Source organism: Crinia signifera, chromosome 2, assembly GCF_055691185.1.
Source record: "Crinia signifera chromosome 2, ASM5569118v1, whole genome shotgun sequence".
In the NCBI taxonomy this organism is placed as follows: domain Eukaryota; kingdom Metazoa; phylum Chordata; class Amphibia; order Anura; family Myobatrachidae; genus Crinia; species Crinia signifera.
In genome coordinates, this window is record NC_139218.1 from 165,197,937 (window position 1) to 165,270,025 (window position 72,089).

The window sequence follows — 72,089 nt, forward strand, 5'->3', positions numbered from 1 at the left end:
TTTGCTCTCCATAACTTATTTAGGTCCTTCCTCACCATAGTCTAATTGAAAACCAGCCAAAGATGGTTGATAACAAGAATGTTCTTGACCAATTGGTTTGTTGGTTGAAGACTGTTGTATGATGGTCCCATCAAAAGTAGTAAAATAGAAAACTGTTGACTTGCCATTGATGTTGTTACATATCGGTGGTCATCCATTGTATTTGATGGACTGGCCTGTGGGCCAATCAGAATATGGGGGCGGGGCTTCACTGGTGTCGTGGGTGGAGCTATGCTCAGTGTCCCAGGAAATAGCAAAACAAAACTAGTAGTTTGAGCTTGACATTGATGGTGTGAAACCATCTGGTTCTCCCCCATCGATGTCAAAACTATTGAACATCGACCATAACCTATAGATGTTTTATAAACATCGATGGCCGATGGACATCCCTAATGAGTATTGCATCAACCAATCAGATGGTCTAATTTCTAAACTAATTTGCATAAGGGCTTTCTTTGCTCTCCATAACTTACTTAGGTCTTTCCTCACCCTAGTCTTATTGAAAACCTACAAAACTAGCCAAAGATGGTGGGTGACAAGAACATTCATGACTGATTGTCTTGCTGGTTGAAGACTATCACATGATGGTCCCAGCTAAAGTAGTAAAATAGAAAACTGTTGACTGACAGTGCATAAACCAATCGGAATGCATTGTTTTGAATGAGTGTTAGTAATGGCCATTGTTGCCTTTGCCATCGATGTTGTTACCTATAGGTGGTCATCCATTGTATTTGACTGACTGGACCATGGGCCAATCAGAACACGGGGGCGGGGCTTCACATGTTTCAGGGGGTGGAGCTATATTCCATGTCCCAGGAGATAGCACAACAAATCTTTTCGTTTTAGCTTGACATTGATGGTGGGAAACCATCTGGTTCTCCCCCATCGATGTAAAAACTATGAACATCGACCATAATATATCGATGTTTTATAAACATTGATGGTCATCCCTAATGAGAATTGCATCAACCAATCACATGGTCTAATTTCCAAACTAATTTGCATAAGGAATTTATTTGCTCTCCATAACTTATTTAGGTCCTTCCTCACCATAGTCTAATTGAAAACCTACAAAACCAGCCAAAGATGGTTGATAACAAGAATGTTCTTGACCAATTGGTTTGTTGGTTGAAGACTGTTGTATGATGGTCCCATCAAAAGTAGTAAAGTAGAAAACTGTTGACTTGCCATTGATGTTGTTGCATATCGGTGGTCATCCATTGTATTTGATGGACTGGCCTGTGGGCCAATCAGAATATGGGGGCGGGGCTTCACTGGTGTCGTGGGTGGAGCTATGCTCAGTGTCCCAGGAAATAGCAAAACAAAACTAGTAGTTTGAGCTTGACATTGATGGTGTGAAACCATCTGGTTCTCCCCCATCGATGTCAAAACTATTGAACATCGACCATAACCTATAGATGTTTTATAAACATCGATGGCCATCCCTAATGAGTATTGCATCAACCAATCAGATGGTCTAATTTCTAAACTAATTTGCATAAGGGCTTTCTTTGCTCTCCATAACTTACTTAGGTCTTTCCTCACCCTAGTCTTATTGAAAACCTACAAAACTAGCCAAAGATAGTGGGTGACAAGAACATTCACGACTGATTGTCTTGCTGGTTGAAGACTATCACATGATGGTCCCAGCTAAAGCAGTAAAATAGAAAACTGTTGACTGACAGTGCATAAACCAATCGGAATGGATTGTTTTGAATGAGTGTTAGTGATGGCCATTGTTGCCTTTGCCATCGATGTTGTTACCTATAGGCGGTCATCCATTGTATTTGACTGACTGGACCGTGGGCCAATCAGAACACGGGGGCGGGGCTTCACATGTTTCAGGGGGCGGGGCTATATTCCATGTCCCAGGAGATAGCACAACAAATCTTTTCGTTTTAGCTTGACATTGATGGTGGGAAACCATCTGGTTCTCCCCCATCGATGTAAAAACTATGAACATCGACTATAATATATCGATGTTTTATAAACATCGATGGTCATCCCTAATGAGAATTGCATCAACCAATCACATGGTCTAATTTCCAAACTAATTTGCATAAGGAATTTATTTGCTCTCCATAACTTATTTAGGTCCTTCCTCACCATAGTCTAATTGAAAACCAGCCAAAGATGGTTGATAACAAGAATGTTCTTGACCAATTGGTTTGTTGGTTGAAGACTGTTGTATGATGGTCCCATCAAAAGTTGTAAAATAGAAAACTGTTGACTTGCCATTGATGTTGTTACATATCGGTGGTCATCCATTGTATTTGATGGACTGGCCTGTGGGCCAATCAGAATATGGGGGCGGGGCTTCACTGGTGCCGTGGGTGGAGCTATGCTCAGTGTCCCAGGAAATAGCAAAACAAAACTAGTAGTTTGAGCTTGACATTGATGGTGTGAAACCATCTGGTTCTCCCCCATCGATGTCAAAACTATTGAACATCGACCATAACCTATAGATGTTTTATAAACATCGATGGCCGATGGCCATCCCTAATGAGTATTGCATCAACCAATCAGATGGTCTAATTTCTAAACTAATTTGCATAAGGGCTTTCTTTGCTCTCCATAACTTACTTAGGTCTTTCCTCACCCTAGTCTTATTGAAAACCTACAAAACTAGCCAAAGATGGTGGGTGACAAGAACATTCATGACTGATTGTCTTGCTGGTTGAAGACTATCACATGATGGTCCCAGCTAAAGTAGTAAAATAGAAAACTGTTGACTGACAGTGCATAAACCAATCGGAATGCATTGTTTTGAATGAGTGTTAGTGATGGCCATTGTTGCCTTTGCCATCGATGTTGTTACCTATAGGTGGTCATCCATTGTATTTGACTGACTGGACCATGGGCCAATCAGAACACGGGGGCGGGGCTTCACATGTTTCAGGGGGTGGAGCTATATTCCATGTCCCAGGAGATAGCACAACAAATCTTTTCGTTTTAGCTTGACATTGATGGTGGGAAACCATCTGGTTCTCCCCCATCGATGTAAAAACTATGAACATCGACCATAATATATCGATGTTTTATAAACATTGATGGTCATCCCTAATGAGAATTGCATCAACCAATCACATGGTCTAATTTCCAAACTAATTTGCATAAGGAATTTATTTGCTCTCCATAACTTATTTAGGTCCTTCCTCACCATAGTCTAATTGAAAACCTACAAAACCAGCCAAAGATGGTTGATAACAAGAATGTTCTTGACCAATTGGTTTGTTGGTTGAAGACTGTTGTATGATGGTCCCATCAAAAGTAGTAAAATAGAAAACTGTTGACTTGCCATTGATGTTGTTACATATCGGTGGTCATCCATTGTATTTGATGGACTGGCCCGTGGGCCAATCAGGATATGGGGGTGGGGCGTCGTGGGTGGAGCTATGCTCAGTGTCCCAGGAAATAGCAAAACAAAACTAGTAGTTTGAGCTTGACATTGATGGTGTGAAACCATCTGGTTCTCCCCCATCAATGTCAAAACTATTGAACATCGACCATAACCTATAGATGTTTTATAAACATCGATGGCCGATGGCCATCCCTAATGAGTATTGCATCAACCAATCAGATGGTCTAATTTCTAAACTAATTTGCATAAGGGCTTTATTTGCTCTCAATAACTTACTTAGGTCTTTCCTCACCCTAGTCTTATTGAAAACCTACAAAACTAGCCAAAGATGGTGGGTGACAAGAACATTCACGACTGATTGTCTTGCTGGTTGAAGACTATCACATGATGGTCCCAGCTAAAGTAGTAAAATAGAAAACTGTTGACTGACAGTGCATAAACCAATCGGAATGCATTGTTTTGAATGAGTGTTAGTGATGGCCTTGTTGCCTTTGCCATCGATGTTGTTACCTATAGGTGGTCATCCATTGTATTTGACTGACTGGACCATGGGCCAATCAGAACACGGGGGCGGGGCTTCACATGTTTCAGGGGGTGGAGCTATATTCCATGTCCCAGGAGATAGCACAACAAATCTTTTCGTTTTAGCTTGACATTGATGGTGGGAAACCATCTGGTTCTCCCCCATCGATGTAAAAACTATGAACATCGACCATAATATATCGATGTTTTATAAACATTGATGGTCATCCCTAATGAGAATTGCATCAACCAATCACATGGTCTAATTTCCAAACTAATTTGCATAAGAAATTTATTTGCTCTCCATAACTTATTTAGGTCCTTCCTCACCATAGTCTAATTGAAAACCTACAAAACCAGCCAAAGATGGTTGATAACAAGAATGTTCTTGACCAATTGGTTTGTTGGTTGAAGACTGTTGTATGATGGTCCCATCAAAAGTAGTAAAATAGAAAACTGTTGACTTGCCATTGATGTTGTTACATATCGGTGGTCATCCATTGTATTTGATGGACTGGCCTGTGGGCCAATCAGGATATGGGGGTGGGGCGTCGTGGGTGGAGCTATGCTCAGTGTCCCAGGAAATAGCAAAACAAAACTAGTAGTTTGAGCTTGACATTGATGGTGTGAAACCATCTGGTTCTCCCCCATCAATGTCAAAACTATTGAACATCGACCATAACCTATAGATGTTTTATAAACATCGATGGCCGATGGCCATCCCTAATGAGTATTGCATCAACCAATCAGATGGTCTAATTTCTAAACTAATTTGCATAAGGGCTTTATTTGCTCTCCATAACTTACTTAGGTCTTTCCTCACCCTAGTCTTATTGAAAACCTACAAAACTAGCCAAAGATGGTGGGTGACAAGAACATTCACGACTGATTGTCTTGCTGGTTGAAGACTATCACATGATGGTCCCAGCTAAAGTAGTAAAATAGAAAACTGTTGACTGACAGTGCATAAACCAATCGGAATGGATTGTTTTGAATGAGTGTTAGTGATGGCCATTGTTGCCTTTGCCATCGATGTTGTTACCTATAGGCGGTCATCCATTGTATTTGACTGACTGGACCGTGGGCCAATCAGAACACGGGGGCGGGGCTTCACATGTTTCAGGGGGTGGAGCTATATTCCATGTCCCAGGAGATAGCACAACAAATCTTTTCGTTTTAGCTTGACATTGATGGTGGGAAACCATCTGGTTCTCCCCCATCGATGTAAAAACTATGAACATCGACCATAATATATCGATGTTTTATAAACATCGATGGTCATCCCTAATGAGAATTGCATCAACCAATCACATGGTCTAATTTCCAAACTAATTTGCATAAGGAATTTATTTGCTCTCCATAACTTATTTAGGTCCTTCCTCACCATAGTCTAATTGAAAACCTACAAAACCAGCCAAAGATGGTTGATAACAAGAATGTTCTTGACCAATTGGTTTGTTGGTTGAAGACTGTTGTATGATGGTCCCATCAAAAGTAGTAAAATAGAAAACTGTTGACTTGCCATTGATGTTGTTACATATCGGTGGTCATCCATTGTATTTGATGGACTGGCCTGTGGGCCAATCAGAATATGGGGGCGGGGCTTCACTGGTGTCGTGGGTGGAGCTATGCTCAGTGTCCCAGGAAATAGCAAAACAAAACTAGTAGTTTGAGCTTGACATTGATGGTGTGAAACCATCTGGTTCTCCCCCATCGATGTCAAAACTATTGAACATCGACCATAACCTATAGATGTTTTATAAACATCGATGGCCGATGGCCATCCCTAATGAGTATTGCATCAACCAATCAGATGATCTAATTTCTAAACTAATTTGCATAAGGGCTTTCTTTGCTCTCCATAACTTACTTAGGTCTTTCCTCACCCTAGTCTTATTGAAAACCTACAAAACTAGCCAAAGATGGTGGGTGACAGGAACATTCACGACTGATTGTCTTGCTGGTTGAAGACTATCACATGATGGTCCCAGCTAAAGTAGTAAAATAGAAAACTGTTGACTGACAGTGCATAAACCAATCGGAATGGATTGTTTTGAATGAGTGTTAGTGATGGCCATTGTTGCCTTTGCCATCGATGTTGTTACCTATAGGTGGTCATCCATTGTATTTGACTGACTGGACCGTGGGCCAATCAGAACACGGGGGCGGGGCTTCACATGTTTCAGGGGGTGGAGCTATATTCCATGTCCCAGGAGATAGCACAACAAATCTTTTCGTTTTAGCTTGACATTGATGGTGGGAAACCATCTGGTTCTCCCCCATCGATGTAAAAACTATGAACATCGACCATAATCTATCGATGTTTTATAAACATTGATGGTCATCCCTAATGAGAATTGAATCAACCAATCACACGGTCTAATTTCCAAACTAATTTGCATAAGGAATTTATTTGCTCTCCATAACTTATTTAGGTCCTTCCTCACCATAGTCTAATTGAAAACCTACAAAACCAGCCAAAGATGGTTGATAACAAGAATGTTCTTGACCAATTGGTTTGTTGGTCGAAGACTGTTGTATGATGGTCCCATCAAAAGTAGTAAAATAGAAAACTGTTGACTTGCCATTGATGTTGTTACATATCGGTGGTCATCCATTGTATTTGATGGACTGGCCTGTGGGCCAATCAGAATATGGGGGCGGGGCTTCACTGGTGTCGTGGGTGGAGCTATGCTCAGTGTCCCAGGAAATAGCAAAACAAAACTAGTAGTTTGAGCTTGACATTGATGGTGTGAAACCATCTGGTTCTCCCCCATCGATGTCAAAACTATTGAACATCGACCATAACCTATAGATGTTTTATAAACATCGATGGCCATCCCTAATGAGTATTGCATCAACCAATCAGATGGTCTAATTTCTAAACTAATTTGCATAAGCGCTTTATTTGCTCTCCATAACTTACTGAGGTCCTTCCTAACCCTAGTTTAATTGAACACCTGCAGAACCAGCCACAGATAGTTGATAACAAGAGCATACTTGACCAATTGTCTTGCTGGTTGAAGACTATTGCATGATGGTCCCACAAAAGTTGTAAAATAGAAAACTGTTGACTGACATTACATAAACCAATCAGAATGGCTTATTTTGAATGACGATTGCATCAACCAATCAGATGGTCTCAATTCTAAACTAATTTGCATAAGGGCTTTATTTACTCTCCATAACTTACTGAGGTCCTTCCTAACCCTAGTTTAATTGAACACCTTCAGAACCAGCCACAGATAGTGGATAACAAGAGCATTCTTGACCAATTGTCTTGCTGGTTGAAGACTATTGCATGATGGTCCCAGCAAAAGTTGTAAAATAGAAAACTGTTGACTGACAGTACATAAACCAATCAGAATGGCTTATTTTGAATGACAATTGCATCAACCAATCAGATGGCCTCAATTCTAAACTAATTTGCATAAGGGCTTTTTTTTTGCTCTCCATAACTTACTGAGGTCCTTCCTAACCCTAGTTTAATTGAACACCTGCAGAACCAGCCACAGATAGTTGATAACAAGAGCATTCTTGACCAATTGTCTTGCTGGTTGAAGACTATTGCATGATGGTCCCAGCAAAAGTTGTAAAATAGAAAACTGTTGACTGACAGTACATAAACCAATCAGAATGGCTTATTTTGAATGACAATTGCATCAACCAATCAGATGATCTCAATTCTAAACTAATTTGCATAAGCGCTTTATTTGCTCTCCATAACTTACTGAGGTCCTTCCTAACCCTAGTTTAATTGAACACCTGCAGAACCAGCCACAGATAGTTGATAACAAGAGCATTCTTGACCAATTGTCTTGCTGGTTGAAGACTATTGCATGATGGTCCCAGCAAAAGTTGTAAAATAGAAAACTGTTCACTGACATTACATAAATTAATCAGAATGGCTTATTTTGAATGACAATTGTATCAACCAATCAGATGGCCTCAATTCTAAACTAATTTGCATAATGGCTTTATTTGCTCTCCATAACTTACTGAGGTCCTTCCTAACCCTAGTTTAATTGAACACCTTCAGAACCAGCCACAGATAGTGGATAACAAGAGCATTCTTGACCAATTGTCTTGCTGGTTGAAGACTATTGCATGATGGTCCCAGCAAAAGTTGTAAAATAGAAAACTGTTGACTGACAGTACATAAACCAATCAGAGTGGCTTATTTTGAATGACAATTGCATCAACCAATCAGATGATCTCAATTCTAAACTAATTTGCATAAGCGCTTTATTTGCTCTCCATAACTTACTGAGGTCCTTCCTAACCCTAGTTTAATTGAACACCTGCAGAACCAGCCACAGATAGTTGATAACAAGAGCATTCTTGACCAATTGTCTTGCTGGTTGAAGACTATTGCATGATGGTCCCAGCAAAAGTTGTAAAATAGAAAACTGTTCACTGACATTACATAAATTAATCAGAATGGCTTATTTTGAATGACAATTGTATCAACCAATCAGATGGCCTCAATTCTAAACTAATTTGCATAAGGGCTTTTTTTACTCTCCATAACTTACTTAGGTCCTTCCTGCCCCTAGTTTAATTGAACACCTGCAGAACAAGCCACAGATTGTTGATAACAAGAGCATTCTTGACCAATTGTCTTGCTGGTTGAAGACTATTGCATGATGGTCCCAGCAACAGTTGTAAAATAGAAAACTGTTCACTGACATTACATAAATTAATCAGAATGGCTTATTTTGAATGACAATTGCATCAACCAATCAGATGATCTCAATTATAAACTAATTTGCATAAGCGCTTTATTTGCTCTCCATAACTTACTGAGGTCCTTCCTAACCCTAGTTTAATTGAACACCTTCAGAACCAGCCACAGATAGTTGATAACAAGAGCATTCTTGACCAATTGTCTTGCTGGTTGAAGACTATTGCATGATGGTCCCAGCAAAAGTTGTAAAATAGAAAACTGTTGACTGACAGTACATAAACCAATCAGAGTGGCTTATTTTGAATGACAATTGCATCAACCAATCAGATGATCTCAATTCTAAACTAATTTGCATAAGCGCTTTATTTGCTCTCCATAACTTACTGAGGTCCTTCCTAACCCTAGTTTAATTGAACACCTGCAGAACCAGCCACAGATAGTTGATAACAAGAGCATTCTTGACCAATTGTCTTGCTGGTTGAAGACTATTGCATGATGGTCCCAGCAAAAGTTGTAAAATAGAAAACTGTTCACTGACATTACATAAATTAATCAGAATGGCTTATTTTGAATGACAATTGTATCAACCAATCAGATGGCCTCAATTCTAAACTAATTTGCATAAGGGCTTTTTTTACTCTCCATAACTTACTTAGGTCCTTCCTGCCCCTAGTTTAATTGAACACCTGCAGAACAAGCCACAGATTGTTGATAACAAGAGCATTCTTGACCAATTGTCTTGCTGGTTGAAGACTATTGCATGATGGTCCCAGCAACAGTTGTAAAACAGAATACTGTTGACTGACAGTACATAAACCAATCAGAGTGGCTTATTTTGAATGACAATTGCATCAACCAATCAGATGATCTCAATTATAAACTAATTTGCATAAGCGCTTTATTTGCTCTCCATAACTTACTGAGGTCCTTCCTAACCCTAGTTTAATTGAACACCTGCAGAACCAGCCACAGATAGTTGATAACAAGAGCATTCTTGACCAATTGTCTTGCTGGTTGAAGACTATTGCATGATGGTCCCAGCAAAAGTTGTAAAATAGAAAACTGTTGACTGACAGTACATAAACCAATCAGAGTGGCTTATTTTGAATGACAATTGCATCAACCAATCAGATGGTCTCAATTATAAACTAATTTGCATAAGCGCTTTATTTGCTCTCCATAACTTACTGAGGTCCTTCCTCCCCCTAGTTTAATTGAACACCTGCAGAACAAGCCACAGATAGTTGATAACAAGAGCATCCTTGACCAATTGTCTTGCTGGTTGAAGACTATTGCATGATGGTCCCAGCAACAGTTGTAAAACAGAAAACTGTTGACTGACAGTACATAAACCAATCAGAGTGGCTTATTTTGAATGACAATTGCATCAACCAATCAGATGATCTCAATTATAAACTAATTTGCATAAGTGCTTTATTTGCTCTCCATAACTTACTGAGGTCCTTCCTAACCCTAGTTTAATTGAACACCTGCAGAACCAGCCACAGATAGTTGATAACAAGAGCATTCTTGACCAATTGTCTTGCTGGTTGAAGACTATTGCATGATGGTCCCAGCAAAAGTTGTAAAATAGAAAACTGTTGACTGACAGTACATAAACCAATCAGAATGGCTTATTTTGAATGACAATTGCATCAACCAATCAGATGGCCTCAATTCTAAACTAATTTGCATAAGGGCTTTTTTTACTCTCCATAACTTACTGAGGTCCTTCCTGCCCCTAGTTTAATTGAACACCTGCAGAACAAGCCACAGATAGTTGATAACAAGAGCATTCTTGACAAATTGTCTTGCTGGTTGAAGACTATTGCATGATGGTCCCAGCAAAAGTTGTAAAATAGAAAACTGTTGACTAACAGTACATAAACCAATCAGAGTGGCTTATTTTGAATGACGATTGCATCAACCAATCAGATGATCTCAATTCTAAACTAATTTGCATAAGCGCTTTATTTGCTCTCCATAACTTACTAAGGTGCTTCCTAACCCTAGTTTAATTAAACACCTGCAGAACCAGCCACAGATAGTTGATAACAAGAGCATTCTTGACCAATTGTCTTGCTGGTTGAAGACTATTGCATGATGGTCCCAGCAAAAGTTGTAAAATAGAAAACTGTTGACTGACAGTACATAAACCAATCAGAATGGCTTATTTTGAATGACAATTGCATCTACCAATCAGATGGTCTCAATTCTAAACTAATTTGCATATGGGCTTTATTTACTCTCCATAACTTACTGAGGTCCTTCCTAACCCTAGTTTAATTGAACACCTTCAGAACCAGCCACAGATAGCGGATAACAAGAGCATTCTTGACCAATTGTCTTGCTGGTTGAAGACTATTGCATGATGGTCCCAGCAAAAGTTGTAAAATAGAAAACTGTTGACTGACAGTACATAAACCAATCAGAATGGCTTATTTTGAATGACAATTGCATCAACCAATCAGATGGTCTCAATTCTAAACTAATTTGCATAAGGGCTTTATTTACTCTCCATAACTTACTGAGGTCCTTCCTAACCCTAGTTTAATTGAACACCTGCAGAACCAGCCACAGATAGTTGATAAAAAAAACATTCTTGACCAATTGTCTTGCTGGTTGAAGACTATTGCATGATGGTCCCAGCAAAAGTTGTAAAATAGAAAACTGTTGACTGACAGTACATAAACCAATCAGAATGGCTTATTTTGAATGACAATTGCATCAACCAATCAGATGGTCTCAATTCTAAACTAATTTGCATAAGGGCTTTATTTACTCTCCATAACTTACTGAGGTCCTTCCTAACCCTAGTTTAATTGAACACCTGCAGAACCAGCCACAGATAGTTGATAAAAAAAACATTCTTGACCAATTGTCTTGCTGGTTGAAGACTATTGCATGAAGGTCCCAGCAAAAGTTGTAAAATAGAAAACTGTTGACTGACAGTACATAAACCAATCAGAATGGCTAATTTTGAATGACAGTTGCATCACCCAATCAGATGGTCTCAATTCTGAACTAATTTGCATAAGTACTTAATTTGCTCTTCATAACTTACTGAGGTCCTTCCTCATCCAAGTCTAATTGAACACCTGCAGAACCAGCCACAGATAGTTGAGAACAAGAGCATTCTTGACCAATTGTCTTGCTGGTTGAAGACTATTGCATGATGGTCCCAGCAAAAATTGTAAAATAGAAAACTGTTGACTGACAGTACATAAACCAATCAGAATGGCTTATTCTGAATGACAGTTGCATCACCCAATCAGATGGTCTCAATTCTGAACTAATTTGCATAAGTACTTAATTTGCTCTTCATAACTTACTGAGGTCCTTCCTCATCCAAGTCTAATTGAACACCTGCAGAACCAGCCACAGATAGTTGATAACAAGAGCATTCTTGACCAATTGTCTTGTTGGTTGAAGACTATTGCATGATTGTCCCAGCAAAAGTTGTAAAATAGAAAACTGTTGACTGACAGTACATAAACCAATCAGAATGGCTTATTTTGAATGACAATTGCATCAACCAATCAGATGGTCTCAATTCTAAACTAATTTGCATAAGGGCTTTATTTACTCTCCATAACTTACTGAGGTCCTTCCTAACCCTAGTTTAATTGAACACCTGCAGAACCAGCCACAGATAGTTGATAACAAGAGCATTCTTGACCAATTATCTTGCTGGTTGAAGACTATTGCATGATGGTCCCAGCAAAAGTTGTAAAATAGAAAACTGTTCACTGACATTACATAAATTGATCAGAATGGCTTATTTTGAATGACAATTGCATCAACCAATCAGATGATCTCAATTCTAAACTAATTTGCATAAGCGCTTTATTTGCTCTCCATAACTTACTGAGGTCCTTCCTAACCCTAGTTTAATTGAACACCTGCAGAACCAGCCACAGATAGTTGATAACAAGAGCATTCTTGACCAATTGTCTTGCTGGTTGAAGACTATTGCATGATGGTCCCAGCAAAAGTTGTAAAATAGAAAACTGTTGACTGACAGTACATAAACCAATCAGAGTGGCTTATTTTGAATGACAATTGCATCAACCAATCAGATTATCTCAATTCTAAACTAATTTGCATAAGCGCTTTATTTGCTCTCCATAACTTACTGAGGTCCTTCCTAACCCTAGTTTAATTGAACACCTGCAGAACCAGCCACAGATAGTTGATAACAAGAGCATTCTTGACCAATTGTCTTGCTGGTTGAAGACTATTGCATGATGGTCCCAGCAAAAGTTGTAAAATAGAAAACTGTTGACTGACAGTACATAAACCAATCAGAATGGCTTATTTTGAATGACAATTGCATCAACCAATCAGATGGTCTCAATTCTAAACTAATTTGCATATGGGCTTTATTTACTCTCCATAACTTACTGAGGTCCTTCCTAACCCTAGTTTAATTGAACACCTTCAGAACCAGCCACAGATAGTTGATAACAAGAGCATTCTTGACCAATTGTCTTGCTGGTTGAAGACTATTGCATGATGGTCCCAGCAAAAGTTGTAAAATAGAAAACTGTTGACTGACATTACATAAACCAATCAGAGTGGCTTATTTTGAATAACAATTGCATCAACCAATCAGATGATCTCAATTCTAAACTAATTTGCATAAGCGCTTTATTTGCTCTCCATAACTTACTTAGGTCCTTCCTAACCCTAGTTTAATTGAACACCTGCAGAACCAGCCACAGATAGTTGATAACAAGAGCATTCTTGACCAATTGTCTTGCTGGTTGAAGACTATTGCATGATGGTCCCAGCAAAAGTTGTAAAATAGAAAACTGTTGACTGACATTACATAAACCAATCAGAGTGGCTTATTTTGAATAACAATTGCATCAACCAATCAGATGATCTCAATTCTAAACTAATTTGCATAAGCGCTTTATTTGCTCTCCATAACTTACTTAGGTCCTTCCTAACCCTAGTTTAATTGAACACCTGCAGAACCAGCCACAGATAGTTGATAACAAGAGCATTCTTGACCAATTGTCTTGCTGGTTGAAGACTATTGCATGATGGTCCCAGCAAAAGTTGTAAAATAGAAAACTGTTGACTGACAGTACATAAACCAATCAGAATGGCTTATTTTGAATGACAGTTGCATCACCCAATCATATGGTCTCAATTCTGAACTAATTTGCATAAGTACTTAATTTGCTCTTCATAACTTACTGAGGTCCTTCCTAACCCTAGTTTAATTGAACACCTGCAGAACCAGCCACAGATAGTTGATAACAAGAGCATTCTTGACCAATTGTCTTGCTGGTTTAAGACTATTGCATGATGGTCCCAGCAAAAGTTGTAAAATAGAAAACTGTTGACTGACATTACATAAACCAATCAGAGTGGCTTATTTTGAATGACAATTGTATCAACCAATCAGATGGTCTCAATTCTAAACTAATTTGCATAAGGGCTTTATTTACTCTCCATAACTTACTGAGGTCCATCCTAACCCTAGTTTAATTGAACACCTGCAGAACAAGCCACAGATAGTTGATAAAAAGAGCATTCTTGACCAATTGTTTTGCTGGTTGAAGACTATTGCATGATGGTCCCAGCAAAAGTTGTATAATAGAAAACTGTTGACTGACAGTACATAAACCAATCAGAATGGCTGATTTTGAATGACAGTTGCATCACCCAATCAGATGGTCTCAATTCTGAACTAATTTGCATAAGTGCTTAATTTGCTCTTCATAACTTACTGAGGTCCTTCCTCATCCAAGTCTAATTGAACACCTGCAGAACCAGCCACAGATAGTTGAGAACAAGAGCATTCTTGACCAATTGTCTTGCTGGTTGAAGACTATTGCATGATGGTCCCAGCAAAAGTTGTAAAATAGAAAACTGTTGACTGACAGTACATAAACCAATCAGAATGGCTTATTTTGAATGACAATTGCATCAACCAATCAGATGGTCTCAATTCTAAACTAATTTGCATAAGGGCTTTATTTACTCTCCATAACTTACTGAGGTCCTTCCTAACCCTAGTTTAATTGAACACCTGCAGAACCAGCCACAGATAGTTGATAAAAAAAACATTCTTGACCAATTGTCTTGCTGGTTGAAGACTATTGCATGATGGTCCCAGCAAAAGTTGTAAAATAGAAAACTGTTGACTGACAGTACATAAACCAATCAGAATGGCTTATTTTGAATGACAATTGCATCAACCAATCAGATGGTCTCAATTCTAAACTAATTTGCATAAGGGCTTTATTTACTCTCCATAACTTACTGAGGTCCTTCCTAACCCTAGTTTAATTGAACACCTGCAGAACCAGCCACAGATAGTTGATAAAAAAAACATTCTTGACCAATTGTCTTGCTGGTTGAAGACTATTGCATGAAGGTCCCAGCAAAAGTTGTAAAATAGAAAACTGTTGACTGACAGTACATAAACCAATCAGAATGGCTAATTTTGAATGACAGTTGCATCACCCAATCAGATGGTCTCAATTCTGAACTAATTTGCATAAGTACTTAATTTGCTCTTCATAACTTACTGAGGTCCTTCCTCATCCAAGTCTAATTGAACACCTGCAGAACCAGCCACAGATAGTTGAGAACAAGAGCATTCTTGACCAATTGTCTTGCTGGTTGAAGACTATTGCATGATGGTCCCAGCAAAAATTGTAAAATAGAAAACTGTTGACTGACAGTACATAAACCAATCAGAATGGCTTATTCTGAATGACAGTTGCATCACCCAATCAGATGGTCTCAATTCTGAACTAATTTGCATAAGTACTTAATTTGCTCTTCATAACTTACTGAGGTCCTTCCTCATCCAAGTCTAATTGAACACCTGCAGAACCAGCCACAGATAGTTGATAACAAGAGCATTCTTGACCAATTGTCTTGTTGGTTGAAGACTATTGCATGATTGTCCCAGCAAAAGTTGTAAAATAGAAAACTGTTGACTGACAGTACATAAACCAATCAGAATGGCTTATTTTGAATGACAATTGCATCAACCAATCAGATGGTCTCAATTCTAAACTAATTTGCATAAGGGCTTTATTTACTCTCCATAACTTACTGAGGTCCTTCCTAACCCTAGTTTAATTGAACACCTGCAGAACCAGCCACAGATAGTTGATAACAAGAGCATTCTTGACCAATTATCTTGCTGGTTGAAGACTATTGCATGATGGTCCCAGCAAAAGTTGTAAAATAGAAAACTGTTCACTGACATTACATAAATTGATCAGAATGGCTTATTTTGAATGACAATTGCATCAACCAATCAGATGATCTCAATTCTAAACTAATTTGCATAAGCGCTTTATTTGCTCTCCATAACTTACTGAGGTCCTTCCTAACCCTAGTTTAATTGAACACCTGCAGAACCAGCCACAGATAGTTGATAACAAGAGCATTCTTGACCAATTGTCTTGCTGGTTGAAGACTATTGCATGATGGTCCCAGCAAAAGTTGTAAAATAGAAAACTGTTGACTGACAGTACATAAACCAATCAGAGTGGCTTATTTTGAATGACAATTGCATCAACCAATCAGATTATCTCAATTCTAAACTAATTTGCATAAGCGCTTTATTTGCTCTCCATAACTTACTGAGGTCCTTCCTAACCCTAGTTTAATTGAACACCTGCAGAACCAGCCACAGATAGTTGATAACAAGAGCATTCTTGACCAATTGTCTTGCTGGTTGAAGACTATTGCATGATGGTCCCAGCAAAAGTTGTAAAATAGAAAACTGTTGACTGACAGTACATAAACCAATCAGAATGGCTTATTTTGAATGACAATTGCATCAACCAATCAGATGGTCTCAATTCTAAACTAATTTGCATATGGGCTTTATTTACTCTCCATAACTTACTGAGGTCCTTCCTAACCCTAGTTTAATTGAACACCTTCAGAACCAGCCACAGATAGTTGATAACAAGAGCATTCTTGACCAATTGTCTTGCTGGTTGAAGACTATTGCATGATGGTCCCAGCAAAAGTTGTAAAATAGAAAACTGTTGACTGACATTACATAAACCAATCAGAGTGGCTTATTTTGAATAACAATTGCATCAACCAATCAGATGATCTCAATTCTAAACTAATTTGCATAAGCGCTTTATTTGCTCTCCATAACTTACTTAGGTCCTTCCTAACCCTAGTTTAATTGAACACCTGCAGAACCAGCCACAGATAGTTGATAACAAGAGCATTCTTGACCAATTGTCTTGCTGGTTGAAGACTATTGCATGATGGTCCCAGCAAAAGTTGTAAAATAGAAAACTGTTGACTGACATTACATAAACCAATCAGAGTGGCTTATTTTGAATAACAATTGCATCAACCAATCAGATGATCTCAATTCTAAACTAATTTGCATAAGCGCTTTATTTGCTCTCCATAACTTACTTAGGTCCTTCCTAACCCTAGTTTAATTGAACACCTGCAGAACCAGCCACAGATAGTTGATAACAAGAGCATTCTTGACCAATTGTCTTGCTGGTTGAAGACTATTGCATGATGGTCCCAGCAAAAGTTGTAAAATAGAAAACTGTTGACTGACAGTACATAAACCAATCAGAATGGCTTATTTTGAATGACAGTTGCATCACCCAATCATATGGTCTCAATTCTGAACTAATTTGCATAAGTACTTAATTTGCTCTTCATAACTTACTGAGGTCCTTCCTAACCCTAGTTTAATTGAACACCTGCAGAACCAGCCACAGATAGTTGATAACAAGAGCATTCTTGACCAATTGTCTTGCTGGTTTAAGACTATTGCATGATGGTCCCAGCAAAAGTTGTAAAATAGAAAACTGTTGACTGACATTACATAAACCAATCAGAGTGGCTTATTTTGAATGACAATTGTATCAACCAATCAGATGGTCTCAATTCTAAACTAATTTGCATAAGGGCTTTATTTACTCTCCATAACTTACTGAGGTCCATCCTAACCCTAGTTTAATTGAACACCTGCAGAACAAGCCACAGATAGTTGATAAAAAGAGCATTCTTGACCAATTGTTTTGCTGGTTGAAGACTATTGCATGATGGTCCCAGCAAAAGTTGTATAATAGAAAACTGTTGACTGACAGTACATAAACCAATCAGAATGGCTGATTTTGAATGACAGTTGCATCACCCAATCAGATGGTCTCAATTCTGAACTAATTTGCATAAGTGCTTAATTTGCTCTTCATAACTTACTGAGGTCCTTCCTCATCCAAGTCTAATTGAACACCTGCAGAACCAGCCACAGATAGTTGAGAACAAGAGCATTCTTGACCAATTGTCTTGCTGGTTGAAGACTATTGCATGATGGTCCCAGCAAAAATTGTAAAATAGAAAACTGTTGACTGACAGTACATAAACCAATCAGAATGGCTTATTCTGAATGACAGTTGCATCACCCAATCAGATGGTCTCAATTCTGAACTAATTTGCATAAGTACTTAATTTGCTCTTCATAACTTACTGAGGTCCTTCCTAACCCTAGTTTAATTGAACACCTGCAGAACCAGCCACAGATAGTTGATAACAAGAGCATTCTTGACCAATTGTCTTGCTGGTTGAAGACTATTGCATGATGGTCCCAGCAAAAGTTGTAAAATAGAAAACTGTTGACTGACATTACATAAACCAATCAGAGTGGCTTATTTTGAATGACAATTGTATCAACCAATCAGATGGTCTCAATTCTAAACTAATTTGCATAAGGGCTTTATTTACTCTCCATAACTTACTAAGGTCCATCCTAACCCTAGTTTAATTGAACACCTGCAGAACAAGCCACAGATAGTTGATAAAAAGAGCATTCTTGACCAATTGTTTTGCTGGTTGAAGACTATTGCATGATGGTCCCAGCAAAAGTTGTATAATAGAAAACTGTTGACTGACAGTACATAAACCAATCAGAATGGCTAATTTTGAATGACAGTTGCATCACCCAATCAGATGGTCTCAATTCTGAAATAATTTGCATAAGTACTTAATTTGCTCTTCATAACTTACTGAGGTCCTTCCTCATCCAAGTCTAATTGAACACCTGCAGAACCAGCCACAGATAGTTGAGAACAAGAGCATTCTTGACCAATTGTTTTGCTGGTTGAAGACTATTGCATGATGGTCCCAGCAAAAATTGTAAAATAGAAAACTGTTGACTGACAGTACATAAACCAATCAGAATGGCTTATTCTGAATGACAGTTGCATCACCCAATCAGATGGTCTCAATTCTGAACTAATTTGCATAAGTACTTAATTTGCTCTTCATAACTTACTGAGGTCCTTCCTCATCCAAGTCTAATTGAACACCTGCAGAACCAGCCACAGATAGTTGATAACAAGAGCATTCTTGACCAATTGTCTTGTTGGTTGAAGACTATTGCATGATTATCCCAGCAAAAGTTGTAAAATAGAAAACTGTTGACTGACAGTACATAAACCAATCAGAATGGCTTATTTTGAATAACAATTGCATCAACCAATCAGATGGTCTCAATTCTAAACTAATTTGCATAAGGGCTTTATTTACTCTCCATAACTTACTGAGGTCCTTCCTAACCTTAGTTTAATTGAACACCTGCAGAACCAGCCACAGAAAGTTGATAACAAGAGCATTCTTGACCAATTGTCTTGCTGGTTGAAGACTATTGCATGATGGTTTCAGCAAAAGTAGTAAAATAGAAAACTGTTGACTGACATTACATAAACCAATCAGAATGGCTTATTTTGAATGACAATTGTATCAACCAATCAGATGGTCTCAATTCTAAACTAATTTGCATAAGGGCTTTATTTACTCTCCATAACTTACTAAGGTCCTTCCTAACCCTAGTTTAATTGAACACCTGCAGAACCAGCCACAGATAGTTGATAACAAAAGCATTCTTGACCAATTATCTTGCTGGTTGAAGACTATTGCATGATGGTCCCAGCAAAAGTTGTAAAATAGAAAACTGTTGACTGACAGTACATAAACCAATCAGAATGGCTTATTTTGAATGACAATTGCATCAACTAATCAGATGGTCTCAATTCTAAACTAATTTGCATAAGGGCTTTATTTACTCTCCATAACTTACTGAGGTCCTTCCTAACCCTAGTTTAATTGAACACCTGCAGAACCAGCCACAGATAGTTGATAAAAAAAAAAATTCTTGACCAATTGTCTTGCTGGTTGAAGACTATTGCATGATGGTCCAAGCAAAAGTTGTAAAATAGAAAACTGTTGACTGACATTACATAAACCAATCATAGTGGCTTATTTTGAATAACAATTGCATCAACCAATCAGATGATCTCAATTCTAAACTAATTTGCATAAGCGCTTTATTTGCTCTCCATAACTTACTTAGGTCCTTCCTAACCCTAGTTTAATTGAACACCTGCAGAACCAGCCACAGATAGTTGATAACAACAGCATTCTTGACCAATTGTCTTGCTGGTTGAAGACTATTGCATGATGGTCCCAGCAAAAGTTGTAAAATAGAAAACTGTTGACTGACATTACATAAACCAATCAGAGTGGCTTATTTTGAATAACAATTGCTTAAACCAATCAGATGATCTCAATTCTAAACTAATTTGCATAAGCGCTTTATTTTCTCTCCATAACTTACTTAGGTCCTTCCTAACCCTAGTTTAATTGAACACCTGCAGAACCAGCCACAGATAGTTGATAACAAGAGCATTCTTGACCAATTATCTTGCTGGTTGAAGACTATTGCATGATGGTCCCAGCAAAAGTTGTAAAATAGAAAACTGTTCACTGACATTACATAAATTGATCAGAATGGCTTATTTTGAATGACAATTGTATCAACCAATCAGATGGCCTCAATTCTAAACTAATTTGCATAAGGGCTTTTTTTACTCTCCATAACTTACTGAGGTCCTTCCTGCCCCTAGTTTAATTGAACACCTGCAGAACAAGCCACAGATAGTTGATAACAAGAGCATTCTTGACCAATTGTCTTGCTGGTTGAAGACTATTGCATGATGGTCCCAGCAAAAGTTGTAAAATAGAAAACTGTTGACTGACATTACATAAACCAATCAGAATGGCTTATTTTGAATGACAATTGCATCAACCAATCAGATGATCTCAATTCTAAACTAATTTGCATAAGCGCTTTATTTGCTCTCCATAACTTACTGAGGTCCTTCCTAACCCTAGTTAAATTGAACACCTGCAGAACCAGCCACGGATAGTTGATAACAAGAGCATTCTTGACCAATTGACTTGCTGGTTGAAGACTATTGCATGATGGTCCCAGCAAAAGTTGTAAAATAGAAAACTGTTGACTGACAATACATAAACCAATCAGAATGGCTTATTTTGAATGACAATTGCATCAACTAATCAGATGGTCTCAATTCTAAACTAATTTGCATAAGGGCTTTATTTACTCTCCATAACTTACTGATGTCCTTCCTAACCCTAGTTTAATTGAACACCTGCAGAACCAGCCACAGATAGTTGATAAAAAAAAATTCTTGACCAATTGTCTTGCTGGTTGAAGACTATTGCATGATGGTCCAAGCAAAAGTTGTAAAATAGAAAACTGTTGACTGACATTACATAAACCAATCAGAATGGCTTATTTTGAATGACAATTGTATCAACCAATCAGATGGTCTCAATTCTAAACTAATTTGCATAAGGGCTTTATTTACTCTCCATAATTTACTGAGGTCCTTCCTAACCCTAGTTTAATTGAACACCTGCAGAGCCAGCCACAGATAGTTGATAACAAGAGCAATCTTGACCAATTGTCTTGCTGGTTGAAGACTATTGCATGATGGTCCCAGCAAAAGCTGTAAAATAGAAAACTGTTGACTGACATTACATAAACCAATCAGAATGGCTTATTTTGAATGACAATTGTATCAACCAATCAGATGGTCTCAATTCTAAACTAATTTGCATAAGGGCTTTATTTACTCTCCATAACTTACTGAGGTCCTTCCTAACCCTAGTTTAATTGAACACCTGCAGAACCAGCCACAGATAGTTAATAAAAAAAACATTCTTGACCAATTGTCTTGCTGGTTGAAGACTATTGCATGATGGTCCCAGCAAAAGTTGTAAAATAGAAAACTGTTGACTGACATTACATAAACCAATCATAGTGGCTTATTTTGAATAACAATTGCATCAACCAATCAGATGATCTCAATTCTAAACTAATTTGCATAAGCGCTTTATTTGCTCTCCATAACTTACTTAGGTCCTTCCTAACCCTAGTTTAATTGAACACCTGCAGAACCAGCCACAGATAGTTGATAACAACAGCATTCTTGACCAATTGTCTTGCTGGTTGAAGACTATTGCATGATGGTCCCAGCAAAAGTTGTAAAATAGAAAACTGTTGACTGACATTACATAAACCAATCAGAGTGGCTTATTTTGAATAACAATTGCTTCAACCAATCAGATGATCTCAATTCTAAACTAATTTGCATAAGCGCTTTATTTTCTCTCCATAACTTACTTAGGTCCTTCCTAACCCTAGTTTAATTGAACACCTGCAGAACCAGCCACAGATAGTTGATAACAAGAGCATTCTTGACCAATTATCTTGCTGGTTGAAGACTATTGCATGATGGTCCCAGCAAAAGTTGTAAAATAGAAAACTGTTCACTGACATTACATAAATTGATCAGAATGGCTTATTTTGAATGACAATTGTATCAACCAATCAGATGGCCTCAATTCTAAACTAATTTGCATAAGGGCTTTTTTTACTCTCCATAACTTACTGAGGTCCTTCCTGCCCCTAGTTTAATTGAACACCTGCAGAACAAGCCACAGATAGTTGATAACAAGAGCATTCTTGACCAATTGTCTTGCTGGTTGAAGACTATTGCATGATGGTCCCAGCAAAAGTTGTAAAATAGAAAACTGTTGACTGACAGTACATAAACCAATCAGAGTGGCTTATTTTGAATGACAATTGCATCAACCAATCAGATGATCTCAATTCTAAACTAATTTGCATAAGCGCTTTATTTGCTCTCCATAACTTACTGAGGTCCTTCCTAACCCTAGTTTAATTGAACACCTGCAGAACCAGCCACAGATAGTTGATAACAAGAGCATTCTTGACCAATTGACTTGCTGGTTGAAGACTATTGCATGATGGTCCCAGCAAAAGTTGTAAAATAGAAAACTGTTGACTGACAGTACATAAACCAATCAGAGTGGCTTATTTTGAATGACAATTGCATCAACCAATCAGATGATCTCAATTCTAAACTAATTTGCATAAGCGCTTTATTTGCTCTCCATAACTTACTGAGGTCCTTCCTAACCCTAGTTTAATTGAACACCTGCAGACCCAGCCACAGATAGTTGATAACAAGAGCATTCTTGACCAATTGACTTGCTGGTTGAAGACTATTGCATGATGGTCCCAGCAAAAGTTGTAAAATAGAAAACTGTTGACTGACAGTACATAAACCAATCAGAATGGCTTATTTTGAATGACAATTGCATCAACCAATCAGATGGTCTCAATTCTAAACTAATTTGCATAAGGGCTTTATTTACTCTCCATAACTTACTGAGGTCCTTCCTAACCCTAGTTTAATTGAACACCTGCAGTCACAGATAGTTGATAAAAAAAAATTCTTGACCAATTGTCTTGCTGGTTGAAGACTATTGCATGATGGTCCAAGCAAAAGTTGTAAAATAGAAAACTGTTGACTGACATTACATAAACCAATCAGAATGGCTTATTTTGAATGACAATTGTATCAACCAATCAGATGGTCTCAATTCTAAACTAATTTGCATAAGGGCTTTATTTACTCTCCATAACTTACTGAGGTCCTTCCTAACCCTAGTTTAATTGAACACCTGCAGAGCCAGCCACAGATAGTTGATAACAAGAGCAATCTTGACCAATTGTCTTGCTGGTTGAAGACTATTGCATGATGGTCCCAGCAAAAGCTGTAAAATAGAAAACTGTTGACTGACATTACATAAACCAATCAGAATGGCTTATTTTGAATGACAATTATATCAACCAATCAGATGGTCTCAATTCTAAACTAATTTGCATAAGGGCTTTATTTACTCTCCATAACTTACTGAGGTCCTTCCTAACCCTAGTTTAATTGAACACCTGCAGAACCAGCCACAGATATTTAATAAAAAAAAACATTCTTGACCAATTGTCTTGCTGGTTGAAGACTATTGCATGATGGTCCCAGCAAAAGTTGTAAAATAGAAAACTGTTGACTGACATTACATAAACCAATCAGAGTGGCTTATTTTGAATAACAATTGCATCAACCAATCAGATGATCTCAATTCTAAACTAATTTGCATAAGCGCTTTATTTGCTCTCCATAACTTACTTAGGTCCTTCCTAACCCTAGTTTAATTGAACACCTGCAGAACCAGCCACAGATAGTTGATAACAACAGCATTCTTGACCAATTGTCTTGCTGGTTGAAGACTATTGCATGATGGTCCCAGCAAAAGTTGTAAAATAGAAAACTGTTGACTGACATTACATAAACCAATCAGAGTGGCTTATTTTGAATAACAATTGCATCAACCAATCAGATGATCTCAATTCTAAACTAATTTGCATAAGCGCTTTATTTGCTCTCCATAACTTACTTAGGTCCTTCCTAACCCTAGTTTAATTGAACACCTGCAGAACCAGCCACAGATAGTTGATAACAAGAGCATTCTTGACCAATTGTCTTGCTGGTTAAAGACTATTGCATGATGGTCCCAGCAAAAGTTGTAAAATAGAAAACTGTTGACTGACATTACATAAACCAATCAGAGTGGCTTATTTTGAATAACAATTGCATCAACCAATCAGATGATCTCAATTCTAAACTAATTTGCATAAGCGATTTATTTGCTCTCCATAACTTACTTAGGTCCTTCCTAACCCTAGTTTAATTGAACACCTGCAAAACCAGCCACAGATAGTTGATAACAAGAGCATTCTTGACCAATTGTCTTGCTGGTTGAAGACTATTGCATGATGGTCCCAGCAAAAGTTGTAAAATAGAAAACTGTTGACTGACAGTACATAAACCAATCAGAATGGCTTATTTTGAATGACAGTTGCATCACCCAATCAGATGGTCTCAATTCTGAACTAATTTGCATAAGTACTTAATTTGCTCTTCATAACTTACTGAGGTCCTTCCTAACCCTAGTTTAATTGAACACCTGCAGAACCAGCCACAGATAGTTGATAACAAGAGCATTCTTGACCAATTGTCTTGCTGGTTGAAGACTATTGCATGATGGTCCCAGCAAAAATTGTAAAATAGAAAACTGTTGACTGACAGTACATAAACCAATCAGAATGGCTTATTCTGAATGACAGTTGCATCACCCAATCAGATGGTCTCAATTCTGAACTAATTTGCATAAGTACTTAATTTGCTCTTCATAACTTACTGAGGTCCTTCCTCATCCAAGTCTAATTGAACACCTGCAGAACCAGCCACAGATAGTTGATAACAAGAGCATTCTTGACCAATTGACTTGCTGGTTGAAGACTATTGCATGATGGTCCCAGCAAAAGTTGTAAAATAGAAAACTGTTGACTGACAATACATAAACCAATCAGAATGGCTTATTTTGAATGACAATTGCATCAACTAATCAGATGGTCTCAATTCTAAACTAATTTGCATAAGGGCTTTATTTACTCTCCATAACTTACTGAGGTCCTTCCTAACCCTAGTTTAATTGAACACCTGCAGAACCAGCCACAGATAGTTGATAAAAAAAAAATTCTTGACCAATTGTCTTGCTGGTTGAAGACTATTGCATGATGGTCCAAGCAAAAGTTGTAAAATAGAAAACTGTTGACTGACATTACATAAACCAATCAGAATGGCTTATTTTGAATGACAATTGCATCAACCAATCAGATGGTCTCAATTCTAAACTAATTTGCATAAGGGCTTTATTTACTCTCCATAACTTACTGAGGTCCTTCCTAACCCTAGTTTAATTGAACACCTGCAGCCACAGATAGTTGATAAAAAAAAATTCTTGACCAATTGTCTTGCTGGTTGAAGACTATTGCATGATGGTCCAAGCAAAAGTTGTAAAATAGAAAACTGTTGACTGACATTACATAAACCAATCAGAATGGCTTATTTTGAATGACAATTGTATCAACCAATCAGATGGTCTCAATTCTAAACTAATTTGCATAAGGGCTTTATTTACTCTCCATAACTTACTGAGGTCCTTCCTAACCCTAGTTTAATTGAACCCCTGCAGAACCAGCCACAGATAGTTAATAAAAAAAACATTCTTGACCAATTGTCTTGCTGGTTGAAGACTATTGCATGATGGTCCCAGCAAAAGTTGTAAAATAGAAAACTGTTGACTGACATTACATAAACCAATCATAGTGGCTTATTTTGAATAACAATTGCATCAACCAATCAGATGATCTCAATTCTAAACTAATTTGCATAAGCGCTTTATTTGCTCTCCATAACTTACTTAGGTCCTTCCTAACCCTAGTTTAATTGAACACCTGCAGAACCAGCCACAGATACTTGATAACAACAGCATTCTTGACCAATTGTCTTGCTGGTTGAAGACTATTGCATGATGGTCCCAGCAAAAGTTGTAAAATAGAAAACTGTTGACTGACATTACATAAACCAATCAGAGTGGCTTATTTTGAATAACAATTGCTTCAACCAATCAGATGATCTCAATTCTAAACTAATTTGCATAAGCGCTTTATTTTCTCTCCATAACTTACTTAGGTCCTTCCTAACCCTAGTTTAATTGAACACCTGCAGAACCAGCCACAGATAGTTGATAACAAGAGCATTCTTGACCAATTATCTTGCTGGTTGAAGACTATTGCATGATGGTCCCAGCAAAAGTTGTAAAATAGAAAACTGTTCACTGACATTACATAAATTGATCAGAATGGCTTATTTTGAATGACAATTGTATCAACCAATCAGATGGCCTCAATTCTAAACTAATTTGCATAAGGGCTTTTTTTACTCTCCATAACTTACTGAGGTCCTTCCTGCCCCTAGTTTAATTGAACACCTGCAGAACAAGCCACAGATAGTTGATAACAAGAGCATTCTTGACCAATTGTCTTGCTGGTTGAAGACTATTGCATGATGGTCCCAGCAAAAGTTGTAAAATAGAAAACTGTTGACTGACATTACATAAACCAATCAGAGTGGCTTATTTTGAATAACAATTGCATCAACCAATCAGATGATCTCAATTCTAAACTAATTTGCATAAGCGCTTTATTTGCTCTCCATAACTTACTGAGGTCCTTCCTAACCCTAGTTTAATTGAACACCTGCAGAACCAGCCACAGATAGTTGATAACAAGAGCATTCTTGACCAATTGTCTTGCTGGTTAAAGACTATTGCATGATGGTCCCAGCAAAAGTTGTAAAATAGAAAACTGTTGACTGACATTACATAAACCAATCAGAGTGGCTTATTTTGAATAACAATTGCATCAACCAATCAGATGATCTCAATTCTAAACTAATTTGCATAAGCGATTTATTTGCTCTCCATAACTTACTTAGGTCCTTCCTAACCCTAGTTTAATTGAACACCTGCAAAACCAGCCACAGATAGTTGATAACAAGAGCATTCTTGACCAATTGTCTTGCTGGTTGAAGACTATTGCATGATGGTCCCAGCAAAAGTTGTAAAATAGAAAACTGTTGACTGACAGTACATAAACCAATCAGAATGGCTTATTTTGAATGACAGTTGCATCACCCAATCAGATGGTCTCAATTCTGAACTAATTTGCATAAGTACTTAATTTGCTCTTCATAACTTACTGAGGTCCTTCCTAACCCTAGTTTAATTGAACACCTGCAGAACCAGCCACAGATAGTTGATAACAAGAGCATTCTTGACCAATTGTCTTGCTGGTTGAAGACTATTGCATGATGGTCCCAGCAAAAATTGTAAAATAGAAAACTGTTGACTGACAGTACATAAACCAATCAGAATGGCTTATTCTGAATGACAGTTGCATCACCCAATCAGATGGTCTCAATTCTGAACTAATTTGCATAAGTACTTAATTTGCTCTTCATAACTTACTGAGGTCCTTCCTCATCCAAGTCTAATTGAACACCTGCAGAACCAGCCACAGATAGTTGATAACAAGAGCATTCTTGACCAATTGACTTGCTGGTTGAAGACTATTGCATGATGGTCCCAGCAAAAGTTGTAAAATAGAAAACTGTTGACTGACAATACATAAACCAATCAGAATGGCTTATTTTGAATGACAATTGCATCAACTAATCAGATGGTCTCAATTCTAAACTAATTTGCATAAGGGCTTTATTTACTCTCCATAACTTACTGAGGTCCTTCCTAACCCTAGTTTAATTGAACACCTGCAGAACCAGCCACAGATAGTTGATAAAAAAAAAATTCTTGACCAATTGTCTTGCTGGTTGAAGACTATTGCATGATGGTCCAAGCAAAAGTTGTAAAATAGAAAACTGTTGACTGACATTACATAAACCAATCAGAATGGCTTATTTTGAATGACAATTGCATCAACCAATCAGATGGTCTCAATTCTAAACTAATTTGCATAAGGGCTTTATTTACTCTCCATAACTTACTGAGGTCCTTCCTAACCCTAGTTTAATTGAACACCTGCAGCCACAGATAGTTGATAAAAAAAAATTCTTGACCAATTGTCTTGCTGGTTGAAGACTATTGCATGATGGTCCAAGCAAAAGTTGTAAAATAGAAAACTGTTGACTGACATTACATAAACCAATCAGAATGGCTTATTTTGAATGACAATTGTATCAACCAATCAGATGGTCTTAATTCTAAACTAATTTGCATAAGGGCTTTATTTACTCTCCATAACTTACTGAGGTCCTTCCTAACCCTAGTTTAATTGAACACCTGCAGAACCAGCCACAGATAGTTAATAAAAAAAACATTCTTGACCAATTGTCTTGCTGGTTGAAGACTATTGCATGATGGTCCCAGCAAAAGTTGTAAAATAGAAAACTGTTGACTGACATTACATAAACCAATCATAGTGGCTTATTTTGAATAACAATTGCATCAACCAATCAGATGATCTCAATTCTAAACTAATTTGCATAAGCGCTTTATTTGCTCTCCATAACTTACTTAGGTCCTTCCTAACCCTAGTTTAATTGAACACCTGCAGAACCAGCCACAGATACTTGATAACAACAGCATTCTTGACCAATTGTCTTGCTGGTTGAAGACTATTGCATGATGGTCCCAGCAAAAGTTGTAAAATAGAAAACTGTTGACTGACATTACATAAACCAATCAGAGTGGCTTATTTTGAATAACAATTGCTTCAACCAATCAGATGATCTCAATTCTAAACTAATTTGCATAAGCGCTTTATTTTCTCTCCATAACTTACTTAGGTCCTTCCTAACCCTAGTTTAATTGAACACCTGCAGAACCAGCCACAGATAGTTGATAACAAGAGCATTCTTGACCAATTATCTTGCTGGTTGAAGACTATTGCATGATGGTCCCAGCAAAAGTTGTAAAATAGAAAACTGTTCACTGACATTACATAAATTGATCAGAATGGCTTATTTTGAATGACAATTGTATCAACCAATCAGATGGCCTCAATTCTAAACTAATTTGCATAAGGGCTTTTTTTACTCTCCATAACTTACTGAGGTCCTTCCTGCCCCTAGTTTAATTGAACACCTGCAGAACAAGCCACAGATAGTTGATAACAAGAGCATTCTTGACCAATTGTCTTGCTGGTTGAAGACTATTGCATGATGGTCCCAGCAAAAGTTGTAAAATAGAAAACTGTTGACTGACAGTACATAAACCAATCAGAGTGGCTTATTTTGAATGACAATTGCATCAACCAATCAGATGATCTCAATTCTAAACTAATTTGCATAAGCGCTTTATTTGCTCTCCATAACTTACTGAGGTCCTTCCTAACCCTAGTTTAATTGAACACCTGCAGAACCAGCCACAGATAGTTGATAACAAGAGCATTCTTGACCAATTGACTTGCTGGTTGAAGACTATTGCATGATGGTCCCAGCAAAAGTTGTAAAATAGAAAACTGTTGACTGACAGTACATAAACCAATCAGAATGGCTTATTTTGAATGACAATTGCATCAACCAATCAGATGGTCTCAATTCTAAACTAATTTGCATAAGGGCTTTATTTACTCTCCATAACTTACTGAGGTCCTTCCTAACCCTAGTTTAATTGAACACCTGCAGCCACAGATAGTTGATAAAAAAAAATTCTTGACCAATTGTCTTGCTGGTTGAAGACTATTGCATGATGGTCCAAGCAAAAGTTGTAAAATAGAAAACTGTTGACTGACATTACATAAACCAATCAGAATGGCTTATTTTGAATGACAATTGTATCAACCAATCAGATGGTCTCAATTCTAAACTAATTTGCATAAGGGCTTTATTTACTCTCCATAACTTACTGAGGTCCTTCCTAACCCTAGTTTAATTGAACACCTGCAGAGCCAGCCACAGATAGTTGATAACAAGAGCAATCTTGACCAATTGTCTTGCTGGTTGAAGACTATTGCATGATGGTCCCAGCAAAAGTTGTAAAATAGAAAACTGTTGACTGACATTACATAAACCAATCATAGTGGCTTATTTTGAATAACAATTGCATCAACCAATCAGATGATCTCAATTCTAAACTAATTTGCATAAGCGCTTTATTTGCTCTCCATAACTTACTTAGGTCCTTCCTAACCCTAGTTTAATTGAACACCTGCAGAACCAGCCACAGATACTTGATAACAACAGCATTCTTGACCAATTGTCTTGCTGGTTGAAGACTATTGCATGATGGTCCCAGCAAAAGTTGTAAAATAGAAAACTGTTGACTGACATTACATAAACCAATCAGAGTGGCTTATTTTGAATAACAATTGCTTCAACCAATCAGATGATCTCAATTCTAAACTAATTTGCATAAGCGCTTTATTTTCTCTCCATAACTTACTTAGGTCCTTCCTAACCCTAGTTTAATTGAACACCTGCAGAACCAGCCACAGATAGTTGATAACAAGAGCATTCTTGACCAATTATCTTGCTGGTTGAAGACTATTGCATGATGGTCCCAGCAAAAGTTGTAAAATAGAAAACTGTTGACTGACAGTACATAAACCAATCAGAGTGGCTTATTTTGAATGACAATTGCATCAACCAATCAGATGATCTCAATTCTAAACTAATTTGCATAAGCGCTTTATTTGCTCTCCATAACTTACTGAGGTCCTTCCTAACCCTAGTTTAATTGAACACCTGCAGAACCAGCCACAGATAGTTGATAACAAGAGCATTCTTGACCAATTGACTTGCTGGTTGAAGACTATTGCATGATGGTCCCAGCAAAAGTTGTAAAATAGATAACTGTTGACTGACAGTACATAAACCAATCAGAATGGCTTATTTTGAATGACAATTGCATCAACCAATCAGATGGTCTCAATTCTAAACTAATTTGCATAAGGGCTTTATTTACTCTCCATAACTTACTGAGGTCCTTCCTAACCCTAGTTTAATTGAACACCTGCAGCCACAGATAGTTGATAAAAAAAAATTCTTGACCAATTGTCTTGCTGGTTGAAGACTATTGCATGATGGTCCAAGCAAAAGTTGTAAAATAGAAAACTGTTGACTGACATTACATAAACCAATCAGAATGGCTTATTTTGAATGACAATTGTATCAACCAATCAGATGGTCTTAATTCTAAACTAATTTGCATAAGGGCTTTATTTACTCTCCATAACTTACTGAGGTCCTTCCTAACCCTAGTTTAATTGAACACCTGCAGAGCCAGCCACAGATAGTTGATAACAAGAGCAATCTTGACCAATTGTCTTGCTGGTCGAAGACTATTGCATGATGGTCCCAGCAAAAGCTGTAAAATAGAAAACTGTTGACTGACATTACATAAACCAATCAGAATGGCTTATTTTGAATGACAATTATATCAACCAATCAGATGGTCTCAATTCTAAACTAATTTGCATAAGGGCTTTATTTACTCTCCATAACTTACTGAGGTCCTTCCTAACCCTAGTTTAATTGAACACCTGCAGAACCAGCCACAGATATTTAATAAAAAAAAACATTCTTGACCAATTGTCTTGCTGGTTGAAGACTATTGCATGATGGTCCCAGCAAAAGTTGTAAAATAGAAAACTGTTGACTGACATTACATAAACCAATCAGAGTGGCTTATTTTGAATAACAATTGCATCAACCAATCAGATGATCTCAATTCTAAACTAATTTGCATAAGCGCTTTATTTGCTCTCCATAACTTACTTAGGTCCTTCCTAACCCTAGTTTAATTGAACACCTGCAGAACCAGCCACAGATAGTTGATAACAACAGCATTCTTGACCAATTGTCTTGCTGGTTGAAGACTATTGCATGATGGTACCAGCAAAAGTTGTAAAATAGAAAACTGTTGACTGACATTACATAAACCAATCAGAGTGGCTTATTTTGAATAACAATTGCATCAACCAATCAGATGATCTCAATTCTAAACTAATTTGCATAAGCGCTTTATTTGCTCTCCATAACTTACTTAGGTCCTTCCTAACCCTAGTTTAATTGAACACCTGCAGAACCAGCCACAGATAGTTGATAACAAGAGCATTCTTGACCAATTGTCTTGCTGGTTGAAGACTATTGCATGATGGTCCCAGCAAAAGTTGTAAAATAGAAAACTGTTGACTGACAGTACATAAACCAATCAGAATGGCTTATTCTGAATGACAGTTGCATCACCCAATCAGATGGTCTCAATTCTGAACTAATTTGCATAAGTACTTAATTTGCTCTTCATAACTTACTGAGGTCCTTCCTCATCCAAGTCTAATTGAACACCTGCAGAACCAGCCACAGATAGTTGATAACAAGAGCATTCTTGACCAATTGTCTTGTTGGTTGAAGACTATTGCATGATTATCCCAGCAAAAGTTGTAAAATAGAAAACTGTTGACTGACAGTACATAAACCAATCAGAATGGCTTATTTTGAATGACAATTGCATCAACCAATCAGATGGTCTCAATTCTAAACTAATTTGCATAAGGGCTTTATTTACTCTCCATAACTTACTGAGGTCCTTCCTAACCTTAGTTTAATTGAACACCTGCAGAACCAGCCACAGATAGTTGATAACAAGAGCATTCTTGACCAATTGTCTTGCTGGTTGAAGACTATTGCATGATGGTTTCAGCAAAAGTTGTAAAATAGAAAACTGTTGACTGACATTACATAAACCAATCAGAGTGGCTTATTTTGAATAACAATTGCTTCAACCAATCAGATGATCTCAATTCTAAACTAATTTGCATAAGCGCTTTATTTTCTCTCCATAACTTACTTAGGTCCTTCCTAACCCTAGTTTAATTGAACACCTGCAGAACCAGCCACAGATAGTTGATAACAAGAGCATTCTTGACCAATTATCTTGCTGGTTGAAGACTATTGCATGATGGTCCCAGCAAAAGTTGTAAAATAGAAAACTGTTCACTGACATTACATAAATTGATCAGAATGGCTTATTTTGAATGACAATTGTATCAACCAATCAGATGGCCTCAATTCTAAACTAATTTGCATAAGGGCTTTTTTTACTCTCCATAACTTACTGAGGTCCTTCCTGCCCCTAGTTTAATTGAACACCTGCAGAACAAGCCACAGATAGTTGATAACAAGAGCATTCTTGACCAATTGTCTTGCTGGTTGAAGACTATTGCATGATGGTCCCAGCAAAAGCTGTAAAATAGAAAACTGTTGACTGACATTACATAAACCAATCAGAATGGCTTATTTTGAATGACAATTGTATCAACCAATCAGATGGTCTCAATTCTAAACTAATTTGCATAAGGGCTTTATTTACTCTCCATAACTTACTGAGGTCCTTCCTAACCCTAGTTTAATTGAACACCTGCAGCCACAGATAGTTGATAAAAAAAAAATTCTTGACCAATTGTCTTGCTGGTTGAAGACTATTGCATTATGGTCCAAGCAAAAGTTGTAAAATAGAAAACTGTTGACTGACATTACATAAACCAATCAGAATGGCTTATTTTGAATGACAATTGTATCAACCAATCAGATGGTCTCAATTCTAAACTAATTTGCATAAGGGCTTTATTTACTCTCCATAACTTACTGAGGTCCTTCCTAACCCTAGTTTAATTGAACACCTGCAGAGCCAGCCACAGATAGTTGATAACAAGAGCAATCTTGACCAATTGTCTTGCTGGTTGAAGACTATTGCATGATGGTCCCAGCAAAAGCTGTAAAATAGAAAACTGTTGACTGACATTACATAAACCAATCAGAATGGCTTATTTTGAATGACAATTGTATCAACCAATCAGATGGTCTCAATTCTAAACTAATTTGCATAAGGGCTTTATTTACTCTCCATAACTTACTGAGGTCCTTCCTAACCCTAGTTTAATTGAACACCTGCAGCCACAGATAGTTGATAAAAAAAAAATTCTTGACCAATTGTCTTGCTGGTTGAAGACTATTGCATTATGGTCCAAGCAAAAGTTGTAAAATAGAAAACTGTTGACTGACATTACATAAACCAATCAGAATGGCTTATTTTGAATGACAATTGTATCAACCAATCAGATGGTCTCAATTCTAAACTAATTTGCATAAGGGCTTTATTTACTCTCCATAACTTACTGAGGTCCTTCCTAACCCTAGTTTAATTGAACACCTGCAGCCACAGATAGTTGATAAAAAAAAAATTCTTGACCAATTGTCTTGCTGGTTGAAGACTATTGCATTATGGTCCAAGCAAAAGTTGTAAAATAGAAAACTGTTGACTGACATTACATAAACCAATCAGAATGGCTTATTTTGAATGACAATTGTATCAACCAATCAGATGGTCTCAATTCTAAACTAATTTGCATAAGGGCTTTTTTTACTCTCCATAACTTACTGAGGTCCTTCCTGCCCCTAGTTTAATTGAACACCTGCAGAACAAGCCACAGATAGTTGATAACAAGAGCATTCTTGACCAATTGTCTTGCTGGTTGAAGACTATTGCATGATGGTCCCAGCAAAAGCTGTAAAATAGAAAACTGTTGACTGACATTACATAAACCAATCAGAATGGCTTATTTTGAATGACAATTGTATCAACCAATCAGATGGTCTCAATTCTAAACTAATTTGCATAAGGGCTTTATTTACTCTCCATAACTTACTGAGGTCCTTCCTAACCCTAGTTTAATTGAACACCTGCAGAACCAGCCACAGATATTTAATAAAAAAAACATTCTTGACCAATTGTCTTGCTGGTTGAAGACTATTGCATGATGGTCCCAGCAAAAGTTGTAAAATAGAAAACTGTTGACTGACATTACATAAACCAATCAGAGTGGCTTATTTTGAATAACAATTGCATCAACCAATCAGATGATCTCAATTCTAAACTAATTTGCATAAGCGCTTTATTTGCTCTCCATAACTTACTTAGGTCCTTCCTAACCCTAGTTTAATTGAACACCTGCAAAACCAGCCACAGATAGTTGATAACAAGAGCATTCTTGACCAATTGTCTTGCTGGTTGAAGACTATTGCATGATGGTCCCAGCAAAAGTTGTAAAATAGAAAACTGTTGACTGACAGTACATAAACCAATCAGAATGGCTTATTTTGAATGACAGTTGCATCACCCAATCAGATGGTCTCAATTCTGAACTAATTTGCATAAGTACTTAATTTGCTCTTCATAACTTACTGAGGTCCTTCCTAACCCTAGTTTAATTGAACACCTGCAGAACCAGCCACAGATAGTTGATAACAAGAGCATTCTTGACCAATTGTCTTGCTGGTTGAAGACTATTGCATGATGGTCCCAGCAAAAATTGTAAAATAGAAAACTGTTGACTGACAGTACATAAACCAATCAGAATGGCTTATTCTGAATGACAGTTGCATCACCCAATCAGATGGTCTCAATTCTGAACTAATTTGCATAAGTACTTAATTTGCTCTTCATAACTTACTGAGGTCCTTCCTCATCCAAGTCTAATTGAACACCTGCAGAACCAGCCACAGATAGTTGATAACAAGAGCATTCTTGACCAATTGTCTTGTTGGTTGAAGACTATTGCATGATTATCCCAGCAAAAGTTGTAAAATAGAAAACTGTTGACTGACAGTACATAAACCAATCAGAATGGCTTATTTTGAATGACAATTGCATCAACCAATCAGATGGTCTCAATTCTAAACTAATTTGCATAAGGGCTTTATTTACTCTCCATAACTTACTGAGGTCCTTCCTAACCTTAGTTTAATTGAACACCTGCAGAACCAGCCACAGATAGTTGATAACAAGAGCATTCTTGACCAATTGTCTTGCTGGTTGAAGACTATTGCATGATGGTTTCAGCAAAAGTAGTAAAATAGAAAACTGTTGACTGACATTACATAAACCAATCAGAATGGCTTATTTTGAATGACAATTGTATCAACCAATCAGATGGTCTCAATTCTAAACTAATTTGCATAAGGGCTTTATTTACTCTCCATAACTTACTAAGGTCCTTCCTAACCCTAGTTTAATTGAACACCTGCAGAACAAGCCACAGATAGTTGATAACAAGAGCATTCTTGACCAATTGTCTTGCTGGTTGAAGACTATTGCATGATGGTCCCAGCAAAAGTTGTAAAATAGAAAACTGTTCACTGACATTACATAAATTGATCAGAATGGCTTATTTTGAATGACAATTGTATCAACCAATCAGATGGCCTCAATTCTAAACTTATTTGCATAAGGGCTTTTTTTACTCTCCATAACTTACTGAGGTCCTTCCTGCCCCTAGTTTAATTGAACACCTGCAGAACAAGCCACAGATAGTTGATAACAAGAGCATTCTTGACCAATTGTCTTGCTGGTTGAAGACTATTGCATGATGGTCCCAGCAAAAATTGTAAAATAGAAAACTGTTGACTGACAGTACATAAACCAATCAGAATGGCTTATTCTGAATGACAGTTGCATCACCCAATCAGATGGTCTCAATTCTGAACTAATTTGCATAAGTACTTAATTTGCTCTTCATAACTTACTGAGGTCCTTCCTAACCCTAGTTTAATTGAACACCTGCAGAACCAGCCACAGATAGTTGATAACAAGAGCATTCTTGACCAATTGTCTTGCTGGTTGAAGACTATTGCATGATGGTCCCAGCAAAAGTTGTAAAATAGAAAACTGTTGACTGACATTACATAAACCAATCAGAGTGGCTTATTTTGAATGACAATTGTATCAACCAATCAGATGGTCTCAATTCTAAACTAATTTGCATAAGGGCTTTATTTACTCTCCATAACTTACTGAGGTCCATCCTAACCCTAGTTTAATTGAACACCTGCAGAACAAGCCACAGATAGTTGATAAAAAGAGCATTCTTGACCAATTGTTATGCTGGTTGAAGACTTTTGCATGATGGTCCCAGCAAAAGTTGTATAATAGAAAACTGTTGACTGACAGTACATAAACCAATCAGAATGGCTAATTTTGAATGACAGTTGCATCACCCAATCAGATGGTCTCAATTCTGAACTAATTTGCATAAGTACTTAATTTGCTCTTCATAACTTACTGAGGTCCTTCCTCATCCAAGTCTAATTGAACACCTGCAGAACCAGCCACAGATAGTTGAGAACAAGAGCATTCTTGACCAATTGTCTTGCTGGTTGAAGACTATTGCATGATGGTCCCAGCAAAAATTGGAAAATAGAAAACTGTTGACTGAAAGTACATAAACCAATCAGAATGGCTTATTCTGAATGACAGTTGCATCACCCAATCAGATGGTCTCAATTCTGAACTAATTTGCATAAGTACTTAATTTGCTCTTCATAACTTACTGAGGTCCTTCCTCATCCAAGTCTAATTGAACACCTGCAGAACCAGCCACAGATAGTTGATAACAAGAGCATTCTTGACCAATTGTCTTGTTGGTTGAAGACTATTGCATGATTATCCCAGCAAAAGTTGTAAAATAGAAAACTGTTGACTGACAGTACATAAACCAATCAGAATGGCTTATTTTGAATAACAATTGCATCAACCAATCAGATGGTCTCAATTCTAAACTAATTTGCATAAGGGCTTTATTTACTCTCCATAACTTACTGAGGTCCTTCCTAACCTTAGTTTAATTGAACACCTGCAGAACCAGCCACAGATAGTTGATAACAAGAGCATTCTTGACCAATTGTCTTGCTGGTTGAAGACTATTGCATGATGGTTTCAGCAAAAGTAGTAAAATAGAAAACTGTTGACTGACATTACATAAACCAATCAGAATGGCTTATTTTGAATGACAATTGTATCAACCAATCAGATGGCCTCAATTCTAAACTTATTTGCATAAGGGCTTTTTTTACTCTCCATAACTTACTGAGGTCCTTCCTGCCCCTAGTTTAATTGAACACCTGCAGAACAAGCCACAGATAGTTGATAACAAGAGCATTCTTGACCAATTGTCTTGCTGGTTGAAGACTATTGCATGATGGTCCCAGCAAAAATTGTAAAATAGAAAACTGTTGACTGACAGTACATAAACCAATCAGAATGGCTTATTCTGAATGACAGTTGCATCACCCAATCAGATGGTCTCAATTCTGAACTAATTTGCATAAGTACTTAATTTGCTCTTCATAACTTACTGAGGTCCTTCCTAACCCTAGTTTAATTGAACACCTGCAGAACCAGCCACAGATAGTTGATAACAAGAGCATTCTTGACCAATTGTCTTGCTGGTTGAAGACTATTGCATGATGGTCCCAGCAAAAGTTGTAAAATAGAAAACTGTTGACTGACATTACATAAACCAATCAGAGTGGCTTATTTTGAATGACAATTGTATCAACCAATCAGATGGTCTCAATTCTAAACTAATTTGCATAAGGGCTTTATTTACTCTCCATAACTTACTGAGGTCCATCCTAACCCTAGTTTAATTGAACACCTGCAGAACAAGCCACAGATAGTTGATAAAAAGAGCATTCTTGACCAATTGTTATGCTGGTTGAAGACTTTTGCATGATGGTCCCAGCAAAAGTTGTATAATAGAAAACTGTTGACTGACAGTACATAAACCAATCAGAATGGCTAATTTTGAATGACAGTTGCATCACCCAATCAGATGGTCTCAATTCTGAACTAATTTGCATAAGTACTTAATTTGCTCTTCATAACTTACTGAGGTCCTTCCTCATCCAAGTCTAATTGAACACCTGCAGAACCAGCCACAGATAGTTGAGAACAAGAGCATTCTTGACCAATTGTCTTGCTGGTTGAAGACTATTGCATGATGGTCCCAGCAAAAATTGGAAAATAGAAAACTGTTGACTGAAAGTACATAAACCAATCAGAATGGCTTATTCTGAATGACAGTTGCATCACCCAATCAGATGGTCTCAATTCTGAACTAATTTGCATAAGTACTTAATTTGCTCTTCATAACTTACTGAGGTCCTTCCTCATCCAAGTCTAATTGAACACCTGCAGAACCAGCCACAGATAGTTGATAACAAGAGCATTCTTGACCAATTGTCTTGTTGGTTGAAGACTATTGCATGATTATCCCAGCAAAAGTTGTAAAATAGAAAACTGTTGACTGACAGTACATAAACCAATCAGAATGGCTTATTTTGAATAACAATTGCATCAACCAATCAGATGGTCTCAATTCTAAACTAATTTGCATAAGGGCTTTATTTACTCTCCATAACTTACTGAGGTCCTTCCTAACCTTAGTTTAATTGAACACCTGCAGAACCAGCCACAGATAGTTGATAACAAGAGCATTCTTGACCAATTGTCTTGCTGGTTGAAGACTATTGCATGATGGTTTCAGCAAAAGTAGTAAAATAGAAAACTGTTGACTGACATTACATAAACCAATCAGAATGGCTTATTTTGAATGACAATTGTATCAACCAATCAGATGGTCTCAATTCTAAACTAATTTGCATAAGGGCTTTATTTACTCTCCATAACTTACTAAGGTCCTTCCTAACCCTAGTTTAATTGAACACCTGCAGAACCAGCCACAGATAGTTGATAACAAAAGCATTCTTGACCAATTATCTTGCTGGTTGAAGACTATTGCATGATGGTCCCAGCAAAAGTTGTAAAATAGAAAACTGTTGACTGACAGTACATAAACCAATCAGAGTGGCTTATTTTGAATGACAATTGCATCAACCAATCAGATGATCTCAATTCTAAACTAATTTGCATAAGCGCTTTATTTGCTCTCCATAACTTACTGAGGTCCTTCCTAACCCTAGTTAAATTGAACACCTGCAGAACCAGCCACGGATAGTTGATAACAAGAGCATTCTTGACCAATTGACTTGCTGGTTGAAGACTATTGCATGATGGTCCCAGCAAAAGTTGTAAAATAGAAAACTGTTGACTGACAGTACATAAACCAATCAGAATGGCTTATTTTGAATGACAATTGCATCAACCAATCAGATGGTCTCAATTCTAAACTAATTTGCATAAGGGCTTTATTTACTCTCCATAACTTACTGAGGTCCTTCCTAACCCTAGTTTAATTGAACACCTGCAGCCACAGATAGTTGATAAAAAAAAATTCTTGACCAATTGTCTTGCTGGTTGAAGACTATTGCATGATGGTCCAAGCAAAAGTTGTAAAATAGAAAACTGTTGACTGACATTACATAAACCAATCAGAATGGCTTATTTTGAATGACAATTGTATCAACCAATCAGATGGTCTCAATTCTAAACTAATTTGCATAAGGGCTTTATTTACTCTCCATAACTTACTGAGGTCCTTCCTAACCCTAGTTTAATTGAACACCTGCAGAGCCAGCCACAGATAGTTGATAACAAGAGCAATCTTGACCAATTGTCTTGCTGGTTGAAGACTATTGCATGATGGTCCCAGCAAAAGTTGTAAAATAGAAAACTGTTGACTGACAGTACATAAACCAATCAGAATGGCTTATTCTGAATGACAGTTGCATCACCCAATCAGATGGTCTCAATTCTGAACTAATTTGCATAAGTACTTAATTTGCTCTTCATAACTTACTGAGGTCCTTCCTCATCCAAGTCTAATTGAACACCTGCAGAACCAGCCACAGATAGTTGATAACAAGAGCATTCTTGACCAATTGTCTTGTTGGTTGAAGACTATTGCATGATTATCCCAGCAAAAGTTGTAAAATAGAAAACTGTTGACTGACAGTACATAAACCAATCAGAATGGCTTATTTTGAATGACAATTGCATCAACTAATCAGATGGTCTCAATTCTAAACTAATTTGCATAAGGGCTTTATTTACTCTCCATAACTTACTGAGGTCCTTCCTAACCTTAGTTTAATTGAACACCTGCAGAACCAGCCACAGATAGTTGATAACAAGAGCATTCTTGACCAATTGTCTTGCTGGTTGAAGACTATTGCATGATGGTTTCAGCAAAAGTTGTAAAATAGAAAACTGTTGACTGACATTACATAAACCAATCAGAGTGGCTTATTTTGAATAACAATTGCTTCAACCAATCAGATGATCTCAATTCTAAACTAATTTGCATAAGCGCTTTATTTTCTCTCCATAACTTACTTAGGTCCTTCCTAACCCTAGTTTAATTGAACACCTGCAGAACCAGCCACAGATAGTTGATAACAAGAGCATTCTTGACCAATTATCTTGCTGGTTGAAGACTATTGCATGATGGTCCCAGCAAAAGTTGTAAAATAGAAAACTGTTCACTGACATTACATAAATTGATCAGAATGGCTTATTTTGAATGACAATTGTATCAACCAATCAGATGGCCTCAATTCTAAACTAATTTGCATAAGGGCTTTTTTTACTCTCCATAACTTACTGAGGTCCTTCCTGCCCCTAGTTTAATTGAACACCTGCAGAACAAGCCACAGATAGTTGATAACAAGAGCATTCTTGACCAATTGTCTTGCTGGTTGAAGACTATTGCATGATGGTCCCAGCAAAAGCTGTAAAATAGAAAACTGTTGACTGACATTACATAAACCAATCAGAATGGCTTATTTTGAATGACAATTGTATCAACCAATCAGATGGTCTCAATTCTAAACTAATTTGCATAAGGGCTTTATTTACTCTCCATAACTTACTGAGGTCCTTCCTAACCCTAGTTTAATTGAACACCTGCAGCCACAGATAGTTGATAAAAAAAAAATTCTTGACCAATTGTCTTGCTGGTTGAAGACTATTGCATTATGGTCCAAGCAAAAGTTGTAAAATAGAAAACTGTTGACTGACATTACATAAACCAATCAGAATGGCTTATTTTGAATGACAATTGTATCAACCAATCAGATGGTCTCAATTCTAAACTAATTTGCATAAGGGCTTTATTTACTCTCCATAACTTACTGAGGTCCTTCCTAACCCTAGTTTAATTGAACACCTGCAGAGCCAGCCACAGATAGTTGATAACAAGAGCAATCTTGACCAATTGTCTTGCTGGTTGAAGACTATTGCATGATGGTCCCAGCAAAAGCTGTAAAATAGAAAACTGTTGACTGACATTACATAAACCAATCAGAATGGCTTATTTTGAATGACAATTGTATCAACCAATCAGATGGTCTCAATTCTAAACTAATTTGCATAAGGGCTTTATTTACTCTCCATAACTTACTGAGGTCCTTCCTAACCCTAGTTTAATTGAACACCTGCAGCCACAGATAGTTGATAAAAAAAAAATTCTTGACCAATTGTCTTGCTGGTTGAAGACTATTGCATTATGGTCCAAGCAAAAGTTGTAAAATAGAAAACTGTTGACTGACATTACATAAACCAATCAGAATGGCTTATTTTGAATGACAATTGTATCAACCAATCAGATGGTCTCAATTCTAAACTAATTTGCATAAGGGCTTTATTTACTCTCCATAACTTACTGAGGTCCTTCCTAACCCTAGTTTAATTGAACACCTGCAGCCACAGATAGTTGATAAAAAAAAAATTCTTGACCAATTGTCTTGCTGGTTGAAGACTATTGCATTATGGTCCAAGCAAAAGTTGTAAAATAGAAAACTGTTGACTGACATTACATAAACCAATCAGAATGGCTTATTTTGAATGACAATTGTATCAACCAATCAGATGGTCTCAATTCTAAACTAATTTGCATAAGGGCTTTTTTTACTCTCCATAACTTACTGAGGTCCTTCCTGCCCCTAGTTTAATTGAACACCTGCAGAACAAGCCACAGATAGTTGATAACAAGAGCATTCTTGACCAATTGTCTTGCTGGTTGAAGACTATTGCATGATGGTCCCAGCAAAAGCTGTAAAATAGAAAACTGTTGACTGACATTACATAAACCAATCAGAATGGCTTATTTTGAATGACAATTGTATCAACCAATCAGATGGTCTCAATTCTAAACTAATTTGCATAAGGGCTTTATTTACTCTCCATAACTTACTGAGGTCCTTCCTAACCCTAGTTTAATTGAACACCTGCAGCCACAGATAGTTGATAAAAAAAAAATTCTTGACCAATTGTCTTGCTGGTTGAAGACTATTGCATTATGGTCCAAGCAAAAGTTGTAAAATAGAAAACTGTTGACTGACATTACATAAACCAATCAGAATGGCTTATTTTGAATGACAATTGTATCAACCAATCAGATGGTCTCAATTCTAAACTAATTTGCATAAGGGCTTTATTTACTCTCCATAACTTACTGAGGTCCTTCCTAACCCTAGTTTAATTGAACACCTGCAGAGCCAGCCACAGATAGTTGATAACAAGAGCAATCTTGACCAATTGTCTTGCTGGTTGAAGACTATTGCATGATGGTCCCAGCAAAAGCTGTAAAATAGAAAACTGTTGACTGACATTACATAAACCAATCAGAATGGCTTATTTTGAATGACAATTGTATCAACCAATCAGATGGTCTCAATTCTAAACTAATTTGCATAAGGGCTTTATTTACTCTCCATAACTTACTGAGGTCCTTCCTAACCCTAGTTTAATTGAACACCTGCAGAACCAGCCACAGATATTTAATAAAAAAAACATTCTTGACCAATTGTCTTGCTGGTTGAAGACTATTGCATGATGGTCCCAGCAAAAGTTGTAAAATAGAAAACTGTTGACTGACATTACATAAACCAATCAGAGTGGCTTATTTTGAATAACAATTGCATCAACCAATCAGATGATCTCAATTCTAAACTAATTTGCATAAGCGCTTTATTTGCTCTCCATAACTTACTTAGGTCCTTCCTAACCCTAGTTTAATTGAACACCTGCAAAACCAGCCACAGATAGTTGATAACAAGAGCATTCTTGACCAATTGTCTTGCTGGTTGAAGACTATTGCATGATGGTCCCAGCAAAAGTTGTAAAATAGAAAACTGTTGACTGACAGTACATAAACCAATCAGAATGGCTTATTTTGAATGACAGTTGCATCACCCAATCAGATGGTCTCAATTCTGAACTAATTTGCATAAGTACTTAATTTGCTCTTCATAACTTACTGAGGTCCTTCCTAACCCTAGTTTAATTGAACACCTGCAGAACCAGCCACAGATAGTTGATAACAAGAGCATTCTTGACCAATTGTCTTGCTGGTTGAAGACTATTGCATGATGGTCCCAGCAAAAATTGTAAAATAGAAAACTGTTGACTGACAGTACATAAACCAATCAGAATGGCTTATTCTGAATGACAGTTGCATCACCCAATCAGATGGTCTCAATTCTGAACTAATTTGCATAAGTACTTAATTTGCTCTTCATAACTTACTGAGGTCCTTCCTCATCCAAGTCTAATTGAACACCTGCAGAACCAGCCACAGATAGTTGATAACAAGAGCATTCTTGACCAATTGTCTTGTTGGTTGAAGACTATTGCATGATTATCCCAGCAAAAGTTGTAAAATAGAAAACTGTTGACTGACAGTACATAAACCAATCAGAATGGCTTATTTTGAATGACAATTGCATCAACCAATCAGATGGTCTCAATTCTAAACTAATTTGCATAAGGGCTTTATTTACTCTCCATAACTTACTGAGGTCCTTCCTAACCTTAGTTTAATTGAACACCTGCAGAACCAGCCACAGATAGTTGATAACAAGAGCATTCTTGACCAATTGTCTTGCTGGTTGAAGACTATTGCATGATGGTTTCAGCAAAAGTAGTAAAATAGAAAACTGTTGACTGACATTACATAAACCAATCAGAATGGCTTATTTTGAATGACAATTGTATCAACCAATCAGATGGTCTCAATTCTAAACTAATTTGCATAAGGGCTTTATTTACTCTCCATAACTTACTAAGGTCCTTCCTAACCCTAGTTTAATTGAACACCTGCAGAACAAGCCACAGATAGTTGATAACAAGAGCATTCTTGACCAATTGTCTTGCTGGTTGAAGACTATTGCATGATGGTCCCAGCAAAAGTTGTAAAATAGAAAACTGTTCACTGACATTACATAAATTGATCAGAATGGCTTATTTTGAATGACAATTGTATCAACCAATCAGATGGCCTCAATTCTAAACTTATTTGCATAAGGGCTTTTTTTACTCTCCATAACTTACTGAGGTCCTTCCTGCCCCTAGTTTAATTGAACACCTGCAGAACAAGCCACAGATAGTTGATAACAAGAGCATTCTTGACCAATTGTCTTGCTGGTTGAAGACTATTGCATGATGGTCCCAGCAAAAATTGTTAAATAGAAAACTGTTGACTGACAGTACATAAACCAATCAGAATGGCTTATTCTGAATGACAGTTGCATCACCCAATCAGATGGTCTCAATTCTGAACTAATTTGCATAAGTACTTAATTTGCTCTTCATAACTTACTGAGGTCCTTCCTAACCCTAGTTTAATTGAACACCTGCAGAACCAGCCACAGATAGTTGATAACAAGAGCATTCTTGACCAATTGTCTTGCTGGTTGAAGACTATTGCATGATGGTCCCAGCAAAAGTTGTAAAATAGAAAACTGTTGACTGACATTACATAAACCAATCAGAGTGGCTTATTTTGAATGACAATTGTATCAACCAATCAGATGGTCTCAATTCTAAACTAATTTGCATAAGGGCTTTATTTACTCTCCATAACTTACTGAGGTCCATCCTAACCCTAGTTTAATTGAACACCTGCAGAACAAGCCACAGATAGTTGATAAAAAGAGCATTCTTGACCAATTGTTATGCTGGTTGAAGACTTTTGCATGATGGTCCCAGCAAAAGTTGTATAATAGAAAACTGTTGACTGACAGTACATAAACCAATCAGAATGGCTAATTTTGAATGACAGTTGCATCACCCAATCAGATGGTCTCAATTCTGAACTAATTTGCATAAGTACTTAATTTGCTCTTCATAACTTACTGAGGTCCTTCCTCATCCAAGTCTAATTGAACACCTGCAGAACCAGCCACAGATAGTTGAGAACAAGAGCATTCTTGACCAATTGTCTTGCTGGTTGAAGACTATTGCATGATGGTCCCAGCAAAAATTGGAAAATAGAAAACTGTTGACTGAAAGTACATAAACCAATCAGAATGGCTTATTCTGAATGACAGTTGCATCACCCAATCAGATGGTCTCAATTCTGAACTAATTTGCATAAGTACTTAATTTGCTCTTCATAACTTACTGAGGTCCTTCCTCATCCAAGTCTAATTGAACACCTGCAGAACCAGCCACAGATAGTTGATAACAAGAGCATTCTTGACCAATTGTCTTGTTGGTTGAAGACTATTGCATGATTATCCCAGCAAAAGTTGTAAAATAGAAAACTGTTGACTGACAGTACATAAACCAATCAGAATGGCTTATTTTGAATAACAATTGCATCAACCAATCAGATGGTCTCAATTCTAAACTAATTTGCATAAGGGCTTTATTTACTCTCCATAACTTACTGAGGTCCTTCCTAACCTTAGTTTAATTGAACACCTGCAGAACCAGCCACAGATAGTTGATAACAAGAGCATTCTTGACCAATTGTCTTGCTGGTTGAAGACTATTGCATGATGGTTTCAGCAAAAGTAGTAAAATAGAAAACTGTTGACTGACATTACATAAACCAATCAGAATGGCTTATTTTGAATGACAATTGTATCAACCAATCAGATGGTCTCAATTCTAAACTAATTTGCATAAGGGCTTTATTTACTCTCCATAACTTACTAAGGTCCTTCCTAACCCTAGTTTAATTGAACACCTGCAGAACCAGCCACAGATAGTTGATAACAAAAGCATTCTTGACCAATTATCTTGCTGGTTGAAGACTATTGCATGATGGTCCCAGCAAAAGTTGTAAAATAGAAAACTGTTGACTGACAGTACATAAACCAATCAGAGTGGCTTATTTTGAATGACAATTGCATCAACCAATCAGATGATCTCAATTCTAAACTAATTTGCATAAGCGCTTTATTTGCTCTCCATAACTTACTGAGGTCCTTCCTAACCCTAGTTAAATTGAACACCTGCAGAACCAGCCACGGATAGTTGATAACAAGAGCATTCTTGACCAATTGACTTGCTGGTTGAAGACTATTGCATGATGGTCCCAGCAAAAGTTGTAAAATAGAAAACTGTTGACTGACAATACATAAACCAATCAGAATGGCTTATTTTGAATGACAATTGCATCAACCAATCAGATGGTCTCAATTCTAAACTAATTTGCATAAGGGCTTTATTTACTCTCCATAACTTACTGAGGTCCTTCCTAACCCTAGTTTAATTGAACACCTGCAGAACCAGCCACAGATAGTTGATAAAAAAAAAAAAATTCTTGACCAATTGTCTTGCTGGTTGAAGACTATTGCATGATGGTCCAAGCAAAAGTTGTAAAATAGAAAACTGTTGACTGACAGTACATAAACCAATCAGAATGGCTTATTTTGAATGACAATTGCATCAACCAATCAGATGGTCTCAATTCTAAACTAATTTGCATAAGGGCTTTATTTACTCTCCATAACTTACTGAGGTCCTTCCTAACCCTAGTTTAATTGAACACCTGCAGCCACAGATAGTTGATAAAAAAAAATTCTTGACCAATTGTCTTGCTGGTTGAAGACTATTGCATGATGGTCCAAGCAAAAGTTGTAAAATAGAAAACTGTTGACTGACATTACATAAACCAATCAGAATGGCTTATTTTGAATGACAATTGTATCAACCAATCAGATGGTCTCAATTCTAAACTAATTTGCATAAGGGCTTTATTTACTCTCCATAACTTACTGAGGTCCTTCCTAACCCTAGTTTAATTGAACACCTGCAGAGCCAGCCACAGATAGTTGATAACAAGAGCAATCTTGACCAATTGTCTTGCTGGTTGAAGACTATTGCATGATGGTCCCAGCAAAAGCTGTAAAATAGAAAACTGTTGACTGACATTACATAAACCAATCAGAATGGCTTATTTTGAATGACAATTGTATCAACCAATCAGATGGTCTCAATTCTAAACTAATTTGCATAAGGGCTTTATTTACTCTCCATAACTTACTGAGGTCCTTCCTAACCCTAGTTTAATTGAACACCTGCAGAACCAGCCACAGATATTTAATAAAAAAAACATTCTTGACCAATTGTCTTGCTGGTTGAAGACTATTGCATGATGGTCCCAGCAAAAGTTGTAAAATAGAAAACTGTTGACTGACATTACATAAACCAATCAGAGTGGCTTATTTTGAATAACAATTGCATCAACCAATCAGATGATCTCAATTCTAAACTAATTTGCATAAGCGCTTTATTTGCTCTCCATAACTTACTTAGGTCCTTCCTAACCCTAGTTTAATTGAACACCTGCAGAACCAGCCACAGATAGTTGATAACAACAGCATTCTTGACCAATTGTCTTGCTGGTTGAAGACTATTGCATGATGGTCCCAGCAAAAGTTGTAAAATAGAAAACTGTTGACTGACATTACATAAACCAATCAGAGTGGCTTATTTTGAATAACAATTGCATCAACCAATCAGATGATCTCAATTCTAAACTAATTTGCATAAGCGCTTTATTTGCTCTCCATAACTTACGTAGGTCCTTCCTAACCCTAGTTTAATTGAACACCTGCAAAACCAGCCACAGATAGTTGATAACAAGAGCATTCTTGACCAATTGTCTTGCTGGTTGAAGACTATTGCATGATGGTCCCAGCAAAAGTTGTAAAATAGAAAACTGTTGACTGACAGTACATAAACCAATCAGAATGGCTTATTTTGAATGACAGTTGCATCACCCAATCAGATGGTCTCAATTCTGAACTAATTTGCATAAGTACTTAATTTGCTCTTCATAACTTACTGAGGTCCTTCCTAACCCTAGTTTAATTGAACACCTGCAGAACCAGCCACAGATAGTTGATAACAAGAGCATTCTTAACCAATTGTCTTGCTGGTTGAAGACTATTGCATGATGGTCCCAGCAAAAATTGTAAAATAGAAAACTGTTGACTGACAGTACATAAACCAATCAGAATGGCTTATTCTGAATGACAGTTGCATCACCCAATCAGATGGTCTCAATTCTGAACTAATTTTCATAAGTACTTAATTTGCTCTTCATAACTTACTGAGGTCCTTCCTCATCCAAGTCTAATTGAACACCTGCAGAACCAGCCACAGATAGTTGATAACAAGAGCATTCTTGACCAATTGTCTTGTTGGTTGAAGACTATTGCATGATTATCCCAGCAAAAGTTGTAAAATAGAAAACTGTTGACTGACATTACATAAACCAATCATAGTGGCTTATTTTGAATAACAATTGCATCAACCAATCAGATGATCTCAATTCTAAACTAATTTGCATAAGCGCTTTATTTGCTCTCCATAACTTACTTAGGTCCTTCCTAACCCTAGTTTAATTGAACACCTGCAGAACCAGCCACAGATAGTTGATAACAAGAGCATTCTTGACCAATTATCTTGCTGGTTGAAGACTATTGCATGATGGTCCCAGCAAAAGTTGTAAAATAGAAAACTGTTCACTGACATTACATAAATTGATCAGAATGGCTTATTTTGAATGACAATTGTATCAACCAATCAGATGGCCTCAATTCTAAACTAATTTGCATAAGGGCTTTTTTTACTCTCCATAACTTACTGAGGTCCTTCCTGCCCCTAGTTTAATTGAACACCTGCAGAACAAGCCACAGATAGTTGATAACAAGAGCATTCTTGACCAATTGTCTTGCTGGTTGAAGACTATTGCATGATGGTCCCAGCAAAAGTTGTAAAATAGAAAACTGTTGACTGACAGTACATAAACCAATCAGAGTGGCTTATTTTGAATGACAATTGCATCAACCAATCAGATGATCTCAATTCTAAACTAATTTGCATAAGCGCTTTATTTGCTCTCCATAACTTACTGAGGTCCTTCCTAACCCTAGTTTAATTGAACACCTGCAGAACCAGCCACAGATAGTTGATAACAAGAGCATTCTTGACCAATTGACTTGCTGGTTGAAGACTATTGCATGATGGTCCCAGCAAAAGTTGTAAAATAGAAAACTGTTGACTGACAGTACATAAACCAATCAGAATGGCTTATTTTGAATGACAATTGCATCAACCAATCAGATGGTCTCAATTCTAAACTAATTTGCATAAGGGCTTTATTTACTCTCCATAACTTACTGAGGTCCTTCCTAACCCTAGTTTAATTGAACACCTGCAGCCACAGATAGTTGATAAAAAAAAATTCTTGACCAATTGTCTTGCTGGTTGAAGACTATTGCATGATGGTCCAAGCAAAAGTTGTAAAATAGAAAACTGTTGACTGACATTACATAAGCCAATCAGAATGGCTTATTTTGAATGACAATTGTATCAACCAATCAGATGGTCTCAATTCTAAACTAATTTGCATAAGGGCTTTATTTACTCTCCATAACTTACTGAGGTCCTTCCTAACCCTAGTTTAATTGAACACCTGCAGAGCCAGCCACAGATAGTTGATAACAAGAGCAATCTTGACCAATTGTCTTGCTGGTTGAAGACTATTGCATGATGGTCCCAGCAAAAGCTGTAAAATAGAAAACTGTTGACTGACATTACATAAACCAATCAGAATGGCTTATTTTGAATGACAATTGTATCAACCAATCAGATGGTCTCAATTCTAAACTAATTTGCATAAGGGCTTTATTTACTCTCCATAACTTACTGAGGTCCTTCCTAACCCTAGTTTAATTGAACACCTGCAGAACCAGCCACAGATAGTTGATAACAAGAGCATTCTTGACCAATTATCTTGCTGGTTGAAGACTATTGCATGATGGTCCCAGCAAAAGTTGTAAAATAGAAAACTGTTCACTGACATTACATAAATTGATCAGAATGGCTTATTTTGAATGACAATTGTATCAACCAATCAGATGGCCTCAATTCTAAACTAATTTGCATAAGGGCTTTTTTTACTCTCCATAACTTACTGAGGTCCTTCCTGCCCCTAGTTTAATTGAACACCTGCAGAACAAGCCACAGATAGTTGATAACAAGAGCATTCTTGACCAATTGTCTTGCTGGTTGAAGACTATTGCATGATGGTCCCAGCAAAAGTTGTAAAATAGAAAACTGTTGACTGACAGTACATAAACCAATCAGAGTGGCTTATTTTGAATGACAATTGCATCAACCAATCAGATGATCTCAATTCTAAACTAATTTGCATAAGCGCTTTATTTGCTCTCCATAACTTACTGAGGTCCTTCCTAACCCTAGTTTAATTGAACACCTGCAGAACCAGCCACAGATAGTTGATAACAAGAGCATTCTTGACCAATTGACTTGCTGGTTGAAGACTATTGCATGATGGTCCCAGCAAAAGTTGTAAAATAGAAAACTGTTGACTGACAGTACATAAACCAATCAGAATGGCTTATTTTGAATGACAATTGCATCAACCAATCAGATGGTCTCAATTCTAAACTAATTTGCATAAGGGCTTTATTTACTCTCCATAACTTACTGAGGTCCTTCCTAACCCTAGTTTAATTGAACACCTGCAGCCACAGATAGTTGATAAAAAAAAATTCTTGACCAATTGTCTTGCTGGTTGAAGACTATTGCATGATGGTCCAAGCAAAAGTTGTAAAATAGAAAACTGTTGACTGACATTACATAAGCCAATCAGAATGGCTTATTTTGAATGACAATTGTATCAACCAATCAGATGGTCTCAATTCTAAACTAATTTGCATAAGGGCTTTATTTACTCTCCATAACTTACTGAGGTCCTTCCTAACCCTAGTTTAATTGAACACCTGCAGAGCCAGCCACAGATAGTTGATAACAAGAGCAATCTTGACCAATTGTCTTGCTGGTTGAAGACTATTGCATGATGGTCCCAGCAAAAGCTGTAAAATAGAAAACTGTTGACTGACATTACATAAACCAATCAGAATGGCTTATTTTGAATGACAATTGTATCAACCAATCAGATGGTCTCAATTCTAAACTAATTTGCATAAGGGCTTTATTTACTCTCCATAACTTACTGAGGTCCTTCCTAACCCTAGTTTAATTGAACACCTGCAGAACCAGCCACAGATATTTAATAAAAAAAACATTCTTGACCAATTGTCTTGCTGGTTGAAGACTATTGCATGATGGTCCCAGCAAAAGTTGTAAAATAGAAAACTGTTGACTGACATTACATAAACCAATCAGAGTGGCTTATTTTGAATAACAATTGCATCAACCAATCAGATGATCTCAATTCTAAACTAATTTGCATAAGCGCTTTATTTGCTCTCCATAACTTACTTAGGTCCTTCCTAACCCTAGTTTAATTGAACACCTGCAGAACCAGCCACAGATAGTTGATAACAACAGCATTCTTGACCAATTGTCTTGCTGGTTGAAGACTATTGCATGATGGTCCCAGCAAAAGTTGTAAAATAGAAAACTGTTCACTGACATTACATAAATTGATCAGAATGGCTTATTTTGAATGACAATTGTATCAACCAATCAGATGGCCTCAATTCTAAACTAATTTGCATAAGGGCTTTTTTTACTCTCCATAACTTACTGAGGTCTTTCCTGCCCCTAGTTTAATTGAACACCTGCAGAACAAGCCACAGATAGTTGATAACAAGAGCATTCTTGACCAATTGTCTTGCTGGTTGAAGACTATTGCATGATGGTCCCAGCAAAAGTTGTAAAATAGAAAACTGTTGACTGACAGTACATAAACCAATCAGAGTGGCTTATTTTGAATGACAATTGCATCAACCAATCAGATGATCTCAATTCTAAACTAATTTGCATAAGCGCTTTATTTGCTCTCCATAACTTACTGAGGTCCTTCCTAACCCTAGTTTAATTGAACACCTGCAGAACCAGCCACAGATAGTTGATAACAAGAGCATTCTTGACCAATTGACTTGCTGGTTGAAGACTATTGCATGATGGTCCCAGCAAAAGTTGTAAAATAGAAAACTGTTGACTGACAGTACATAAACCAATCAGAATGGCTTATTTTGAATGACAATTGCATCAACCAATCAGATGGTCTCAATTCTAAACTAATTTGCATAAGGGCTTTATTTACTCTCCATAACTTACTGAGGTCCTTCCTAACCCTAGTTTAATTGAACACCTGCAGCCACAGATAGTTGATAAAAAAAAATTCTTGACCAATTGTCTTGCTGGTTGAAGACTATTGCATGATGGTCCAAGCAAAAGTTGTAAAATAGAAAACTGTTGACTGACATTACATAAACCAATCAGAATGGCTTATTTTGAATGACAATTGTATCAACCAATCAGATGGTCTCAATTCTAAACTAATTTGCATAAGGGCTTTATTTACTCTCCATAACTTACTGAGGTCCTTCCTAACCCTAGTTTAATTGAACACCTGCAGAGCCAGCCACAGATAGTTGATAACAAGAGCAATCTTGACCAATTGTCTTGCTGGTTGAAGACTATTGCATGATGGTCCCAGCAAAAGCTGTAAAATAGAAAACTGTTGACTGACATTACATAAACAGACCAGACAATTGGACAAGAATGTTCTTCTCATCAACCATCTTTTCTGGTGTTATAGGTTTTCAATTAGACTAGGGTGAGGAAGGACCTAAGTAAGTTATGGAGAGCAAATAAATTCCTTATGCAAATTCGTTTGGAAATTAGACCATATGATTGTTTGATGCAAGTCTCATTAGGGATGGCCATCGGCCATCGATGTTTATAAACCATCGATGGGTTATGGTCGATGTTCAATAGTTTTTACATCGATGGGGGAGAACCAGATGGTTTCACACCATCAATGTCAAGCTGAAACTACTAGTTTTGTTTTGCTATTTCCTGGGACATGGAGCATAGCTCCACCCACGACACCAGTGAAGCCCCACCCCCATATTCTGATTGGCCCACAGGCCAGTCAGTGAAATACAATGGATGACCACTGATATGTAACAACATTGATGGCAAAGGCAACAATGGCCATAATTAATACTCATTCAAAACAATCCTTTCCGATTGGTTTATGTATTGTCAGTCAACAGTTTTCTATATTACTACTTTTGATGGGACCATCATGCAATAGTCTTCAACCTGGAAGCCAATTGGTCAAGAATGTTCTTGTTATCAACCATCTTAGGCTGGTTTTGTAGGTTTTCTATTAGACTAGGGTGAGGAAGGACCTAAGTAAGTTATGGAGAGCAAATAAATTCCTTATGCAAATTAGTTTGGAAATTAGACCATCTGATTGGTTGATGCAATTCTCATTAGGGATGGCCATCGGCCATCGATGTTTATAAACCATCGATGGGTTATGGTCGATGTTCAATAGTTTTTACATCGATGGGGGAGAACCAGATGGTTTCACACCATCAATGTCAAGCTCAAACTACTAGTTTTGTTTTGCTATTTCCTGGGACACGGAGGATAGCTCCACCCACGACACCAGTGAAGCCCCACCCCCATATTCTGATTGGCCCACAGGCCAGTCAGTGAAATACAATGGATGACCACTGATATGTAACAACATCAATGGCAAAGGCAACAATGGCCATCATTAATACTCATTCAAAACAATCCATTCCAATTGGTTTATGTATTGTCAGTCAACAGTTTTCTATTTTAATAATTTTGATGGGACCATCATGCAATAGTCTTCAACCAGGAAGCCAATTGGTCAAGAATGTTCTTGTTATCAACAATCTTAGGCTGGTTTTGTAGGTTTTCTATTAGACTAGGCTGAGAAAGGACCTAAGTAAGTTATGGAGAGCAAATAAATTCCTTATGCAAATTAGTTTGGAAATTAGACCATCTGATTGGTTGATGCAATTCTCATTAGGGATGGCCATCGACCATCGATGTTAGTAAACCATCGATATGTTATGGTCGATGTTCAATAGTTTTGACATCGATGGGGGAGAACCAGATGGTTTCACACCATCAATGTCAAGTTAAAACGACTAGTTTTGTTTTGCTATTTCCTGGTTGACGGAGCATAACTCCACCCACGACACCAGTGAAGCCCCGCCCCCATATTCTGATTGGCCCACAGGCCAGTCAGTCAAATACAATCGATGACCACTGATATGTAACAACATCGATGGCAAAGGCAACATGGGCTATCATTAATACTCATTCAAAACAAGCCATTCCGATTGGTATATGTACTGTCAATCAACAGTTTTCAATTTTACTACTTTTGATGGGACCATCATGCAATAGTCTTCAACCAAGAAACCAATTGGTCAAGAAAATTCTTGTTAACTACCATCTTTGGCTGGTTGTGTAGGTTTTCAATTAGACTAGGGTGAGGAAGGACCTAAGTAAGTTATGGAGAGCAAATAAATTTCTTATGCAAATTAGTTTGGAAATTAGACCATCTGATTGGTTGATGCAATTCTCATTAGGGATGGCCATCGACCATCGATGTTTGTAAACCATCTATGGGTTATTTTCGATGTTCAATAGTTTTGAGATCGATGGGGGAGAACCAGATGGTTTCACACCATCAATGTCAAGCTCAAACGACTAGTTTTGTTTTTCTATTTCCTGGTACACGGAGCATAGCTCCACCCACAAGACCAGTGAAGCCCATCCCCCATATTCTGATTGTACCAAAGGCCAGTCAGTCAAATACAATGGATGACCACTGATATGTAACAACATCGATGGCAATGGCAACAATGGCCATCATTAATACTCATTCAAAACAATCCATTCCGATTGGTATATGTACTGTCAATCAACAGTTTTCAATTTTACTACTTTTGATGGGACCATCATGCAATAGTCTTCAACCAGGAAGCCAATTGGTCAAGAATGTTCTTCTCATCAACCATCTGTGGCTGGTCTTATAGGTTTTCAATTAGACTAGGGTGAGGAAGGACCTAAGTAAGTTATGGAGAGCAAATAAATTCCTTATGCAAATTAGTTTGGAAATTAGACCATCTGATTGGTTGATGCAATTCTCAATAGGGATGGCCATCGATGTGTTATGGTCGATGTTCAATAGTTTTGAGATCGATGGGGGAGAACCAGATGGCTTCACACCATCAATGTCAAGCTCAAACTACTAGTTTTGTTTTGCTATTTCCTGGGACACGGAGTATAGCTCCACCCACGACACTAGTGAAGCCCCACCCCCATATTCTGATTGGTCCAAAGGCCAGTCATTGAAATACAATGGATGACCACTGATATGTAACAACATCGATTGCAAAGGCAACAATGGCCATCATTAATACTCATTCAAAACAATCCATTCCGATTGGTATATGTACTGTCAATCAACAGTTTTCAATTTTACTACTTTTGATGGGACCATCATGCAATAGTCTTCAACCAGGAAGCCAATTGGTCAAGAATGTTCTTCTCATCAACCACCTGTGGCTGGTCTTATAGGTTTTCAATTAGACTAGGGTGAGGAAGGACCTAAGTAAGTTATGGAGAGCAAATAAATTCCTTATGCAAATTAGTTTGGAAATTAGACCATCTGATTGGTTGATGCAATTCTCATTAGGGATGGCCATCGACCATCGATGTTTTTAAACCATCGATGTGTTATGGTCGATATTCAATAGTTTTGACATCGATGGGGGAGAACCAGATGGTTTCACACCATCAATGTCAAGTTAAAACTACTAGTTTTGTTTTGCAATTTCCTGGGACACGGAGCACAGCTCCACCCACGACACCAGTGAAGCCCCGCCCCCATATTCTGATTGGCCCACAGGCCAGTCAGTCAAATACAATGGATGACCACTGATATGTAACAACATCGATGGCAAAGGCAACAATGGCCATCATTAATACTCATTCAAAACAATCCATTCCGATTGGTTTATGTACTGTCAGTCAACAGTTTTCAATTTTAATAATTTTGATGGGACCATCATGCAATAGTCTTCAACCAGGAAGCCACTTGGTCAAGAATGTTCTTTTTATCAACCATCTTTGGCTGGTTTTTTAGGTTTTCTATTAGACTAGGGTGAGGAAGGACCAAAGTAAGTTATGGAGAGCAAATAAATTCCTTACGCAAATTAGTTTGGAAATTAGACCATATGATTGTTTGATGCAATTCTCATTCGGGATGGCCATCGGCCATCGATGTTTATAAACCATCGATGGGTTATGGTCGATGTTCAATAGTTTTTACATCGATGGGGGAGAACCAGATGGTTTCACACCATCAATGTCAAGCTCAAACTACTAGTTTTGTTTTGCTGTTTCCTGGGACACAGAGGATAGCCCCACCCCCATATTCTACCCGGAAGCCAATTGGTCAAGAATGTTCTTGTTATCAACCATCTTTGGCTGGTTTTTTTAGGTTTTCTATTAGACTAGGGTGAGGAAGGACCTAAGTAAGTTATGGAGAGCAAATAAATTCCTTATGCAAATAAGTTTGGAAATTAGACCATCTGATTGGTTGATGCAATTCTCATTAGGGATGGCCATCGGCCATCGATGTTTATAAACCATCGATGGGTTATGGTCGATGTTCAATAGTTATGACATCGATGGGGGAGAACCAGATGGTTTCACACCATCAATGTCAAGCTGAAACTACTAGTTTTGTTTTGCAATTTCCTGGGACACGGAGTATAGCTCCACCCACGACACCAGTGAAGCCCCACCCCCATATTCTGATTGGCCCACAGGCTAGTCAGTCAAATACAATGGATGACACTGATATGTAAAAACATTGATGGCAAAGGCAACAATGGCCATCATTAATACTCATTCAAAACAATCCGTTCCGATTGGTTTATGCACTGTCAGTCAACAGTCTTCAATTTTTCTACTTTTGATGGGACCATCATGCAATAGTCATCAACCAGAAAGCCAATTGGTCAAGAATGTTCTTTTTATCAACCATCTTTGGCTGTTTTTTTAAGTTTTCTATTAGACTAGGGTGAGGAAGGACCTAAGTAAGTTATGGAGAGCAAATAAATTCCTTATGCAAATTAGTTTGGAAATAAGACCATCTGATTGGTTGATGCAATTCTCATTAGGGATGGCCATCGGCCATCGATGTTTATAAATCATCGATGGGTTATGGTCGATGTTCAATAGTTTTGACATCGATGGGGGAGAACCAGATGGTTTCACACCATCAATGTCAAGTTAAAACGACTAGTTTTGTTTTGCTATTTCCTGGGACACGGAGGACAGCTCCACCCACGACACCAGTGAAGCCCCACCCCCATATTCTAATTGGCCCACAGGCCAGTCAGTGAAATACAATGGATGACCACTGATATGTAACAACATCGATGGCAAAGGCAACAATGGCCATCATTAATACTCATTCAAAACAATCCATTCCGATTGGTTTATGTACTGTCAGTCAACAGTTTTCAATTTTAATAATTTTGATGGGACCATCATACAATACTCTTCTACCCGGAAGCCAATTGGTCAAGAATGCTCTTGTTATCAACCATCTTAGGCTGGTTTTGTAGGTTTTCTATTAGACTAGGGTGAGGAAGGACCTAAGTAAGTTATGGAGAGCTAATAAATTCCTTATGCAAATTAGTTTGGAAATAAGACCATCTGATTGGTTGATGCAATTCTCATTAGGGATGGCCATCGGTCATCGATGTTTATAAACCATCGATGGGTTATGGTCGATGTTCAATAGTTTTGACATCGATGGGGGAGAACCAGATGGTTTCACACCATCAATGTCAAGTTAAAACGACTAGTTTTGTTTTGCTATTTCCTGGTTGACGGAGCATAACTTCACCCACGACACCAGTGAAGCCCCGCCCCCATATTCTGATTGGCCCACAGGCCAGTCAGTGAAATACAATGGATGACCACTGATATGTAACAACATCGATTGCAAAGGCAACAATGGCCATCATTAATACTCATTCAAAACAATCCATTCCGATTGGTATATGTACTGTCAATCAACAGTTTTCAATTTTACTACTTTTGATGGGACCATCATGCAATAGTCTTCAACCAGGAAGCCAATTGGTCAAGAATGTTCTTCTCATCAACCATCTGTGGCTGGTCTTATAGGTTTTCAATTAGACTAGGGTGAGGAAGGACCTAAGTAAGTTATGGAGAGCAAATAAATTCCTTATGCAAATTAGTTTGGAAATTAGACCATCTGATTGGTTGATGCAATTCTCATTAGGGATGGCCATCGACCATCGATGTTTTTAAACCATCGATGTGTTATGGTCGATGTTCAATAGTTTTGACATCGATGGGGGAGAACCAGATGGTTTCACACCATCAATGTCAAGTTAAAACTACTAGTTTTGTTTTGCTATTTCCTGGTTGACGGAGCATAACTTCACCCACGACACCAGTGAAGCCCCACCCCCATATTCTGATTGGCCCACAGGCTAGTCAGTCAAATACAATGGATGACACTGATATGTAAAAACATCGATTGCAAAGGCAACAATGGCCATCACTAATACTCATTCAAAACATTCCATTCCTATTGGTTTATGCACTGTCAGTCAACAGTTTTCAATTTTACTACTTTTGATGGGACCATCATGCAATAGTCATCAACCAGAAAGCCAATTGGTCAAGAATGTTCTTTTTATCAACCATCGTTGGCTGGTTTTCTATTAGACTAGGGTGAGGAAGGACCTAAGTAAGTTATGGAGAGCAAATAATATCCTTATGCAAATTAGTTTGGAAATTAGACCATATGATTGTTTGATGCAATTCTCATTAGGGATGGTCATCGGCCATCGATGTTTGTAAACCATCGATGGGTTATGGTCGATGTTCAATAGTTATGACATCGATGGGGGAGAACCAGATGGTTTCACACCATCAATGTCAAGCTCAAACTACTAGTTTTGTTTTGCTATTTCCTGGGACACAGAGCATAGCTCCTCAAACGACACCAGTGAAGCCCCGCCCCCATATTCTGATTGTACCACAGGCCAGTCAGTCAAATACAATGGATTACCACTGATATGTAACAACATTGATAGCAAAGGCAACTATGGCCATCATTAATACTCATTCAAAACAATACATTCCGATTGGTTTATGCACTGTCAGTCAACAGTTTTCAATTTTACTACTTTTGATGGGACCATCATGCAATAGTCTTCAACCAGGAAGCCAATTGGTCAAGAATGTTCTTCTCATCAACCATCTTTGGCTGGTTTTATAGGTTTTCAATTAGACTAGGGTGAGGAAGGACCTAAGTAAGTTATGGAGAGCAAATAAATTCCTTATGCAAATTAGTTTGGAAATTAGACCATCTGATTGGTTGATGCAATTCTCATTAGCGATGGCCATCTACCATCGATGTTTGTAAACCATCGATGTGTTATGGTCGATGTTCAATAGTTTTGACATCGATGGGGGAGAACCAGATGGTTTCACACCATCAATGTCAAGCTGAAACTACTAGTTTTGTTTTGCATTTTCCTGGGACACGGAGCATAGCTCCACCCACGACACCAGTGAAGCCCCACCCCCATATTCTGATTGGCCCACAGGCTAGTCAGTCAAATACAATGGATGACACTGATATGTAAAAACATTGATGGCAAAGGCAACAATGGCCATCATTAATACTCATTCAAAACAATCCATTCCGAATGGTTTATGCACTGTCAGTCAACAGTTTTCAATTTTACTACTTTTGATGGGACCATCATGCAATAGTCATCAACCAGAAAGCCAATTGGTCAAGAATGTTCTTTTTATCAACCATCTTTGGCTGTTTTTTTTAGGTTTTCTATTAGACTAGGGTGAGGAAGGACCAAAGTAAGTTATGGAGAGCAAATAAATTCCTTATGCAAATTAGTTTGGAAATTAGACCATCTGATTGGTTGATGCAATTCTCATTAGCGATGGCCATCGACCATCGATGTTTGTAAACCATCGATGTGTTATGGTCGATGTTCAATAATTTTGACATCGATGGGGGAGAACCAGATGGTTTTACACCATCAATGTCAAGCTGAAACTACTAGTTTTGTTTTGCAATTTCCTGGGACACGGAGCATAGCTCCACCCACGACACCAGTGAAGCTCCACCCACGACACCAGTGAAGCCCCACCCCCATATTCTGATTGGCCCACAGGCTAGTCAGTCAAATACAATGGATGACACTGATATGTAAAAACATTGATGGCAAAGGCAACAATGGCCATCATTAATACTCATTCAAAACAATCCATTCCGATTGGTTTATGTACTGTCAGTCAACAGTTTTCAATTTTAATGGGACCATCATGCAATACTCTTCTACCCGGAAGCCAATTGGTCAAGAATGTTCTTGTTATCAACCATCTTAGGCTGGTTTTGTAGGTTTTCTATTAGACTAGGGTGAGGAAGGACCTAAGTAAGTTATGGAGAGCAAATAAATTCCTTATGCAAATTAGTTTGGAAATAAGACCATCTGATTGGTTGATGCAATTCTCATTAGGGATGGCCATTGGCCATCGATGTTTATAAACCATCGATGGGTTATGGTCGATGTTCAATAGTTTTGACATCGATGGGGGAGAACCAGATGGTTTCACACCATCAATGTCAAGTTAAAACGACTAGTTTTGTTTTGCTATTTCCTGGTTGACGGAGCATAACTTCACCCACGACACCAGTGAAGCCCCGCCCCCATATTCTGATTGGCCAACAGGCCAGTCAGTGAAATACAATGGATGACCACTGATATGTAACAACATCGATTGCAAAGGCAACAATGGCCATCATTAATACTCATTCAAAACAATCCATTCCGAATGGTTTATGCACTGTCAGTCAACAGTTTTCAATTTTACTACTTTTGATGGGACCATCATGCAATAGTCATCAACCAGAAAGCCAATTGGTCAAGAATGTTCTTTTTATCAACCATCTTTGGCTGTTTTTTTTAGGTTTTCTATTAGACTAGGGTGAGGAAGGACCAAAGTAAGTTATGGAGAGCAAATAAATTCCTTATGCAAATTAGTTTGGAAATTAGACCATCTGATTGGTTGATGCAATTCTCATTAGCGATGGCCATCGACCATCGATGTTTGTAAACCATCGATGTGTTATGGTCGATGTTCAATAATTTTGACATCGATGGGGGAGAACCAGATGGTTTTACACCATCAATGTCAAGCTGAAACTACTAGTTTTGTTTTGCAATTTCCTGGGACACGGAGCATAGCTCCACCCACGACACCAGTGAAGCTCCACCCACGACACCAGTGAAGCCCCACCCCCATATTCTGATTGGCCCACAGGCTAGTCAGTCAAATACAATGGATGACACTGATATGTAAAAACATTGATGGCAAAGGCAACAATGGCCATCATTAATACTCATTCAAAACAATCCATTCCGATTGGTTTATGTACTGTCAGTCAACAGTTTTCAATTTTAATGGGACCATCATGCAATACTCTTCTACCCGGAAGCCAATTGGTCAAGAATGTTCTTGTTATCAACCATCTTAGGCTGGTTTTGTAGGTTTTCTATTAGACTAGGGTGAGGAAGGACCTAAGTAAGTTATGGAGAGCAAATAAATTCCTTATGCAAATTAGTTTGGAAATAAGACCATCTGATTGGTTGATGCAATTCTCATTAGGGATGGCCATCGGCCATCGATGTTTATAAACCATCGATGGGTTATGGTCGATGTTCAATAGTTTTGACATCGATGGGGGAGAACCAGATGGTTTCACACCATCAATGTCAAGTTAAAACGACTAGTTTTGTTTTGCTATTTCCTGGTTGACGGAGCATAACTTCACCCACGACACCAGTGAAGCCCCGCCCCCATATTCTGATTGGCCCACAGGCCAGTCAGTGAAATACAATGGATGACCACTGATATGTAACAACATCGATTGCAAAGGCAACAATGGCCATCATTAATACTCATTCAAAACAATCCATTCCGATTGGTATATGTACTGTCAATCAACAGTTTTCAATTTTACTACTTTTGATGGGACCATCATGCAATAGTAATCAACCAGAAAGCCAATTGGTCAAGAATGTTCTTTTTATCAACCATCTTTGGCTGGTTTTGTAGGTTTTCTATTAGACTAGGGTGAGGAAGGACCTAAGTAAGTTATGGAGAGCAAATAAATTCCTTATGCAAATTAGTTTGGAAATTAGACCATCTGATTGGTTGATGCAATTCTCATTAGGGATGGCCATCGACCATCGATGTTTTTAAACCATCGATGTGTTATGGTCAATGTTCAATAGTTTTGACATCGATGGGGGAGAACCAGATGGTTTCACACCATCAATGTCAAGTTAAAACTACTAGTTTTGTTTTGCTATTTCCTGGTTGACGGAGCATAACTTCACCCACGACACCAGTGAAGCCCCACCCCCATATTCTGATTGGCCCACAGGCTAGTCAGTCAAATACAATGGATGACACTGATATGTAAAAACATTGATGGCAAAGGCAACAATGGCCATCATTAATACTCATTCAAAACAATCCATTCCAATTGGTTTATGCACTGTCAGTCAACAGTTTTCAATTTTACTACTTTTGATGGGACCATCATGACAATAGTCATCAACCAGAAAGCCAATTGGTCAAGAATGTTCTTTTTATCAACCATCTTTGGCTGGTTTTGTAGGTTTTCTATTAGACTAGGGTGAGGAAGGACCTAAGTAAGTTATGGAGAGCAAATAAATTCCTTATGCAAATTAGTTTGGAAATTAGACCATCTGATTGGTTGATGCAATTCTCATTAGGGATGGCCATCGACCATCGATGTTTTTAAACCATCGATGTGTTATGGTCGATGTTCAATAGTTTTGACATCGATGGGGGAGAACCAGATGGTTTCACACCATCAATGTCAAGTTAAAACTACTAGTTTTGTTTTGCTATTTCCTGGTTGACGGAGCATAACTTCACCCACGACACCAGTGAAGCCCCGCCCCCATATTCTGATTGGCCCACAGGCCAGTCAGTCAAATACAATGGATGACCACTGATATGTAACAACATCGATTGCAAAGGCAACAATGGCCAACATTAATACTCATTCAAAACAATCCATTCCAATTGGTATATGTACTGTCAATTAACAGTTTTCAATTTTAATACTTTTGATGGGACCATCATGCAATAGTCTTCAACCAGGAAGCCAATTGGTCAAGAATGTTCTTGTTATCAACCATCTTAGGCTGGTTTTTTAGGTTTTCTATTAGACTATGGTGAGGAAGGACCTAAGTAAGTTATGGAGAGCAAATAAATTCCTTACGCAAATTAGATTGGAAATTAGACCATATGATTGTTTGATGCAATTCTCATTAGGGATGGCCATCGGCCATCGATGTTTATAAACCATCGATGGGTTATGGTCGATGTTCAATAGTTTTTACATTGATGGGGGAGAACCAGATGGTTTCACACCATCAATGTCAAGCTCAAACTACTAGTTTTGTTTAGCTATTTCCTGGGACACGGAGGATAGCTCCACCCACGACACCAGTGAAGCCCCACCCCCATATTCTGATTGGCCCACAGGCCAGTCAGTGAAATACAATGGATGACCACTGATATGTAACAACATTGATGGCAAAGGCAACAATGGCCATCATTAATACTCATTCAAAACAATCCATTCCAATTGGTTTATGCACTGTCAGTCAACAGTTTTCAATTTTACTACTTTTGATGGGACCATCATGACAATAGTCATCAACCAGAAAGCCAATTGGTCAAGAATGTTCTTTTTATCAACCATCTTTGGCTGGTTTTGTAGGTTTTCTATTAGACTAGGGTGAGGAAGGACCTAAGTAAGTTATGGAGAGCAAATAAATTCCTTATGCAAATTAGTTTGGAAATTAGACCATCTGATTGGTTGATGCAATTCTCATTAGGGATGGCCATCGACCATCGATGTTTTTAAACCATCGATGTGTTATGGTCGATGTTCAATAGTTTTGACATCGATGGGGGAGAACCAGATGGTTTCACACCATCAATGTCAAGTTAAAACTACTAGTTTTGTTTTGCTATTTCCTGGTTGACGGAGCATAACTTCACCCACGACACCAGTGAAGCCCCGCCCCCATATTCTGATTGGCCCACAGGCCAGTCAGTCAAATACAATGGATGACCACTGATATGTAACAACATCGATTGCAAAGGCAACAATGGCCAACATTAATACTCATTCAAAACAATCCATTCCAATTGGTATATGTACTGTCAATTAACAGTTTTCAATTTTACTACTTTAGCTGGGACCATCATGCAATAGTCTTCAACCAGGAAGCCAATTGGTCAAGAATGTTCTTGTTATCAACCATCTTAGGCTGGTTTTTTAGGTTTTCTATTAGACTATGGTGAGGAAGGACCTAAGTAAGTTATGGAGAGCAAATAAATTCCTTACGCAAATTAGATTGGAAATTAGACCATATGATTGTTTGATGCAATTCTCATTAGGGATGGCCATCGGCCATCGATGTTTATAAACCATCGATGGGTTATGGTCGATGTTCAATAGTTTTTACATTGATGGGGGAGAACCAGATGGTTTCACACCATCAATGTCAAGCTCAAACTACTAGTTTTGTTTAGCTATTTCCTGGGACACGGAGGATAGCTCCACCCACGACACCAGTGAAGCCCCACCCCCATATTCTGATTGGCCCACAGGCCAGTCAGTGAAATACAATGGATGACCACTGATATGTAACAACATTGATGGCAAAGGCAACAATGGCCATCATTAATACTCATTCAAAACAATCCATTCCGATTGGTTTATGTACTGTCAGTCAACAGTTTTCAATTTTAATAATTTTGATGGGACCATCATGCAATACTCTTCTACCCGGAAGCCAATTGGTCAAGAATGTTCTTGTTATCAACCATCTTAGGCTGGTTTTGTAGGTTTTCTATTAGACTAGGGTGAGGAAGGACCTAAGTAAGTTATGGAGAGCAAATTAATTCCTTATGCAAATTAGTTTGGAAATTAGACCATATGATTGTTTGATGCAATTCTCATTATAAATGGTCATCGGCCATCGATGTTTATAAACCATCGATGGGTTATGTTCGATGTTCAATAGTTTTTACATCGATGGGGGAGAACCAGATGGTTTCACACCATCAATGTCAAGCTCAAACTACTAGTTTTGTTTTGCTATTTCCTGGGACACGGAGGATAGCTCCACCCACGACACCAGTGAAGCCCCACCCCCATATTCTAAATGGCCCACAGGCCAGTCAGTGAAATACAATGGATGACCACTGATATGTAACAACATCGATGGCAAAGGCAACAATGGCCATCATTAATACTCATTCAAAACAATCCATTCCGATTGGTTTATGCACTGTCAGTCAACAGTTTTCAATTTTACTACTTTTGATGGGACCATCATGCAATAGTCATCAACCAGGAAGCCAATTGGTCAAGAATGTTCTTCTCATCAACCATATTTTCTGGTGTTATAGGTTTTCAATTAGACTAGGGTGAGGAAGGACCAAAGTAAGTTATAGAGAGCAAATAAATTCCTTATGCAAATTAGTTTGGAAATTAGACCATCTGATTGGTTGATGCAATTCTCATTAGGGATGGCCATCGACCATCGATGTTTGTAAACCATCGATGGGTTATGGTCGATGTTCAATAGTTTTGACATTGATGGGGGAGAACCAGATGGTTTCACACCATCAATGTCAAGCTGAAACTACTAGTTTTGTTTTGCTATTTACTGGGACATGGAGCATAGCCCCACCCCCATATTCTGATTGGCCCACAGGCCAGTCAGTGAAATACAATGGATGACCACTGATATGTAACAACATTGATGGCAAAGGCAACACTGGCCATCATTAATACTCATTCAAAACAATCCATTCCGATTGGTTTATGTATTGTCAGTCAACAGTTTTCTATTTGACTACTTTTGATGGGACCATCATGCAATAGTCTTCCACCTGGAAGCCAATTGGTCAAGAATGTTCTTGTTATCAACCATCTTAGGCTGCTTTTGTAGGTTTTCTATTAGACTAGGGTGAGGAAGGACCTAAGTAAGTTATGGAGAGCAAATAAATTCCTTATGCAAATTAGTTTGGAAATTAGACCATATGATTGTTTGATGCAATTCTCATTAGGGATGGCCATCGGCCATCGATGTTTATAAACCATCGATGGGTTATGGTCGATGTTCAATAGTTTTTACATCGATGGGGGAGAACCAGAAGGTTTCACACCATCAATGTCAAGCTCAAACTACTAGTTTTGTTTTGCTATTTCCTGGGACACGGAGGATAGCTCCACCCACGACACCAGTGAAGCCCCACCCCCATATTCTGATTGGCCCACAGGCCAGTCAGTCAAATACAATGGATGACCACTGATATGTAACAACATCGATGGCAAAGGCAACAATGGCCATCATTAATACTCATTCAAAACAATCCATTCCGATTGGTTTATGTATTGTCAGTCAACAGTTTTCTATTTTAATAATTTTGATGGGACCATCATGCAATAGTCTTCAACCCGGAAGCCAATTGGTCAAGAATGTTCTTGTTATCAACCATCTTAGGCTGGTTTTGTAGGTTTTCTATTAGACTAGGGTGAGGAAGGACCTAAGTAAGTTATGGAGAGCAAATAAATTCCTTATGCAAATTAGTTTGGAAATAAGACCATCTGATTGGTTGATGCAATTCTCATTAGGGATGGCCATCGACCATCGATGTTTATAAACCATCGATGGGTTATGGTCGATGTTCAATAGTTTTGGCATCGATGGGGGAGAACCAGATGGTTTCACACAATCAATGTCAAGCTGAAACTACTAGTTTTGTTTTGCTATTTCCTGGGACACGGAGGATAGCTCTACCCACGACACCAGTGAAGCCCCACCCCCATATTCTGATTGGCCCACAGGCCAGTCGGTGAAATACAATGGATGACCACTGATATGTAACAACATTGATGGCAAAGGCAACAATGGCCATCATTAATACTCATTCAAAACAATCCATTCCTATTGGTTTATGTATTGTCAGTCAACAGTTTTCTAATTTACTACATTTGATGGGACCATCATGCAATAGTCTTCAACCCGGAAGCCAATTTTTTTTTTTTTTTTTTTTTTTTTTTTAAACCATTCAGGTTAATTAAAAGTTTTGCTCCATTACTACTCAGATGAATAGACCGAAGCATTCTCTCACTTTTAATCGTCATCCTCATGGTTCACACATAAAATATACAGAAAAATACAATAATAATTCTTAAGACTGAAAAAAAACTATTAGACCCTAACTTGGCCAATCACATTTTATCTAAACATATTTAACCACTTGTTTCCATTTCAGAAACTTCCATACCCCTTCTGCATCAAAACCATCACCTTTCTTACAATCCATTCTATAAACCACATACAACTTAGCCAGAACCATTCTCACACAATCATTCACACTCCATTCTTCATTCTTATACACACTCATATTCCGCGCATTCCACAAAACCTCCATCACACATGCCATAATAATCCACAAACATCTTTCTTTCATCCCCTCACAAACCCCCATACCAAACATCGCCACTCTCCAAGATACAGCACTAATTCCACCAATCTCTTTACAAAGTCCACCCACACCTTTCCACACAGCATACCCAAACTCACAGTTCCACATTACATGCATTATAGTTTCCGTACCACCACATCCCCGCCTGGGACACACCTCCGAACTTACTAAATCTCTCTTTTTTTGTACATACCGCACCGGTAAAACCCCATGCATACACATCCAAACTATCTCACGCTGCTTATTCGTCATCCCATTCATCCCAATTTTCTTCCACACCTTTTCAGCCTCACTTGATCTTAATAACTCAATATTACATACAGTTTCACACATCCTTAACACTTTCATAACCTTCTTCCTTTCTCTCAGATCCTTAACAGGCATACCCAACAACTCATACTTTTTAACAAATTTTTCAACCACACAATACCATACTGGACAACTGAAGGCCATTGGTAACGTTAATACCCTTTCCCTCCACCCTAATCCACAAAGCATCCACCCAGCCATAAACTTTGTCATGCATGCCGCTTTACTTTCTTTTTCAATCAACCTTAACACTAACACCATATAATTTAGGCCCAAATACACTTCCAGATCAGGGAACCCCATACCTCCATTTTCCCTCTCTTTCACGACATATTCTCTTTTGAGTCTTTCCATTTTACACCCCCAAAAAAATAGAAAAATAATTCTGTTCACTCGTCTCAAACAACTAATACTAGGAGGAAACACACTTGCAACAAACAAAATAATTGGCAAAATAACATTTTTAACCACTACTACCTTACCAGTCAACGACAATTCACGCATTCTCCAAAAATCCAACTTTTTCGCTATTTTCACACCACATTCTTCCCAACTTTCATCTCCCCTCAATCTCTCATCAAACTTAACCCCTAAAACTTTCAAACTTCCATTCTCACATTCTATATCCTCGATCATTTCCCTCCCATCCCCAAAACTCTTTAATTTCGATTTCTTCCAATGAACTTTAAATGCTGATACACAACAAAAAAACCCAATCAATAACTTTACCCTTCTCAAAGCACACTCATTCTCACACACAATCGCAACATCGTCCATGTAACTTAATACCTTTACACTCCTACCCCCACTACCAGGCACTACCACACCACGTACCATCTTATCCCTCCGTATCAACTGCAAGAGAGGCTCAATTGCACATATAAAGGCAATCGGGGACATAGGGCAGCCCTGTCTCACCCCAGACTCCACTCTCACACTCTCACTTACTACCCCATTCACCATTATTTTACTACTAATGTCCTCATACAAACTCCTAATACATTTAACAAAATCAACCGGAAACCCCATACGCACTAACACACGAAACATATATACATGAGACACACGATCAAAGGCTTTCTCAAAGTCCAGTGCTAGCACCATACACTTCTGTTTCCTATCCAGACAATCCTTAATTATATCCCGCAACAGCCCTAGATTATCAGACATCCTCCTGTCCGGGACCGCGCATACCTGATCCTCTTCAATTATTTGACCAATGACCTCCCGCATACGATTTGCCAATAACTTCGCATAGATTTTATAGTCTGCGTTTAGCAGGGTAATTGGCCTCCAGTTGTCCAGTACCATTCTCTCACCTTTCTTAAACACAAGCACAACAATCCCTTCTTTCATTGACCCACTTATCCTTCCATTCAAAAACATAAACTTACACACTTCACACAAGTCTTTACCAATCACATCCCAATACATACTATACAATTCAACTGGAAACCCATCTGCCCCAGGCGTTTTATTCCGTTCCGCACTTGCGATCACAGATCTTATTTCCTCTTCAGACACCGCTTTACATAACATAGGAATATCCTCCCTCGGCACTTTATTTTCCAAAACTCCCAAAACATCCTCTTCCAAACAACTATCACACCATTTATTACCATACAATCCCTTATAAAATCTTACAATCACTCCCAACAACTCACTATCTCTCACTTCACACCCATTCTCATCATAAACCGCATTCATCTCTTTATTTGCCTTACATACCTTTTTAAAGTAAAACCTAGTGCACCTTTCATCCTTCTCCATACACTCAATTTTAGATCTATACATAATCTCACAACCCCTTTCATACAAACACTTCTTAATCTCAACTCGCACCCCCTCAATCTCCTCACAAACTTCATACCCATTCTCTCTCATTTTATACAAAAAACTCAACCTTTTATTCAAGGACTCATACCTCATTCGCTTCCGTGCAGCCAACCTATAACCATTTTTCTGAAAAAAAGCCTTTCATCTTTCCTTTCACCCAATCCCACCATACCAAAATATCATTAAACTCATTCTTCCTTTCACACCAATACCTATATCTTCTCTCAAACTCCTTCCGTACCACAACATCCTCCAATAACTTCACATTCAGCTTCCAGTTACCCTTACCATACATACATTCAGACTTTCCAACAAAATGCCCAATCAGGCACTCATGATCAGAAAACGGGACCTGTTTCTGAAAAAAATTAACACACTTAATATCATTGGACGTCAAAAGAAAATCTATTCTGGATTCACTCCCACCCCTATCCGCTCGATAGGTTACTGGTGGAGGCTTACCCATCCGCTCTACTGCAACATCCACAAAAGAAAGATCGTCAATTATTTGCCTTAAAAAATTCCCAGACACATCTATCTTACCATCCCCTCTCCCCTTCCTATCTCTCTTATCAATAATACAATTGAAATCACCCAAAACAAAAGTAGGGATTCTCCCCGGCAAAAACAACCTCATCTTCTCAAAAAGTTCATACCTTTCTTTTTTACAGGCAGACCCATACACACATACAATTCTAAACTTCCACCCTCTATAACTAAGAATAACTATTATACACCTTCCCCCCACCACTACACTAGAACTAATAATTTTAACCTCTTTATTTCTAATTAACAATCCCACCCCATCGTTTTTATTCTGGTCAGACCCGGACCATACACATTCACCATAGACCCATTCATCAATTTTAACCCTTTCAGAGATCCCGCACTCTTGCAAACATAAAATATCGACTTTAAACTTAGATAACTCATCAAAAACTGCCAATCTTCTGGCTCTGCTTTTGATCACTCTCACATTTAGTGAGGCAACTCTCAAAAAAACTTCAAAGGTCATGGCTTTAAAAAGGAATCAGCCATACACCCAACCCAGACCTTGTGAGCATGTGAATAATTTGACACCTTCAAATTTCATGGTGTACAACATGTATTGCCATGTCTGGACTTTGATTTTCAAAAAGTTTCTCT